Raw genomic sequence first — 72,089 nt, forward strand, 5'->3', positions numbered from 1 at the left:
CCCCGACCCAAGTGCAACACCTTGTCTTTGGCCTTATTAAACCTCATTGGTTCACATGGTCACACTTTTCAAACCTGTCCAGGACTCTCTGTATGGCATCCCTTCTTTCTGTTGTATCAACTGCACTGCTTGTAACATTTGGGTGTTCTGCACCTTGGTGCCTTGCAGAGCAAACAGGGAGTGCCCAAGGAGGTTGTGGGTGCCCCGTCCCTGGAGGCATTGGAAGTCAGGCTGGATGTCGTTCTGGGCAGCCTGTCTGGTGCTTGGCGATCCTGCAAACAGCAGGGGGGTTGAAACTAGATCATTGTGGTCCTTTTCAACCCAGGCCATTCTGTGATTTCATGATCCTATGCTCCTGCCAGGGATAGGTCAGCGTGTCAAGAAGTGCAAGTGACAGCTCAGAGCAGGGCCGGGGTTACTTTGGGAAGGACACAACCGCAAGGCCTCCGCTCCAGGCTAAGGAGAGAGAACAACTTTCTGCGGAAACGGTGTAATTGCTGGCTGGCAGCCGGCCGGCAGCACCCCGCCCTGGGCCTGAGGGCCGGGAAATGCTCTCTAGAAGGCGGGGCGGCCCGGAACTGCCGTTCTCGAGGCGCGGGGCGAGGCGGAGCCCGGCGGGACGGACCGGCGGGCGGGGCGGTGCTGCGCTTCCTGCGCCGCGGCGGCGGGTCGTGCCGCGGTGGGTAGGCTGTCGGCGGCGGGGCTGGATTCGGTGTTGCCCGCTTCGCCATGCAGCCCTTCACAGTAAACATCAAGCTGTCGGCGCGGACGCTGACGGGCGCCCTCAGCGCGCCCAACCGGGGGGCGGCGGATTGGTGAGAGGGGCCGGGCCGGGGCCGGGTGTGGGTCTACAGGGGAGGCGGTGCTTCATCCCTTCTCAGCCCCAGAATGGTCACTGATGGAGTGCTGATCCCTCCTGGCGGTACAAAACACTGCCTCTGTGTAAACGGCTGTTTACGAGGGTGAATAGTGATAGGACAAGGGGGAATGGTTTTAAACTGAGACAGGGGAAGTTTAGGTTAGATATTAGGAGGAAGTTTTTCACCCAGAGGGTGGTGACACACTGGAACAGGTTGCCCAAGGAGGTTGTGGGTGCCTCATCCCTGGAGGCATTCGAGGTCAGGCTGGATGTGGCTCTGGACAGCCTGGTCTGGTTGGTTGGCAACCCTGCACGTAGCTGGGCGTTGGAACTAGATGAATCTAGTCCTTTTCAACCCAGCCCACTCTACAATTCTATGATTCTATGATGTGAAGTGCTGCTTGCTCTGTTTGTTGCTAGTTTGGTGATGAAATGTGCTTTCCTAGGGGCTGGCAGGGTCTGATTGCGTACGGATGCCATTCCCTCGTGCTGGTGGTGGACGCCAATACTGCCCAGACCTTGCAGGTTCTGGAAAGACACAAAGCAAATGTTGTCAAGGTGAGGCACACGTGGTTTAAGGTGTATCACTTGTCTCTGGTGTACATATGGTGTACATACCTATATGGATACGTATGTTTAATCACTTCAAATAACTGAAATTGTATTGCATATATGTTTACATAATTGAAATCACGTATTATTACCAGCTGAAATTGTCATTGTCAAACCACACATACTCAAATTGAGACTGTGGCTGATGGTAGACTTTTAGATCTATAAAATGATATTTGACTCATAGTAAGGAGAGGTTATTTCTCATTTATCGCAGATAAAAGATATGCTGTTGGTAGCATCATATAACATACAATACTCAGTTAACCAGAGCCTATTGTGCCTTTTGGCAGCTTGTTTGGGCAAACATTCCCTTAGCCTCAGTTGTTTCTGGGCTAGCCTTGAAAATGAATAAGACATCTACTGTAATGTAGATAATTTTGGGCTCCTCACTGCAAGAAGGACATTGAGACTCTGGAGTGTGTCCAGAGAATGGCATTGAAGCTGTGAAGGATCTGGAGGAGCGGCTCGGGGAACGGGATGGTTTAGTCTGGAGAAAAGAGGAGGCTCAGGGGAGAACTTATTGCTCTCTACATCTCTCTGCAAGGAGGTTGTGACGAGGTGAAAGTTGGACTTCATGGTCTTAGAAGTCTTTTTCCAACCTTAATGATTCTACGATTCTGATAGTGTAAAAAATACAGAAAATGCAAGATGGCAGCTTTAATGATGTCTGGGTTTTAACGTTTCCACTGAGCTCGGATAAATTGTAGCAAAATATTTTTTGACTCAGGTAATGATAGCATTTTAGTGTACTTCAGTTACGTTCAGATTTGAGAAGTAACTATTTCAATAGGAAATCAGATTAAGTAGTCCAAGTAGTTTCTGTGTAACTTACAAGACGTGTTTTTCACATCCACTCTTTGGTGACTCATTATCAGAAATAGACTGTAAGAAATTGACTTATTTGTGAAGAGAAACATTGAAGAGAAATTCTTTTCCACTTTAAGTAGAGATTATTTGACAGCTGTGATCATTGATACATACCTTTATATGCCTATGAAATATTCTTCAAGTCCTGTTTCTATTTATTTTTTTTAAGAGTTTATAACTGCTAAAAGCTTATATAGATGAGGAGATATGTAGGAGATCCGCTGTGTTTGTCTGACTGTTCAAATCTTTGTAGCAGAGGTTCACACCAGCAAACAGTTTTTTTTCCTCAAATCCCCATGCTTGAGTTTTGAAAAATTTCAAAGCACACCACTGTACTTAAAAAAGAAAGAAGCAGTTGTTTCATAAACTTTCTGCAGTCTGTTTAGCTACTGATCTTTTAAGTCTTCCTGTGCTACAGCTGCATCTGGAATGGGCAGTGATTGCATTGAAAAATATCCGATGTCGTTTGTCAGGGTGGTAATTCTGTGCTTGTGGGAGACTGATAAATTTGTACAGAGTGGGTTATACGTTTTTTTTTCCAGCTTTGCAAAGGTTGCTTGAAGGAGTGCTTTTACAAAAGAAAGTGTAATTACAGGAAAGATTTTTTGATCCATCACGAAAAGAGTGGATTGAAATCTCCCTTGGTGTTTCTTTCTCCATGTTAATGAACAGGGCTGATAAGGCATCCTGGTCAGACCTCTGACGGGTAGCACAGGGCCCTGGGTGCAGTTATAAACCTAACTCTTGTTGCAATTAGTGATGCCCAGTGGCAACTCTATTACGTTATCACCTTTTCAATATCTGCAGAAAGAGTTGTGTTTGGCCTAACCCTTTCTCCATCAGCTATGGGGACAAAATACAACAAGGTAGCTGCAAGATCAGTTTTGTAGCAGATGAATTCATATTAGCATAGTACTAAGGTTTATTTATTCCTTTAGCATCTTTGTTCTCTGTCAGCAGCAAGTAGCAAAACAATTCTGGATTGAATACTTAGGGAAGGAGTCAGTGGTATCTCCTTGTGTTATCTCAGTGTTATCTCTGCAGACTTGTAGACAGAATGTTTCAGTGTTATCTCTGCAGACTTGTAGACAGAATGTTTCATATGCCAAGATACCTAATTTACATGTGTATTGCCATCTTCCTGCAAGCCCGTGTGGCTTGCAATCCCAAACCAGAAAGTGGTGTATGAAAATCAGTAGTGGTGGCATGCTCAATGGCACAGAGATAGCAGATGCAGTAATGGATGTTATCAAGTGTTGCTATGCTTTTTTGGTAAGTCAATTACTGTTTGTTTGTCAGTCTGAAAAATACTAAGTTGGATTTCCCTGTTGTATGTGTTTTTCTCACTTGACCACTTTTCATCTTTATCTTCAGGTTAAATGGGCTAAAGAAAATTACCATCACAATATTGGCTCTCCGTATTCTCTACGTTTAGCTTCTGCTGATGTTACTGGTAAAATAATTGTATGGGATGTGGCAACAGGAACAGCTCGCTGTGAAATACAAGAACATGCCAAACCAATACAAGGTAATGGTAATGCATGATGTTTGATTGAAAGTTGCTTTACAGAGTAGCATGGACAAGTCCATATCCTTGTCTCAGTTCAGCCAGTGAATTTCAATCTGAAACATCACTCCGTGTTTATGTTGTACAGAACCACATCAGTTGTGATGAAAAGAACCATGTGCCATCTCAGATTGACAGTGGGGTGGTGTTAGTGTTGGACCTGGAAACAGATGTTTTCTTCAGATAATCTTTAGCAAGATTCTTGAGTTCAGGTCTAAAAAGAAACTAAATGTAATGCACAATCAGATATACAAATACGATTCCTAAATGCTATAATGAACAAGCATGATTGCCTGTCATCACAATCTCAGCATCATCTAAACATTCAAGATAAAAGGGCCAAAAAACCCAGATTTCTAGGTTAGCAACCTCAGCTAGAAGAACCAGAGGTGGCTATACTGAGAAAAGTGTATAGGAACAGTTAAGGCCTTTTTGATTTGGAGATGAGTCAGGTTCTCCAGCCCCATAAGTACTGCCTTACCTTAGGACTTATGTAACTTCTCTATACTGTTAATAGTCTTAATGCACTTAACAAAAATAGGAGGGTGTGACCAATAAACCCACAGAGAAGTGTGCTTTCAGAAGACTTCTGTACATCTTGTACTAATAAGTTGCCATTCACAGTGTATTACAGAAAAAGAATTGTTATTAAAATAGAACAGAGTTTTTCTGAAAATTAGTTTTGGTGTTTACTGGTCCTTCTTTCTTTTGACAGACATGCAGTGGTTGTGGAATCAAGATGCTTCTAGAGATTTACTGCTTGCAGTTCACCCACCTAACTATATTGTGCTGTGGAATGCAGACACGGGCACCAAACTTTGGAAGAAAAGTTATGCAGAAAATATTCTGTCTTTTTCATTTGACCCATTTGATCCATCCCACTTAGCATGTAAGTTTGTATGTATAAAATAATAAGAAAAGGCAGAAGTAATTTTAGTTCGGTAGTCAGGTAGCAAAAAACCTGCATGACTGTGTCAAGAATTGCAGACACTTGTGTTGTAGTATATAGTATCATTAGTTCAAATTGGAGGGGAGCTATAAGGGAGGGGAAAAAAGACATGCTCTAAGTAACATAGAAAGGAAGTTGGCAGGTGTGACCAGGAAAAATGTGAGACCAAAATGTCAAAGTAGAGATATTGAGATTAAAGTAATGGAATAGATGGGATTATATTATTAATGCCAGGAAGAAGTCTTTAAACAAAAACAGGGGAGTCTTTGGCCTCTATAAGATTGTCTAAAATAAATCATAATTGGGAGAGGGGAGAGCAAAAGTGCTCATGAACAGAAAATACAAATTAGAGATCAAAAAAGAAACCTTTGTGATTTCATGAAGAAGTTGGAACGCACTTTGGAGGGGAAGATGCATAGAGAGCTGAAGAAGCCAGGCATAGAGAACCCTGTTGAACTGATATAAAAAGCTATAAAATAATAGGATGCTCAGAGAGTATTCAGTGAGATAAGAGGAGACCTGAACTAAATGGTATCTTCAACAGAAGTTTTTGTTAGAGGAATGTGAGCATCAGTTTCCGAAACAGTTCAAATGGTAAGGGGGGATGTAGTGTGTGCTAATTCAGGTTTTAGTGCAAAGAAACTAAGATAAATAAGAGTCACTATTTTTAGCTTCTCTTGATCAAGAAGAAGATGCAAATGGTTATGCAGCCAGTGTGGGCAACTCTACTTTCTGTTGGCACTGTGAAACTTAACAAACAATAGCTGATGACAGAGAATAACTGTACTGAACAAATATGGAGTGACAAATAAGAAATTTCTACCATTAATCCACGCAGTGTTGTGTTTTCTAATACTGACTTAATTTTGAAATTAATTGCTTTTTGTGCATTTTCATTAATGGTAGTGGGCTGTCTTTTGCTCTTTCAGTAGAACAGTAGCCTGTTGTCTAGAATTACGAGTTTTCTATGTTAATGCATTAATCAGGTTATTGTCATTTATCTCCACCAAAATTTTATTGAAGTAAAATGCCAAAACAATATTGCAGATTGCATTTTGTAATAATTGTTTTTCCCCATACAGTACTTACCAGTGAAGGGATAGTGTTCATCTCTGACTTCTCTCCTTCCAAAGCTCCTGCCAGCTCAGGGAAGAAGGTTTACATCTCCAGTCCTCATTCCAGTCCTTCTCATAGGCTGGCTGCTACTACAGGGGCCAAGAAGGCCCTTGATAAAGTAAAAATCTTAATCAGTAATGAAAAACCAAGGTAGGTTTCTTTGTGGATACATTTTTTTAATGCCTGTGTGTTCTGTAAGTAGTATAAGATTACTGTTAGACTGAATATAATTTAATTAACTAAATCTAAATATTAAAAAAAAATACATGTATTGTGGGCTATGTAGACTGGTCATAATTTCTATTGTTTGTCTTCATGCCATTGAAAGTAAGATGCATCTGTGAGGAAGGTCTCTGGCTTCTTTTAATTCATGCTTATTCAGCTTTGTTTTTTTAATTGAAATTCGGTTGATGCCCCCTTTCAAAAAATGGTCCCTCATTTTAGTTACAGCTTTCTTTTTAATATAATATTTTTATATAATATCTGCACTGTGTGATTATTTTTTTTTAGTCACATATATAATTTATAATACAGACGTATATAATAACATTTATAATAGAGACAAATATCCTTTTGTTTGCAAAAATCATTTATTGCCATGTAAAGCAAATACAGCCTTTAAGGAAAGCTGGATGTTGTTCTCCCTTGGTATCCCTGTGCTCTAAATGAAAGTTCTGACTGTCATTGATTTTATATCAGATTAGGAGAAGAGGAGTGGGAAAGTGACTGCAAACACAAGGTGGCCTATAGTCCTGGAGACAGAAGCTGATAATGGGGATTTAGTGTATGGCAGATGTGATCAAAACAAACAAATAAAAAACCCTTAAAAAGGACATTATATCAGTTAAGAACATGTCCAAACTGAACACAGTGTAAGAATAATTTTCTTCAGCATGACTTACATACATGCAATTCATTGAATTTTATACACCTAACTTGAAGAAAGTTGCTTTCCTTTTCTGGACCACTTAAAGTTTATTTTTCATGTTTTGCAGTGCTGAATCTGTGACACTCAATGACTGCCTTCAGTTATCCTACTTGCCTTCCAAAAGAAACTACATGTTGTTGCTCTATCCCAGAGAAATTCTGATTCTTGACTTGGAAGTGAATCAGACAGTGGGTGTGATTGCAATTGAAAGAACAGGTGTGCCTTTCCTACAGGTAATGAAAATTGGATTGGCTTGTAATGGATTATTGAGATGAATTATAAGTTCATGAACTACTGATTGTTGCATTTTTGACTAATGCTAGGGAATGAAAAGAAATACATTAATCAGGAGAAGCATCCTCTGTACCAACCGCTGTTTTACTTAATGTTCTGATGTCTGTAGCAAATCTGCTTCCTTTTGTTGCTGCAGAAGCTACCAGCATGGAAACAATGCTGTGAAGAATGGGCATTTCATTCTCTTCTGGTTAAGCTGCTCATACAGAACTTAATACTAGTTCCTTGGGTCTTTGCCTTTGCTTAACTGGATGTCTGCATCTAGACTGAGATCTTATTGAAGCATCTTTATTCTCATGAACGTCTTCAGTGATTTTCATGAGCATCTTTAATCATGAACGCTTCTGTTACCAAAACATAATGTTTTAAAACAAAGTGATAACTAGAGACTACATATGAATTTAAAGAAGGAATGCAACAGACAATTCAAGCAGAAGCTCACTGAAGTTCTCAAATCCAGCTATTGGTACGTGAATATGCCATAGTGTAGTTTTACCATTTGATTTAAAAATTTCTCTTAAGTAATAATAGATTTAAGAAATCAAACTTAAAATCTTATCAGTCTTAAACACTATTGTGCTCTTCCTGATTTTTTTTTTCTTTTTCTAAGTTTTTCCTCGCACTGATTGTTGACTTTTCCTTCATTACAAGTAATGTAGCTACAGAAATTCATTGAAATGATGACTTAATGGTAATTTTTTGGTGACTTGCATATTCATTCTGTTTTATGTTTAGTTACAAGAGTTTTTTGCAAAGGTAAAAGTTTCTTAACCCTATATAATATGTTTTCTTCATGTAGGTAATTCCTTGTTTTCAGCGTGATGGCTTATTTTGCCTACATGAAAATGGTTGTATAACTTTGAGAGTTCGCAGATCTAACTGCTCTGCAACTGGGATTCCAAATGAAGAGCCAGGTAAGTTGTGTGTCAGAAATGGCAAGAAATCAACTTTGAGGAATTTTATTCAGCACTTTAGCACCAGTGTCAACCATTATGCCTTGTGCAGAGTGGTGAATTACAACTCTTCTAGGGTTTTTTCAGTAAATTTAGGCTGTGTTCTACCAAATTTACTCTATTTATTTATTTATTTATTTATTTTTTACTTTGTGGATATTCGTATGTTTTCTGATCTAATTGCTTGTTGTGGCATGTTGATGTTACAGATCCAGACCCAGTTCAGGAGCTGGTTTATGATTTAAGAAGTCAGTGTGATGCAATTAGGGTAACAAAAACAGTTCGGCCATTCAGTATGGTGTGCTGCCCAGTGAATGAGAATTCTGCAGCTCTCATTGTTAGTGATGGCAGGGTAATGATCTGGGAGTTAAAATCCAGTATTGCCAGCAAAAATCTGCGTAACAGGTAATGACTTTGTTTTTCTGATCAAAGTTTCCATCTGATATATTTACAAGTGATATTTAATTATATTTTGAAAGTAATGGTGGTGTGCTTCTGTGTGTGACATGTGCTATACATGTGTATGAATGCAAGGATGAGGGAGATATTTGGAATAAGGAAACAAAAGATAGGAATGAATATTCACATTATTTCAGGGGAACGTTTTCTTGTAATCTGGCTTTCTGCAGACTGTATCTTTTTCTTCAGGATTGGAGCCCTTAGTTTTAATCATTTGCAATTTGTCAGTTTGACACAAAGCAGTGTGAGTGCACAGTAGGTGGCTTGAATATGCCTGTGTGAACTATTAATGATTTTACATATGAAGCCTTTACAGTTTCAGATTTTAAGCAGCCTCTCATACATTCAGTGTATCAAGGTTATTCTGTTGCACTAAACCTTTAATATATTATTGGATAAAATAGATAACTTATTGTCATTAAAAAAAATACTTAATATACTTTTAAATGTCAGAAATACTTTTTTAACATTTAACATTTTCTTTTGTTGCACATCAGAGTTGCAACATTTTTATCTTCCTAGAGTTGCAACATTTTTATCTTCCCATTCCCAAAAATACTATTAAATGGATTCACTGTGGTGCATAACCAGTATAGCTGTATAGGATCTGTGTGTTGCTGGGATGTATTTGTTGGATTCCTAGGCTCATTTCTAAAGCACTGATTTCTGCTGTGACTATATAATCCAGCAGAATATTACAAGCAGCAGTGAGCCTAGAGGAATCTGGCTCAGTGATTGTAATGAACAGTAGTGCATATTTCTAATTGGTACAGAGTCTTTAATGGCTACTTAAGGAGTCTTCCTCCATTAGCTCATGGTTTTGTTGCAGCTTTGAGTATACAAAGGCAGTTGTGTTTCTTTTGTTGGCATGAAAGGCATTGCTTCAGTTATAGGTTTTGTTATCTGGAATCGATGTAAGGAGGTTTCCTAATTGAAAGTTTGGGAATCTGTTTTTTAACATCAAACATGCTTGGCAATGTTTCTTAGCTGTATTTCTTAGCATAATTCTAATACACTGAAAAGCCTCCACTGAGTGATTAGGTACACTTCAGAGCAAAGGATATATGAATTTGAGATGTGTATATTTCTGTTTGCATCATCTGCTGGTAGGAGTTGAGTATAATCTTGTCAACATTCTGCAAGCAATAAGTGAGAGAGCAGCCTGCGGAGAAAGCAGAACTAAAAACCTGAGTCAGCAAGTGATCCAGTTTGCATCAGGAGTTTGTTTTCATTTCTTTCGCAGCAGTTCAAGTGCATCACCTTTGTATTCCCCGGTCTCATTCTGTGGAATTCCTGTAGGAGCATTCCAAAATAAACTTCCTGACCTCTCATTAGACAACATGATAGGTAAGAGTATTTTCCACTAATATTAGTGATACTGATTTCTAGGATTTTTGAATCATTCTACTCAAATCATTTAAGATTGCATATGTTAGAATTATTTTGTGTGTAAATTAAGTACTAATTCTAAAAGAAAAGAAATATAATACCCATCTGTTAGAAAATAATAATTTTGAGGTTATTCTGTTGAAGACCAACGTTCAAAGTTCACTTACTCTAAGAAAAAAATGTAATTTAAAATGGAATTTACCCAAAACCCCTTCTGTTTTTAGATGTAATCTTAAGTGTATGAAGACAGTTTTGTTTGATGCAATCCACCTTTGTGAAATCTAGATGGCAACATCAGTACTGAGAAGTGTTCCACAAAGAACTTCCAAAAAATGGTTACCTTTATGTTTTTAAAACTAATATATTAGTGAAAAAGTGACTGGTGCTCCTCACAGGTATCAAGGTGCAGATTCGGATTTGCTTTTGGAAAGAGGATATTTAGTGCATGATTCTTCTCTGATCTGCATTTCCTTTGTTGGTCTCATAGCTATTGTTAATTTGTACTTGATGGCACTTGGACTTGCACAGTTGATTGCAGCAGGTGGGCAGCAGATGGGTTTTTGTACCCATCTTCAGAGGGCCCAACTGTTCTTGGGCCCATCTTCCTTCATGTCCTGTTTTTTTTGTTTTTTTTTTTCCAGCGTTAGGGAAGAAAGTTAGGATTGTAATATTGGTGAAATGAGCTGAGGTACATTGCTCCAAAAAGTTTTATCATACCAAGTTCAACAAGAAGGAATGCCTCTTCAAATAAGTTTTGGTAGTTTGTAAGGTTATTTCTAGTTTTTCTTTTATAAACTCCTGTGATTACTTTCTGTAATCCCAGATTAAAATTGAATACTGACAAGGTCTTTAATTTTTAGCAGGGCAAGGTACAGTTGCTGGAGAAGAGCAATTGAAAAGTTCTTTTCTGCAAGAAGTTCATCTCAAATTCCTGCTGACTGGACTTCTTTCAGGCCTTCCTTTGCCTCCATTTGCTATCCGCATGTGCCCACCTCTAACAACAAAAAACATCAAGCAGTATGAGCCACTCCTTGCTGTTGGTAAGTATCTTGACTGGATTATTGATTACTCTGCAAATTATGCATTCTAGATTAAATACAAATACAGTTATGTGTTACCAGAAGGTCATTATGTCAGGGATGAGAAAGTAGACATATTTTAATGATTTGGTAAAATCTATGCATGGATTATCCTCTAGGATTATTGGTGATTAACAGTTAATACTCTTCCTTAAGACACTTACTCATCTTGAGTCATCAGAACAAACAAACAAAAAAACCTTCCTGTTTTCCTGCATCTGGATACCTTGTGATAATACAAGAATCAACAGGCTTTCCATAGGCTCTACAGATAGGTTCAGGAAAATGTCAAACTGATTTTGCTGGCTGCAGAATCTTGGAGGGTATGAAATCTAAGGTTTGAAAGCTAGAAATCAAAATTCCTTTTCTAAAATTGGTAAAGAACAGTAGTTAAAAGTGGCAGAAAGGAGAAATAGCTGTAAATAATTCACTAAAATATGGAGTAGAAAAATAAAACAAGTCTGAATATTCTATTATTTATTTTATTAAATCATTTTTTATAGGTACAAGTAATGGCTCTGTCCTGGTGTTTCATCTTACAAGTGGACTATTACGTAAAGAGTTGAGCATCCATTCCTGCGAAGTCAAGTAAGTGTTTAATTCCTAGCATAAAATCCTTCAGGGAGCCAAAAATTAAAACATCTAATGCGTTCAAAGCAGTGTGTGGTGTCTTATTTCATTCTTAATGACATCCAAGTAATTGCCTGTTGAGCAGTCTGACTGGATGGTATCTTTTCTTCGTATAAGCAGTATCACAGTGTTGAGATTAGAGTGAAAAATCCATTGAACTGTAAATATTTGACTTTTTTCTGTTCCTTCTGATCTAGTGGGTATGTCAGCTACTTTCCATTTCTTTAGCACATTCTGGTACAAAGATGTCTTTTTAGCACAAGAAACTATTTCAGTGTCTTATTTATAGTTCTGACCAGCACACAGTGTACTTTGAAATAGTTCTGTTTTGTACATCAGAATTTATTTCCTTTGCTCACTTGTGAAATTGCTGTTAACATAGTTCTAGACCTAACTGAAGTCCAAATAATTTTATCTTTAAAAATCATACAAAGACTTTGAAGACTACATACAGGACTCGGGATTTAGCTATCGTAACTAAGGAACAGAATCCTGTAACCAGGTAGCACGTGGTGTTTGTGTGTACACAATGGAATAACTATTCATGTAACTAATGGCAAAAATACTCAAGATGGTGCTGACCAGATGTGTATTTTCAGACAGGATTAACCAAGGGAAATAAAATATTTTAGTAGCAATTATTAATTAAGTTTATGTCGGAGTTGTGGCTTGAAGCCTTCTTGAGACTAAGGTCTTCATTTTACTGTTCATTCTACAAAAACAGAGAAGAAGAACAGAGCTGTCTGAGAATAGCTTCATCTAAGAGAGCTCATTATCTAAAACTGCTTTGAATCTACCAGAAAAATCACAGAAGCAAATTTGCATTTGTGGTGTGATTAGCAGACACTTCAAAAATAGAATTCCTCTTTCTGTTTTAATCTGAGTGTTTTTTTGTGAGTTTGTTTGTTTGTTTGTTTAATGCCATGAAGAATACTTAAAATATAAATCTAATTTTATATTCTGTTATGCAGCCTGGAGAGATGCTGATTTTTTTTCACTATAGTTTCTAGAATTCAAAATTAAAACCACTACTAATTCTTCACAGATTAATAAAAAATAATAATAAAAATTAGAGAGGCAGCTTTGAGAACATATTTCTTTTTCTTCCAGTTCATGTCAGTTTCAGGTGTTATTGGGAGTGCTGTTAGCAGGTGCTTTTCATGTTGCAAAATTTCTGCGACGTTTAACAAACGTTCAGAGTGCATTGCCTTTCTTAGCAGTTGTCCTCACCCAGGTGGTATTTTTAGAACACAAAGTGATTGTGAATTTTGTTCAAAGCTCAGTCATTAAATCCTTTAAATATTTATTTTATTTTCTCAATCCAGCCCTTAATGGCAAGAGTGACTTTCTACATAATCTTCAGAAGTTCCTGGGAGCGCTTTAAGCAATGTAGAAAAAGGCTCTGTGGTTATGTTAAATTAATATTCCTGGAGCATAACAGTTTTTCTTTCAGTGGGAATTCTTGCTTTACTTCTGAAATGCAGATAATTTGCATAATGCCTCTGTGTCAGTTTTAACTGAAAACACACCTTCAGGGAACACCATTTTAGTGTGTAGTTGATAATGCCCTGCAATTGTAACTCAGTGCCTTGTAGTGTACAAAGAAAATGTAATGAAACTAAGGATCTTCATATTGGCAGCCATCCTTTATATGTCAGTTGTGCTAAAATAATAGCCTGTAAGTTTTCTAGATACTAGCAATTATTATACCTTTTGGAGATTAGTGCTCTTTTCTGCCAAGCTGGATTATTTGGTCACACGTGGGTTATTTTTTTAAATGTATTTATTTCTGTTCATGGCTGTTACTTTACCATTTCACTGGGACTGTGTGGATTGTTAGTTTTCCTTTGAGTTTAATTTGCTTTCTAGTAGGAGTACAAGGCAGGAAGAAGCAGAAATGCTTCAGAGTCCACAGAGATGAAAAGTCGATCAGGCTCAGCTAGGAGCATTAGTGGGCAAAAAAACAGCAGAGATCATAGCATGTGTAGAAAAAGAAGCTGTGAGCAGGAGGTCAGTCTTCCATTAAAATGCAGAGAAATGTAATATTTTTTACTGATAAAAGGAATGTGAAGACAGATGCAATAACTAATTCTTACAGCTGTTTGGTTTTTTTTTTCTAAGTTGAGCAATCTAAATTATTTTTGTACGTTATTGAGGTAGAATCACAGAATCATTTGAATTGGAAGTGACCCTTAAAGGCAGTCTGGTCCAACTCCACAGCAATGAATGGGAATTCCTACAACTCCATGAGGTGCTCAGAGCCCTGTCCAGCCTGACCTTGTGTGACTTCAGGGATGGGGCATCTCTGGACAACCTGTTCCAGTGCCTCACCACCCTTACTGTAAAAAAAAAAAAACTTTTTCCTTATATCCAGACTAAGGTTAGATAGGTGATGATAGTACATTTTCAGTGCAGAGGAAATTATATTCAGTGTGTACATAAAAATGCCCCACTGGCTATAAATAGAATGGCCTGCAGGCAAAACTTGAGGGTTGCTGAGTTACATTCAAGTTTTGAAAGTTGAGTTTACACTCATTCTCCTTTGAGAGAATGTTCTGCAAGCATTCATCACCTTCTAGGAAAAAAAAAACCCTGCACAGAATAAGATAAATAAAATGTTTTCCACTCCTGCCATACAGATGTTGGTGTGCTAGATTTATTTCTCTGTGTTCTGTATTGCCTGATGAGCGTTAAGTGGCATAGCAATGAAATCTGCCAAGCCAGAGCTGAATTCCAAAGTATCATTATGGGAGGTTGTGAAAAGCAAACAGTATAAATGGGTTCAAGAAACAAGTGGACCGTAAAAAGTTTGTACATCTCCTAGTTTTATTTCCATTCTTACCTCTTTCCTTCTTTTTTATAGTTAATTGAACTAACAGCTGCCTTGTCGTAAGGTCACAGCAATTCTTTTCCAGCTAGAAATGTCATTTGTTTCTTTATCCATTTTAGTCTACACTGTAATTTGTCTGTGATGAAACCATTCATCAGAACAACTGAGTTTTACACCCGAAGTAACTGAAATAAGTTGCATGTCTAGAATCTCTGAATTTTACATTTTGAACGAGTAGATGCTATCTGAGAAACAGATTGCAGCTGAACATAACCTGCAGTTCTAGGAGATAAAGTTGTCTCTTATGAAGAAATCTTGCAAATGGAGGTACTGCAGTAGGGAAGGCATTAGTTGTTTCCTTCATTAGAAAGCAACCCACTGTCTTCATTAATTTGGTGAATAAGTAGTTCCTTCAAATTTCTCAATTTACATGTTGGACAGTAACAAAAATTTGTATTGTTTCAGGTGCAAGCTGTTGGCTAGGCTGAGGTTTGTGTTTGATGATGGGTGTCCTGGGATTCTGTTATCTTTATTGGCACTGACACACGGCCAGCTGGCAGCAAACAAAAGGACTTCTGGTGTTAAATCTGTGCAGATGAGTGAGGGGAAGAAAATGCCTCAGGTCTTAGAGTGAGAATGGTGAATAACTGTTGTCAATAACAATGCATTATGAGTATTCTGTACTTTTTCCAAAAAAGCACAGTGGAATAAAAGATAAAAGATTGCCAAGGTGTCAGAATTAATGTTTCTTCCATTTCAGAATATCCCCTGTATTCAGGACTGTTTGGAGGCTTGAAATGAAAAACACTGCAGTCATAGATTTCTGTTCAGTCTTTCTTGTAGTGTTTTGATTAATAATTGTGTATTTCTAATGATGATTGAAATTCCTGGTTAAACTTTTGTTGGTCCTGGTGAGACAAAGACTGGATTCTGAATTTTTAAGCTTTTCTCGAGGACTTGGAAGCAATGCTTCTTTCACATGTATTCCCTACAACAGACCTGGATATTAGAAATGATGTAATGGAAGACTTAGCTCTCCTGGAGATAGTTTTTAAGTAATCAGTGTTTGAAGGATTTGAGGAAAACTTAAACCCTTTAATCCCTGGTGAAATTAACTTAGGGACTGGTATTTTAGAACAGTCTCAGTTTTCTTTCAGATTAGTACTTGATTTAATTCACAGATAGAGCACTCAGATATTCCTACTGACAGTGTGTGTAGACTGTGGGGAAGGATGGGACCCAAAGGTGCTTACATTGTTACATGCATTGTAACTTTACATCTTTGCAACACTTGAAGGCATTTTGGTTTGTGGCTGCCTTTGCACGATCTAAAGAAGCAGAAAAAATAATTTGGACTGTTAGTTTGTTTCTGATAGCTTGTGAAATGTGTTCAGGGCCTCCCTTGTTTTATCACTTCTGTTTCTCCATTCTCTAGACAGCAAGATACCTGTCTTCTCACCCTGCTGTCCATGATTATTTCTCCCTTCTTCTGTGCTTAAAAATCTGAGTTACTTAATGGGCAACCTGTTTCAGTGGGAAGAACCAGCGAGGTTGTGGATGCCCTATCCCTGGAGGCATTCAAGGCCAGGCTGGATGTGGCTCTGGGCAACCTGGTCTGCTGGTTGGCGACCCTGCACACAGCAGGGGGTTAGAACCAGATGATCATTGTGGTCCTTTTCAGCCCAGGCCATTCTATGAGTCTATGATTTGGTAATCTACTCCAGTGCTGAGTACATGAGGGATTTTTCCTTAAAAGTTACCTGTGCTCCTGACTGAAATTTTTGTTTAACCCAACAAGAACCTTATTACCAGCACTGTCTTAAAGAAAGGCATTGGTTTTAACTTAAACTAGTAATCTTTATTTGTGTGTTTATATCGTAGTTGTAAATGCTTGACTTCTTTCTATGCTCAAATACAGTATTTCCATGAAATGTAGAAAATTACCTCTGTGGTATTTTCAAACTTGAAGAATATGCATGAGAATAAATACTGTCTTTTTCCATTTGAGTATCACAGTTAATATGCTCTGTATTGTCTCTTCTGATCATAGGGGAATAGAATGGATCAGCTTGTCTGGTTTTATTTCCTTTGCCACATCAACACCTAACAACTTAGGGCTGGTAAGAAACGAGCTGCAGCTGGTGGACCTGCCGACAGGTTGGTGTTTCCTGAGACATCTGTAGAAGAGACTGTCAGATTTGCTAAGGAGTCACAAACAAAAATTGTTAATACTTTATTTTGTCATGACAACAGAAGGAAAAAAAAAAATAAAGAGGAATGTAACTGATTCTGTTCTTCCTTGTGAAAGCCAAGTGATGTGTTCCAACTGGTGCTATACAGCCAGATTTGAAACAATACCTTTGTAGAGATTCCTGTGGCTTGGACTAAAAGCATGTATGTCAGCAGTATCTTAGGAGCATCCACACAACATGTTAGTGGTATAGCTTGTAGCAATATATATGTATAGCAAAAGGCACATATTTCCAAATGCGTTTTTTCAGAGCCTGAACTCATTGTTACAGGTTGTTCTTCTGAGTTTAATAGTCTGTTGTTTTTTGTCTTTGTATTTCTGCATGGTATAACACTGGAGTTTACAGAAAAAATACATAAATGTGTATGAATGTAAAATTGGTATTGTAGTAATTAAATAATAAAATAGGATTATTTTATAAAGGGTTGGAAGGGTTAAAAATAAGTATCTTTTTAAAAGATATAGTTGCTAGCAAGCCCAACATTGTGTTTTTCAAACCATTCTGTGAATACCAAGAACATTTGTGATTATTATTTGCAGAATACCAGGAGGTAAAATCTTATGTTAGAGTGCACTTTAAAGTTATTATGAAATTATTTTTGAGTGGGAAACCCTAGAGTCATTTAATTTCTAATTGAAGAGCCTGAATCTTGCAATGCATGGCTAATTCTCAATTGCTTTATGTAGCATAAAGTGATTTTTTTTTAAACTTATGTAAAAGACTCAATTTTTGCTTTTCCATAGCTGCTAAAAGAAGCTATCCTTTTAACTGGCAATATTGCATATTTTTTTCTTGATAATGTCTTTTGTTTGTTTGTTTAAATCAAAACAAAAGAGGTGCATCAGTTTCACTTGTGCTCCAGAAGCAAGTCAGGGATTGTGATACACAGTAGAGTTTACATTCAGATTTTGACATACAGGGTAACAATAACTGGAGTAATGTCAGTTATGCAGGTCACTTGGGGATGTTCTAGGTAAGTGTGGTTAAGTGTTTTTCCTTTCCATCCACCATGGAAATTTTTGTGTTCATACCATTGTTGTGTTCCAGGCAGGAGCATTCCATTTCGTGGGGAGAGAGGCAATGATGAGCCAGCTATTGAAATGATAAAGGTGTCTCATTTGAAGTAAGTAATTATGACCTTTCTGAAGTTAATAAATTTTAGTGTATTGTATGAAGGTCCTCATTGCTCAATAGAAATAACAAGAATATCAGGAAAAAAAAGAACACCAGTCCAGAAAGGATAAGTGAATATGTAACAGCATTAATGAAAGCATAATTTAAAGTATTAGAGCAAAAGTTGGAAATGTTGTTGTGGTAGACTTTCTCACACTCTTCAGAATCCAGTCACAAAAGATTGCTTTGCCTTTCCTGTGTAAATGGAATTAAAATAGTGTTGAATTTAAGAGTTTTTTTCTTTAAAATTTGGGAAAAAAAAAAAGTAATCTTCTCTAGCTTGCATAGTAATATTTTGGAAAGTGTTTATCTGGTCAAATGTTCAGCTGTATAATGGTCTTGCTGATATATCAATATTTAAGAATAGTGCTGGGCTTAAAAGGAGACACTACAAAAAGTTGAGTGAGAACTCAAAAGAAAGTGTAATTTATTTGAACAGAGGTTAATGAAGTTGAGAGGAGTACATAAAGCTACAGAACCTGTCTGTATTTTCATGCAACATGTGAAAAGTGGAAGATTGAAGGTGTTTTCCTAAATTAGCAGCACAGATGAAAGATCTGAAGACATGACTGACAACTGGGTTTGTGTAAGAGGATTTTATGGTCATTTATCACTGGATTAGGAAAGTGCCATGTGTCTGGAGCAGAGAAATAAATCTATCCAGACTTCAGACTTGGTGCATCTTTCCGATAGATTGTGCAGTCATTGACTTGGGATGAATGTGGCTAAATTAAAGGGGCTGCTGCTTTCTTTGGATTCATTGCTTTGTCTCCTGTACACTGTAACTGAACAGTGCCACCAACCTGACATTATTTTAGCCTTGAAGGAGGCCTTCATTTCAAACTGAGTCTTAAGCACCTGAGTAACGCAAGGAAATCACAAGCTTTGGATTGGGATTTGAGCCAAATTAATTTACTCTTCTCTGTCTTACTTTCTGAGTTTTAGTTGTGGGTTTTGTGTTTTTTTTTTTCTTTTCAAATCAGCACTTTCTGGAATATGGATGTGGAAAGTATATGAAGTAAATGCTAAATTTAAAGTGGAAAGTTTTCTTTTGATATAGTAAATTGTTGTGTGTTTCAGGCAGTATCTAGCTGTAGTATTTAAAGACAAGCCACTGGAAATCTGGGATGTCAGAACCTGCACTCTGCTCAGAGAAATGTCTAAAAACTTTCCTGCAGTGACTGCTCTGGTAAGGAATAAAATCTTCCTTACTATTTGTTAAATGTAATTTGTTGAGAAAGTATGAAAACCTATGAACATTTCTGCATCAGAATCTTATTATATCTGTAGTAGATATGTAAGTGCTTTCTCCTTTTTTTTTTTTTTTTTTTTTTTTTTTCTCCTTCCCTCCCATCTGTTATCAAATAGAGGAAGTAGAAAAGAGAAAGGAGATACTGCTAGATACTTGGTCTGTCTTTTGGGTGATGAAGGAATGTGTCAGAGAAGGCAATCTTCATTGAAACCATTATAATTAACAGACATTTCCTCTGTGAGTTCTAGGAGCAAACATAAAAAAGCTTTTTTACAGTAAGGAATAGTGAATCAGTGGAACAGGCTGCACAGGGAGGTGGATGGCCCATCCCTGGAGATGTCCAAGGTTGGGCTGGATGGGTTGTGAGCAGCCTGATCTAGTTGGAGATGTCGCGTTCATTGCAGTGGAGTTGGACCGAGTGATCCTTGAAGGTCCCTTCCAACTCAAACGGTTCTGTAATTCTATGATTTGTATTTTTCATTTTTTTTTAAACAAATTTTTGCAGGAGTGGTCACCTTCTCATAACCTGAAAAGCCTGAGAAAGAAGCAGCTTGCAGCCCGGGAAGCCATGGCCCGGCAGACAGTCACATCGGATACTGAAGTTAGCAGCGTTGAATCTTCTGTTATCAGGTATTTCTGATTCAAATTTAGTGCTGTGATTTATCAGTTGTTGATTTCCCCGTATGCTGTTGTTCTAAAAAACGGCGTATTTTCCAACTGATTGTTGAGTACCTACCAGGCAAAACAACTTTCTGTGCCACTCTTGAACTTTCAGCATTGATCTCTGATTTACTGCAGAGTGAGAAAAAGTGTACCAAGTGGAACCAGTGTCTGTTGCAGACCATTAGTTGCATCATTCTTAAAGTTCTTCTTTTGCCCCATGAACTTTTCCAGGAGTGTATAAATGAGTTAAGTGTTGCAATTCTGATTTCAAGAAACAAACACTTCTGCCTCACTGTGTTCTTTTTCAAGCTTGTTACAGGAAGCCGAAAGTAAATCTGAGCTGAGCCAGAACATTTCTGCCAGGGAGCACTTTGTGTTTACAGATGCTGATGGGCAGGTCTATCATCTCACAGTAGAAGGAAACTCAGTGAAAGATAGTGCAAGAATTCCTCCTGATGTAAGTTTCAATCTCTTGTGTAATGTTTAGATATGATCCCAAAACTATGGAAAAGTTTATGAATATGTTTACAGATTCATTACTTCTGATCTACATAAAATGAAGCTGAGAGCTGTCAAGTTGGAGAAACTTAATTTCCTTTTATTCCTTCTTTTAATTCCTGCAAATAAGAATTGTTTCATTTTTGTTCTTTGTTTTAGCATATGCTAGTATTGTTTAATAATTGAGGACTGTCACATTGGCATTTCGTTGTGACAAGAGATAGAGAGCTGATTTCTATTGCTTTAAATCCAAAATTTCCCATGGGGATCACTGACCGTGAATAGAATTCTTCCAATTTTTAACTGAGAAGCATTTGTAATTTCATCCATATTTTTTTTTTTAATTAAATACTAAAGTTTTCATGTTTATTCCTGTTTGGCTCTACTTACTGTAAGATTTTATCCTGCTTCTGAAATATTTCCAGGGAAGTATGGGTAGCATTACATGTATTGCCTGGAAAGGGGATACCCTGGTTCTTGGAGATGTTGATGGAAACTTAAACTTCTGGGATTTGAAAGCCAGAGTATCCAGGTATGAATGCAAATGATGTCTGGCAAGCTTGTGATAATGAGTGTTAGAATAAAATGGTTTTAGTCCCTCATGTTTGCTCTTCACTGTAAGAGGTGTTTGAGGGGAAAAACAGAAGTATTTTGAAATACAATTTCAGAAAATGCAGTACAATTCTTTACATCTTATTTTTTGTGTTTTCAGGTGAATATTTTATCAAAATATTTTATCAAATATTTCAGTTTTGCTAGATACCATTCGCATGTTAAATCTGCAGTGGCTTCTCAAAATTTTAAGTGATGTTAAATGCCTGAAACAAACAAATACTTTTTTACTTTCATGATATTTTGGATAGCCAGATGTACCTATTTTGATTATATGGATTGTTCTCCTTCTCAGTTCTTTCTCTGTACCATATCATAATGTGTAGTATTCACAGAAGGGATGAAACTGCCCACAGTGTTAGCTGTAGCATGATTGATAATAATTCTTGTGCTATGCTGTTCTTAGGGGGATACCTACGCACCGAAGCTGGGTGAAAAAGATACGTTTTGCTCCAGGGAAAGGAAATCAAAAACTTATTGCTATGTACAATGATGGAGCAGAAGTTTGGGATTCAAAAGAGGTAAACATTGGTTGTGTTTTGTTACGTGTTTCTTTGCAAACTATATGTATTGCTTCTGAAAATCAGGAAAAGTCAAAGATTAAGTTTTACCTATTTGTGATATCTGGGTGACAGTTGTATATGACAGGAGGCAACATATATACCAGTTGGTATTGCAGGAGGGTTGCAAATTTCTGACATAAAAACGTAATTCAGCTGTTAAAACATATCTCAGGTTGGTTTTTATTTTTTTGTGAATAGTTAGTCATCACATTCCCATAATACTATGTTAATATTATGTTTAAGTGTATTTATAGGCAAGTTCAGTATTTATCGAGGAAGTTTGTGAAAGAATATGAGTTAATCTAGCATAAAGGCATCAAAGCAGAAGCAAAGGATTGGAGTTGACAAAGGATTTCCCCAATTTGCCATGGAAATTTTAGTATGAGAAAGATAACAAAAGGAGAGTTATATAGTTGTGTTCAAAAATAATTTTTTCATAGTTACTGATTGGGGAAAAAATATTGGTTTAGGGCAACTAAGTGCCTTGCTTAAAGGTTCGAGCATTGCCAGCTCTCCAGAGGAGACCGAGATTGAAATGATTTACAACTAACTTCACATTTTATTGCAAATCTTGTGGCATGCCTCAGAGCACGTGACAGAGTCTTACACAGTATGATGGAGATCCTACTAAAAGTGAAAAATATCTCAACTTCTCAAGGTACAGATGGTGAGCAGTTTAAGAAGCGGCAGAAATGTGAATTACCGAATCCTGGATGTAGATTGGTGCACTTCAGACAAAGTGATCCTGGCATCAGATGATGGGTGCATTAGAGTTCTGGAGATGTCTATGAAACCATCGTGTATTAGAATGGATGAACAAGACTTATTAGGTATGTTGTTTTCTGTTTTGCTATTCACTGCTAGATATTTCATTCTGAAAGAGAATGCTAAAAATGTTCTACAACTTCAGTAGGAAATAAAATTGTCATGTGTGGATGATTAGGTATCCCTGTACTGTTTTTCACAGTTGCAACTAAAATGAATCAAACTATGCAGATAAATGGTAAACACAGAAAATTCTGAGTTAGAGAATACTGTTTTTGAATTAGGAATCGGTTGACTGCAGTGAGTTGCTATCCAAAATGAGTAATGCTTTGTGTAGATTGCTGCTGTACTGGATAAATATTTTTATTTGAATCTGTGTCAGTTTTCATCTAAAAAAGCAAATTGAATGTGGTAAATAATCAGTGATTGATCATAAGGTACATAAGTAATACTACCTAATAGATTCCTCCACATGCACAATTCTGTTATTCATCTGGGAAACTCCAAATGAAAATTAAAACCAAGTCCCTGTCATGACTCAGTACATTACAGTTCCTTTCTGGCAAGCTGCTTACAACCCAGTAACTAAGGAACCTTGCTGGACTGACAGTTCTGTCAGCTGACATCCTTTGCTTTTCTTATGACAGACCACACTGGCAGTTGTAACAGAGTTGTATTTGTGCTTTGAGTACATTTGCACAGAATCTTTATGTGAATAATACATACTACTTTCTTTTGCTTCATATTAAGTTTCTTCACCTGGAGGCTTAAAAGTATCAGTGTTGTTTTGTAAGCTGGCAACCATTTAGGTTACTTTGATTAAAATAAACTCTTTGTATTTCAGCTGTCAAACAAGCAGTTTGGTCTAATGGCACGTTGTTTCTCGGACATCAAAAATCAATTCTCTTTAATCTTGCTGTAGCTAGGTATTTAGCCTTCTTTTCTTATTACTAGAAAAACAAAATCTGCAGGAGTTCATATATTGCAAGACTAAAACGGACTGCCTGCTGGCATGTGCTTAATGTAGATTCTTCAAAACATATATCAAAAAATGCTTTCTAATTGGGGAAAAAAAAAAAAGAAATTCAAAGAAATTCTTCTGAGTTTTGAAATATGATTTATCAGAGAAGGTTGACTCCCAGTGTAAAGTATGGCTTAAAATACAGTCAAATGGTAAGTTTTGGTCACTTATCACAGGAGAATAGTGTGCATTTGACCTCCTGAGGACTTTTTGCAAGGTGAGGCCAGTCTGCTCTGCAGGGAGACAGGCAGCTGTAGTTGCACAGAGGTATCCTCAAAGGAAAAGGAGTTTGAATCACAAGAGTCAATTTTACCAAGAAACATTAGTAATAGCAAACTGATGAACGTAAAACTATTCATGGATAAATAAATCTTTGGTATTGTTACTGAATCCCACTCTTTCCAAGGCAGCTATGCAGAAAGATTATATTTCCTGATGCTCATAGTGCCCTATAAAAAAGAAGAGTGAATATGGTCTGCGTCTGTGATCTTGAGCCCAGAACAAAAGGCTGGGGGGTTATGAGGAGGCTTTTCATAATGTCTTGGACGTCTTATGAAGCTCCCTTTCTTTAGAGAAAGACAAGATTGATTGTGAGGGCTTTCATTAACCACCTTCACCTTCTCTTTTTTTACTGTTTCACTTGTAGCCCAGGCCCATCTGCACAGGTTCCCTAGAGCTTTCAAATCAGGAAATAATTAAAATGCCTCATTATTGAACTTCTGAGGAATGTGAGGAGTTCTTTCCTTTTTTTCTGCTGTTATAAATAACTGCTTTTGTTGTGATTTTTCTTTTTGTCAGTGCTGCCTTGACTCATTAATCTCCTTAAAGCCAATAGATTCTGATTATGATGCTCATAAAAAAAATAGTGATGTGGGAAATTATGGTGTGGAGTGTTTGGGGAAAAACATCATTTATCACAGCCATTTTTTTAAATCAAATGAATGTTCTGTAATATTGAACTATAAAAATTAATGTTCAAAACCAAGCACACTGACGTTAGGATATGCCAGGACTAAGGTTGCCTTCCTCTGTGCTGTTACAATCTTTTAATTATAGAAACACATTTACAGGATTCCTACACCATTCAGTACATGCAGAGTACTGGAATTTCTGAATATTTATAGTTAGTTTTTAGATAGTGTAGCTGGTTGATACCTGTTTTACCCATAAGTCACTGGGTATCAGTGACTGCATATCATCCAAACCTTATCCTGAATACAGAGTCTCTGACCTCTATATTTGTATAACAGAGGTAGTGCTATAATTTTCATCTTTTTTCTTTGCAAATATAAGCAGGTATTTAACTTCACAGCATCCCTTTGGGGTAATGGGTATCAACTTACGAGGTATGTTGCAGAAGCTCTGATTGCAATTTGAAAGTAAAATGCACATTACAGTGCATTTGGTATAGCTGTGCTTACTTTCAAGCACGCCCTTGTGGCAGCAGTAATTATTATATATGGCTCTGCTCGATGTTAGTGTGTCGTGTTCCAGAAGTCTGTAACTAAATTCGATATGGGATGTCCTGAAATTCTCATTTGAGCATGGTTGATAACACTGTGCCTTCTACAAAATGCTGTTGCTTAAATGTATCAATAAGCTTTTATCTCCAGTAAGGCGTGCTGTGTGTAAATATGTGACTGTATGACTTATGATTCTCTTCTGGTGCTTACAAACAAGGTGGTACATTTAATGATTTACCTAACAGAGTGTTATTGCACTTTGCCATTCAACACTGAATCTTTTCTGTTTGTTTCAGAACCTGCGTGGTGTCCCTATCTACTTGTTCCAAGGGCTTCCTTAGCTTTAAAAGCATTCTTGTTGCATCAGCCATGGAATGAAAAATATTCTCTGGATGTTATGAATATGTAAGGAGGTGTCTTTTTGAGTTCTACTTGTATATCTTTTATCAGTATTCTTTTGTGAATAACTCTTAGCAAGCCTTCCTCACTCTCTGGGACACTCAGAAAGATAATAGCGTCACTTGGAAAGTAATAAATAGGAAAGGCTTTAAGGTCAAATATTGTGTATCCTTGACTTTCAGTAGCCCTTAGCTACTGAAAAAAGATTTCTGCTTTAAGGTACTGCCAACGATTTGTTATTTACAGGTTATATTACTTCAGAAATCATCAGTGTGTTCTGTTTTGCAAGAACTTAGCTTAAGAACAATCAGAGTTGATCCCTAAAGTGTAAGTGAAGGTGTCCTAAGTGATGTCTAAAAGATGTATAGTTACTTTTAGTGAGCTATATTTCACACCATAGGCGGGAGCACCTTTCTTTGTCCTTTATTGCATTTGTTTACAGTTGGTGATCACTGACCCATAAAACAAAATTGTAAATGCAATATAAGTACATGCTCAAAAGATACTGCAGTACACAAGTAGGAGTATATAAGAATTGTGCTCTAAGGTAATAAACACATAAGCTTATATTATTCTCTGACTTGATATGAATAAATATGAAGCATGTACAGCAAATAACTTCTTGACAGTAAATGAGCAGTAGGTCATGGGATAAATAAAAGAAGAAAGAGGAATTAAAGTCTTACAAAATTTTCATTAAAAGGATACGTGGAAATTCATAATTCAGATGTTGCAAAGAGGGTGAGATTACTACTAGAGAGACATAGCATTTGCAGATGTTTAGGGAACATCTGTTTTGTAGAATGAGTAAGGCATAGGGGTATGGATTGAAGATAAGACTGCAAACAGGGAAGAAAAAACAGGAACAAAAGGTTTAATGTTTAAGAAAGAGTTGCATTACAAGAGTATAACTGCTAAGCTTTCAGTATTGAAATCATAGAATGGCTTGGGTTGAAAAGATGATCAAATTCCAACCCCCTGTCACAGGCAGGGCCACCAACCTGCAGATCTGGTACTAGACCAGGCTGCCCAGGGCTTCATCCAGCCTGGTCTTGACTGCTTCCAGGGATGAGGCATCCACAGCCTCTCTGGGCTTGGTGTTGGCATTTTCATTAATTTCAAGTGTTAAAAAAAACAGAGGAAAAAGAAAGATCGGTTGTTCTGACTCTGAGGTTGAGTGAGAACAGACAGTCTTTGATGACTGTCATGAAATTAGTGACTAGACAAAAACCTTGCAGGAAGGCTTTCTTTGCAAGTATACTGGATCGGTTTCATATATCCATATATACTCTTGTTTGTTTGTTTTTTTTTTACTAAGAGTAATACAATTCCTTTACAAATAATATGTAATCTTGCTAATGGACTTTTTTTTTTTTTAATGCAGCGATTATCCAGAGGATGAAAACATCAAAAATCTGATTCAAGAGCAGCTGAATTCACTGTCAAAGTAAGAGTTTTCTCTTTCGTGTTTTATTAAGCTAGTGAGTTCAGAGGAAGGGGGGAAAAAATATGTTCTCTCATTAAGGAATAAACTATAATACAAAACAGTTCTTTTTATATAGGCAACCCGTCTCAAAGTAGTTGGTTAAATATTGACCCAGCAGTCAAAATGTGTTGTTCTGACCACATAAAGTCTGATGGAAGTCAGTACTGAATGTTTAACACTGTAGTAGTGACTGCCAGCAAAAGATTTAAAGGTACTGATTAGAATTAGTGTGTAATTTGTAATTGGCTGATGACATGCTGTAGTTTGTTAATCTATACTGCTTCTCCAAGGTTTGTTGAGATATTTAAGCTCTCAGAAGGAAAAGAAAGACTCTTGTAAAAAATACTCTGCTGGAGATAGACTTCCAGCATGTAATGTTCATGTTCTCTGCTCTGCTTGCAAAGAAAACAGGTTTTTGGCATTCTGCTTGAACTATGACCATTAGATTGGAAGCTTTTCCATTTTCTCTTTTCTTTCATTTAATAGGATGGAAAAAAAAATAAGAGTATTTTTAGCCACTTTGAAAAATATATAAAAGCTCTCACTTCATACACTGTGTAATTATGTAATTATTTGTAATTGAATTAATTTTGTAATTTGTAGAATCAGTGCAGACTGAATTACAGCATTGTATACACCCTTGTGGTTGCTTCCTTTATTGCAAGAGTAAGGTGTTCCTGACAGACTCACTGTTGGTATTAAAGAGGTAGAGTAAGTTGCTCACTGTGATTATTACGTCATTAAATGGTGGTTGCAATTACTTTGATAAATACATTATTTTCACTTCTGAAAAGAAATGATATGTTTTTAGTTCTGTTTTGTTTTTTTTTAATATATGCTATCAAAAATCTTGCACAGCATTTTAAGGATTTTTCCTTTTGCAGTGACATCAAGAAACTTCTGCTTGATCCAGAGTTTACTCTTTTGCAGAGATGTCTCCTAATTGCCAGGTAACAGATATTCAGAGAACTGTATGAAATATGTCAGAATAAAATCCTTATCCATTTAATGCATAGAATATGTCAAAATTTAAGGTGCCAGCTAATTCTGGGTTAGCACACTGAAGCTGCTGAAGTACTTTGCTGTGCATCTGTTACAGTGTTTTCAGGACTGAAAGTGGAAATGTTACATAGCTGAGAGAGTTTTATTTGCTTACTGCATATACAGATCCTCCTTTGATCTTCTTGATGCTATCATAAATGTATTTCTGCTCTTATGTATTGAACATAACACTTGTACAGCATTCCAAGGCCATAATCGAGAACCTTAAAACATACAATAGATTGTGTAAGCAGGGGAGGGCCTATTTCCATTTTCCATTTTATTTCTTTTTTTTTTTTTTGTGGTGCAGCTCTGTATTGATCTGTATCCTGAGATGTGTTTTCAAACAATTCTTAGCAACTTTCTTTTAGTTTGTAAACAATGTTGTTGTTTAAAAGTAAAATAATAGTTTAAAAAAATCCACCACTTACAAGCTGAAAATTCAGTGAGTTTATTTGCTGTTGTGAAAGTCTTTTGGCCAACCTCCTATCTGTCTGAATCTTTTCTTGGAGTCTGTCCCACTGATAATGCAAAACTGTGCCCACAATAATGCAACTCCCCTTGTAAAAGGACAAGTTAGATGTATAATATTTCTATCTTAAAAAATACTGTCTTGTTTCTCATGCTGAATTCTGTTTTCTCAGACTGTATGGAGATGAGTCTGAACTGCATTTCTGGACCATTGCTGCCCACTATTTGCACAGTTTATCCCAGGAAAAACCTGCAAAACCAACAGATGCAGTTATCCTTCAAGAACAGCTGGTCAATCCATTGGATATATGCTATGACATACTATGTGAAAGTCATTACTTTCAGGTATTCCAAGGAATTGCAAATTATGCAGGGAAAAGCCTTAAGATGTATATTTCACTTCTGTTGTAAGCACACAACTCTGAATTAAGTCATTCCCTGTTATTTAAATAGGAGTTTTTTAGAATTCCCCAAGTATTTGCTCGCTTTTCTCTCTTCTCTTAGTCTTACATTCTTAATAATTCTTCTTCATGCAGAAATTTCAGCTCGAAAGGGTAAATCTCCAGGAGGTGAAGAGATCAACATATGATCATACCAGGAAATGTGCTGACCAGCTTCTTCTCTTGGGCCAGGTTTGTGGGTAACATTTGAATGTTGTGTCCTTCTTCTCTGTTTTATATTTTTCTCCTATTCAGCTAATGTCTGTTTTATCTCATGTTGTTTCATCCCACTACATACTTTTTGCTGTCTTAATGTGTTATTATGCTGTAGCCTCCATGTGACTGCATGGTGTATTATAATGTATGTATCATTTTCATGGGAACCTTATTTCCTTGTATTCCTGGGACTGGAAAAGAAAAATTACATTTTGAATTATCCAAAAGTCTAACAAACAGAGTATCTTTGGTCTAACTCAGCCTGCACATAGTACTCTCATAGGTAATAACAGGCGTCTGAGCTTTCACTGCAGTGTCTCTGATCTGATGGGTCTGTACTGAGCAGTAAAACACTGTAGAGAGCTGCTTACTGAGCCCCTGATATGAATAATTTAAATCTAAATGACTTCTGTACCACTGTGTGTTTGAGCACAGCAGCAAATATGTGTAAAAATGGCAGAAGCATTACCTCATTACGGTGAAGTGGCAGTGGTGGTCCATCTGTGGTGGTTCATTCAGAAGCAGGTGTGTGTAGTTGGTGTGTGAGCCTCCGTGGTTCAGCTCTTAAGCAGCTACTCTAGAGTCAATGGCTGTCTTGAGATGCCTAACATTTAAACGGATGAATTCCTCCTTTGTTTCAAAATACCAGCTATCAAATCAACTGTTCAGATCCTGGTTTTTATATCTCTACGATTATATTTCTCCTCTGCTTATTTTAAGTGCTTCTCTTCCTTTTATAACTTTGCTAAGATTCAAGGAAAGAAATGTTCTCAATTAAACTTTCCTTCTGCCCCTAGTAGAACTCCTAGGCTGTGGTTAAACATTATATGTATGATGAATGCTATCCTAAGGTTGCTGTACTGAAATAAAGCTATAACCATTACTACCCTGCTACATATCTCTATAGTCTGCTTTTGAATAACTTTTGTTGTTTGTTTCATGTGTTAAAAAGAGTAAAAAAAAAAAATATATATATAGACTTCTGTTTGAGAGTCAATGACTTGAAGTCAAAGCTGTATGTTTTTCTCTTGTCAGACTGACAGAGCAGTACAGCTGCTGTTAGAAACAAGTTCAGAGAATGCACATTACTACTGTGATTCACTCAAAGCTTGCTTGGTAACAACTGTCACATCATCAGGTCCGTCTCAAAGCACCATCAAGCTGGTAGCAACCAACATGATAGCTAATGGAAAGCTCTCAGGTAAAATGGGACTTCAATTTTGTTTGCTTATAAATTAGCAATTCTGTTTGTTATTAATGCTTGTAATGCCACAGGGAGTGGAATGTGTCCTTTCCTGTGGCATACGTAAAATGAAGGAATGCTAGGAAGGAAGTATACTTAATAGAGATATCTTTTTCTGGTGGTGAACGGTCTTCTCAGAGTTGTATAGTAACACTTTTATTCCTTATTATATATTCTAATTTCTTATTTTCCAGAGGGTGTTCAGTTGCTGTGTCTGATAGATAAGGCTGCTGATGCTTGTCGCTACCTGCAAACTTATGGTGAATGGAATCGTGCAGCATGGCTTGCAAAGGTATGCAGTTTCTCTGCTTTTGCTGTCCTAACATGAATGACCTCCATAGGTATGAAGGACAGTGATAGTATTAAGATCTCCAAAGTTAAAAAACCGAAGGATCAATCTGAAAATAATATTTGTTCTTTCCATGTTTTAAGCTACAAGAAGCCAATGTGTTTAGCTAGCACTCACAGATCCTTCAGCCTTTTGACTACTGAGGTCTGCCCTAGTGATCCAAATGACAAGATTGGGCCCAAAAAATGGTTGGAATACTGAGTTTTCTAACTTCAATTTATGAAATTGTATATAGTCACAATGACAGAGAATTCATTGTGAAGTGCAGAAACCCATTCCTGGAAGTGGATAAATAATTAGACAGTGATTTAGTGCAGAGTTCCATGTAGCATTTGTTCTGATTTTAACATTAGCGCCAACCACATTAGCACCAACTTTGGTTTCAGTATGTACACATTATAAAATCATGTACCTGTAAAAGTACCTCGACTTAGCATTAATACTCTATATTAAATTGTGTAGGAAACGAGTCACTGAGGATTATATTTGAGTGAGTCTATTTCTCCTGCAGAAAGTATGGAAAAAGACTTTCTCAGATTTTCTAAATGGATCATTCTCTCTCTTAAGAAAAAATAAAGATGCATTGTCCTTCAGTCTTCAGTAAAAAATAAGCATTCCCAACATCGTAATACCTGAGGTTTTAGTAAAGTCTTATTTAAAGAAAAAAGAAATAAAGAAAAAAAGGAAAAAAAAGAGTTAAGCACATTTAAATACTGAGTGACCTGAGTGGACTTCTGATATATCTGTGTAATTCTTTTTTTCTTTATTGTATTTGCTCAAAGGATTAGGACACTTTTTGAAATAAAATTGGTAATTTGAGATGCTTTTCCTTCTGCCCGAAGGACTGGAAGAAGTGAAAGAAAGCTCTGTTTAGTTTGAATTCATAATCATTTTTCCATCTCCTGAAGGTTCGCTTGAACTCAGAGGAGTGTGCTGATGTGTTAAAGCGTTGGGTGGATCACCTTTGCTCTCCACAAATCAACCAGAAGTCCAAAGCCATTCTTGTCCTCTTGTCACTTGGATGCTTTACAAAAGTTGCAGAGATGTTGCACAGGTAAAACTGAAACAGTATCATCTGTGTTTTATGAACACAGCAGCTTAGAAGTGAAGGGGGAAGGAGAGGGCCTACAATTTGCTTTTAGATATTTGTTTCTATTTCAATGTGTGTTTTGTGGTGTGTGTGTGTGTGTGTGATGTGGGAGTGTGAACATATGTCATGGTGGCAGCTCAGTGGTGGTACTGTTTTAACCCCGGTGATGTTCAGAAGCCCAGTACAGCTGTCAGTGCAGAAGAGATCTGCCATTCCAGAGCTACGTGCAAACTTTTAGAAAGTCTTTGTGCAACTGTTTTGATGCAATATTGAATATTTTTCTGTTTTCCTGTCCTAGCAAATAATTCCTTTTTTCCCCCCCATTTTGCAGTATGAGATACATTGATAGAGCGGCTTTATTTGTTGAAGCTTGTCTGAAGTATGGAGCATTTGAAGTCAATGATGATACAAATATCCTTTTTCTGAAATCCTGTCTTTGCATCCGTGTTACTTATTTACAGTTTTGTGTGAGTCAGTGTTAGGTAAACCTGCACAGGAATAGAAGATTCTGCTTTTGTTTTCCATGATGTGTGCTTGAAGGAGGTGTGAGGAAAGAAGTATAAAGGAATCATTTACATAGACACATAAAACCTCCTTCTCCTGATGCTCTGTGAGGTCAGTGGCACTGGGAAATAAATAAAAAGTTAAAAATAAATGTAAGATGATAAAATGTTCTTTACAGAACTCAGAAGTTGTTACTTCAGACTACATAGTAAGGTCTGTGGTTGTCAACACAGGGTTGTCAAACCACTCTCCTACTGACTGTGTGAAGGTTTCAATTCTGGGAAGGTGAAAACAAGTGAAGTTAAAGGTCAGGATTCAGGGTGATCTGAAAAGGTGTCTAAAGTGTTCTGCAGTACAGCCTGCCCTTCTGGTCTGATCTTCTTGAACTCTGAACATTTGCTCTAACACCTTTATTTAAGTGTATGCAGTAAATTATAACGCACGTGTAAATAATACTTGACTGTCATCACTGATGACTCCTTGTAAATTAAAAAAGCCACTGTCCCATTATGGGAGGTAATGTCAGACACATCAAACTGGTGACCATATGATCTACTAGTTTTTGTTCACAAATTTTGATGTTATATTACTGTATATGCTTCTGCTTATGTGGAATTTGTCTGTTTTATCTTATGGCACTTCACGTATTGCCTGGTAAATGGTAATATGCATTCAGTAGTAGAATTTAAAGCAGCATTTTTTTCTATTTTTTGGTTTAGAACATATAGCAGAACGTTCAGCATTTTCAGCTTGGGAGAGCTAAGGAGTGAGTTTAGAAAATGGGTTCTTATTTTCATTTTGCTTTTGTATCTTCCTTAACGCTTCCTTTACATAAACTGATCCATGCTGTCTATGCAGATTATGCCAGGGGCTTGAAGCTCCTGGGCTTTAGGCAAGGAGCTATTTTCTATGCCTCAAAAGCAGGAGAAGCTGGTAAAGATTTATTGGTTGAGCTCAAACAGCCTAAAGGGGAAGCGATGGAAGCGACAGAAGAGTAACAATTCTATATTTACTGCTAAGAGGAGTTTTTCTATCAGACTGGATTGTCCATCAGATTGATATTCCACTGTGTGAAAATGCGCTTTCTCTTGAATCACTGTAATAGCTCATGTGTGATTTGAGCAAATAATGTTAAATGCGTGAGGAGACACATTTAAGAACTGTTTTGTTTGTTCTTAAATTGTCTACATTTTCAAGAGAGAAGGAAAAAAGGCTATGATAAAATTATACATGAATATTTTCAGCTTTTTCAACTGTAGCAGAAATCAAACTGAACAAAATGCTGAAAGCATTCCATACCCGTGCAAGAGCCTACTCCATTTACTTCCAAAAATCAAATCTTTATAGTTCTTCACTACTGTTGTATTTATATGTATAAATGATTCAGTCTGTACTATAAAAAATGTGAATTTATGTAAAGAATAAATATAGATCACAAAACACACACAGATCATTCCTGGAAAGTTGTTTTCTCAAATCCAATTTTTCTCTTTAAAATTACTGTTATTTTACATGAGTTCCCTTTGTTGTCTTTTTCATACCAGGATGGAATGGAATCTTTAACAGACTTACTTATGAAAGATTCCTAACAATCCAGAAACCTCTGACATGTCATCTTTTTCAATTAAGATATTGTTATATTTGGTGTCATTCGCAATTGAGCACTGCCTGCACACCTTAGGGACTAAATTCTGCCTTGTCTTGACTGTTTAATGGGATCAAAGGATGGGAAAATTATCCTACCTCAAAAAGTAGTAAGGTGGGCTCCTCAAATGTTCAGAAGGATGCTAATGCTCTCTCTGTAGTTACTATTTTGTAGGGTATTTCAATGTGTCCTGAATTAAGAGTTAGAAAGAACATTGAATGAAGCAAAAGATGTTTTTTTTTTTCATTACTTTATATGATATCATATCTTGTGGTCCATATACTTAGGGGTGCTACTGAAAGCATCTCTCTTCACTTTTGTGCCAGTATTGCAGCAGGATCAAAACAGCTTCCCACAGTATTTTAGTGTTGATATATTTGTTTTCATTGTTGTTCCTCACGTTAGAAATGTCTTTTCTATTTATTACTGTTTGACTGAGAGATTTTGCAGCTGAAGAGTGGATGCTAATGTTAGACTGCATTTGCAAATGGAAGACTGTGGCATGTGAAAATAAGTCTTGGCTGAAAAGGCTAATTATTTAAAGGAAGTTGTTGGAGCTGCTGAAGTTCAGTATGCAGTAGTGAGAAGAATCATATCATGTAAGAAGTTTCCCACCTGAATGTAATTCATGACTTTACTGCTTAAAGTAATTGTGTCTTTGATTCTTCTTATGCTTGAAGATTTGTAAATGCGTATTCAATATTCCTTCTTAGAGGAGCATTAGCTTCATTACCTCTCTTCAACTCTGGAAACCTTTTAATTAAAATCTAGCATAGCATTTCTGAGAACACACTGAAGGTTCGGATTTTCAATACTGATGTTTTTTGTACAAGTTGAAAATGTTTCATTGCTCTAAAAGTGAATGTTTTATATAGATAAGATAACGTATCTTACATAGATTGTCCCACATCTTATATACATCATTAAAGATGTTCAGTGTCTTACGAATGATACTTACATACTTGCTTGGGAAAACAAGTATACAATGAAATTTGCCTTAAGTATTAGCTGGTGAGCAACAAAGTTAAGCAAAATTAAATGTCTTTATCAGTGGGCTAAATTCAGGCTGGCATCGACTACAACAGCACTCCTGAGTTCCTCTGCTTGATTTTCTATAGCAGTAATGTGGGACAGGGACACCAGAGATTTAGTGTAAGCACACTCAGACTTTGGCAGATTACACAGAATGGTTTGTCGTTGGGTCTCTGGCAAAGGCCTTTTGATACTGAATGTTTCTATATACTTTCAAGAGTGAAGGTGCAGAATACCATGTGCTTATTCCCTAATGAAACTTTTATGATGAAAATACAGTGTAGAAGTGATTTAAAAGTTTCTTTAGATAGAAGTGCTATCACAGTAATAAAAGAAAAAAACTTTCTAAATCCGTGTGTCTTTATTTAATGCAAAAATGTCATCTGTTGCACTTGGATTGAATGCCGATTGTGTAATTGTTATTTTGCCTTCTGGACTGGAACGATGCTCATGGGTGCTTTTAGAAGTGGAAGTGATCACCCTTTATATGTATTAGGCACAATTTCCCTACTGGTCCCAATGACAGTCACAGATCGTTTAGGACTAAGTGGGTTTGATCACCTGCCCAAACCTGTATTCCATAATATGCCTAAGTACATAATTGCTGTGGTTGATAAAGTAACAACACTGCTGAGTATGGAAAGTGCTGGAATGCACTATAGTTTGCTGAACGTGGTACCTCAACTGTTTGAATCTGTAGCACGGGCAGTAGTGGAACATTTCTCTACTGAGTCTGAAAATCAGATGAGAAAGGTAACTAAGCTTGCCTTGGTTGTGCTTAAGTTTTAACCTACCCAATTTGTCACATGGTCTGAGTGGTCAGAGACGTGGGTTGATGGTTGGACTTGTTGATCTGAGAGATCTTTCCAACCTTAATGATTCTATGAAACTTAAAAGCACGCTTTGTGGCTCTGTTAATCCCAGCAGTATCAGTTAGTGGGGAACCCGATTTCAGATAATACCATTACAGTTGTATTGCTTCCATTGATCCATTTATGACTTTCTGATAATGTGTGAAAAAAGACTACTCTTCACATGTTTTTGTGTTTACCCTGTGCCGTTTTAACAGACACACAGCTTTTAATAGAATATCTAATTGACCTTTACAGTGGATTATTCTTGACTTTCCAGAAAGGTAAGGTCTGAAATTGATTTTGTTTTTGAAGCAGGATGGAAGATTTGAACACAGTGAGGTTGTTTTCTTGGGTCATGTGCGCAACTCTTTGTTCTTTTCAAGCTCATCTTTCCTAATGGGTGGGCAGATGTTGGCAAAACAGCAAGTGAGGCTTTGCTGTCTGCCTGCAAATAACTGTACTTTGTTGTGACTGCTTCCTTTGAGTGTCAGAGTTGCAGTTCAGAATTAGCCAGAATGGGTGGGATCTTTAAAGGGGACCCCAAATACGAGATTTAACCTTTCTAAATGCCTTGCTTCTGACAAGCATTCATTATAGGCAGTGAATGGAGAGATCTGACAACTCAAATGGGAGACACTGATTTCCGTCCTGCAGAATTTAGCAGTGCTGAACAACGAAGAGAGACTACTTTTGTTGATAGAACCAGTTTCAAAGCTACCAGAATGCTCCCAGCCTCCTCCATAGAGAACTCTGACCTTTTCAGTGCGTTGTTATTTTGCTGTCTCCTCAATCTGTGTGAGCAAACAAAGTTGTGAGGAGTTGGGAAGAGACAACCACCAGGTGACCGTGCAGCTGAAACGTCCTGAAATTGCTGTCGCCCCAAAAATGTAAGTGTCAGTTCCACAGTCTGAGGACTTTCCAGCGAATTATCAGCACTGGTTTTTGCTGGTTTCTACGTTATACAACTTGTCAACAGGAGCTGAAGAAAAATACTGCAGAAAAATGCTTCCTTTTCCCTACGTTTAGGAAAGGAAGGCACGCACAGCTATTTTTTCAAACTGGAAAAAGAAAGAAAAATAATAACTTGAGTGTTTTCCTTCTCCTTTCCCTTTAGAAAAATAGTTCTCGAATACTTATCAAGCCAAAGAGACTTTTCTTTATGACAGTTTCTTCCAGCTCTGTTCTGCGGTTTACCTCAGCATCTGCTTTCTTTTTCCACTTTCCCAACTTATGCCTGGTTTTGATTAAAACCAAGCCGAGATGCATGGCAAGAAAAAAGCAGCCTTCCAACACCAGGAGAGCAGGAAGGCGATTTGTCAGCGATCGCCTGGTCTAGAATGCGATATTTTCTGGTAGCAGCTTTTGCTCCTAGTAGGACTGGGCTAACATACAGCTTTTACATTATTATTGTATGCCACAACCATCTCATCAAAAAGCCAAGAGACGTTCTTTGAACCCAACCGAAATCATCTGTTTATCCTTTCTGACTGCTTTGCAGGCAAATTCCTCACCGAAGAATTAGGGGCAAAGGGCATTCTTCTCTTTGTGATTCCACCACCTTTTCATTTTCAATGAAGTTTTATAAATGTTTGTTTTTCTCCAAAATTTCACTGTTTTGTGGCAGCGGGCCTCCAACCTGCCAGCACAAGAGGTGGTGTAAGTAGGCAGTGTAGATAAGCTAGCCTACTTTTATATTGTGTCACTGGATGTCTCCCTCACAGATACAGACTGGTGGCTGGATATATATATATATATTACTATTATATATATATATATAATATATATAATATATATATATTACTATTGTTATATTTATTTTCTATTATTATTATATTTACTCTCCCATCTTTCCATTCAGAAGCTCTCACCATCACTTTCCCTTCCCAGCTTTGTTTTCACTCATCCTCCAGCTCCTGTCCCCTCCTCAGGGTATAACCAAATCCCCTCTGGAAGCCACAAGAATGCAGTATTTCATTGAAACCCTCCCAGAATCTCTGAAACCATCGGTTTCCAGTTCATGCAGGAGAGGGCAGCAGAGCTCAGGGAATGGGGACAGTCACTCACAGCAATAAAATGAGTTCCAAGGGGTGTGCTGCATTTTCCCACTAATTCTGCCCTCGAAGTGGGGCAGCCCTAAGGAACCAGCCAGGCAGGACAAGCTGATTTTGGTGGGATTTATGACTGGCTGCAGGCTGCTCGGGGAGAAAAGGAGGATATTGAGGACAGCCAGGTTTCTTATAATGCGATAAGAAGTTGGAGATTGGGTTAAGCTTAAGCACTAGGCTAACCCTCTCTTGAAATCTGCTTTGGCTTGATGAGTAAATGCTTGAAAATGCACGATAAGTACAATTGTAAGCATTACCTTGCCTCTAATGCAGACAGGTAGATCTGTTACATTCAGGTGGCTGGCTGTAGCTCAGTCTAGTTTGGTCTATTTCTGTGTTGAACAGCTGTTTCTTAATCATTCATTATTTACAATAAAGGCGAGATTTTGCTTCCTAGAAAATACTGAGCACAGAAATCACAGCAAGTATGTGCTCTGTTCAGGTGTTGAAAGCAGTGTTTCTGCACTGACCTGGAGAATCAGAGGATGCTTATGCCAATAACTCATGGCATAATGCTGGCAGTGCTCCTGCGAAGCACCGTGGATCACAGAAGCTGATTTTGTGTGCGTGGGAGGAAAAAAGGACCACAGAAAAATTACAACAGGAAAGGTTCTTTCTGACAGTTTTGAGATTTACATACCTCAGCACTGCTGGAATGGGCATTTCTGGTGCGTAGCAAATAGCTGGCTGTGAGTCTCAGTATGATTTGAACATTTTTAAGTAAGCAAAAAGCATTGCAAGCACAAATGGCTGTCTGTTTTGAACAACAGATATCCTTAATCAATCAATTATGAATATTGTTTTTATAGCTTCCTAACTCTTGCACCCTGCTGTGTGTCTCCTGGCTACCTGGTGTCATCCTTTTTGGAGAGAACCCAGCTGGAGCTGCCTCTCATCCAACCTGCAGACAGGTAGTGACACTTCCAGTCCTACCTGAGACAGATCTGAATGCAGAGCAGTTGAGCAGGAATCCATCCCTGCGTGCTCAAATCAAGAGAGAATCATGTTTATCCGCCAGCTCAGCAAAGGACATGGTTTCTTTGGACCATGTGTGTATCTCCTTGGAGCTTTCAGTGGTTGGTGGCTATAGGGAAGTTTGCACTTAATACAAAACATCTCATTTGCTAGATAGAATTCTTTAGCTAACGTGGTAGAAAGCTGTGAGAAAGCACATGATGAGTCCCATGTTGAAATTACTCTCACAACTACTGGAATAGGTTGCCTAGTTTTACCTCATCTTTCTGTGGTGGTGCTCACTTGTTTGCCTACGACCTTGAGGAGGCAGTGAGATGCTCTGAGCAATGAGTATTGCTGAATTTCTCACTTGCACATCTAGTCTGAAGCCAGCTCAGACTGACAGAAGTTGCACCCCGGGAGAATAATAAATTGCTTGCATAAACAAAGATGATGTAAACGGATGATGTCAGGGGAGCTCTTTCCTAAAGCTGTCCTGGGTTCACTGATGCAGTCTTTTCTTAGCTTTCATCTTACAAAAAGGTCTAAGGAATGAACTTCCTTCTCTCAGCCTCTGTTGTGATCCAGCAACAAAGCTGGGGCACAGGGCTGGGCTGCATCAGTCAGGACCTACCCATATAACCTAGCATAATATGAGAAATAGTGATTGTAATATCACAAAGGAGGGGAAAAAAAAGCAAAAGCAAAAAAAAAAAAAAAAAACCAGAAAAAAAAATATTTTATAGATTGCATGTATTTTTGGCCTTACTACAGCAAGAATATTTTCATAGGAACCAAACATAATATTTGGAGGGGTGCCTCTTTGTATATTAACTACATATCTGTCTTTCAAAATTGACTTGATCAGAAAATAAGAGAGCCATAATTGTTTTATTTCAAAATTTCAACAATTGCATTTGTTTGTAGAGATGTTTGACTATCCATGCAGCCATTGTGAAGTATATCTATATTGACAAAAGTAGTTCCTGTTGAGTATAGCTCTCTGTCATACAGAATTTTCAGTAAAAGTTATGTTAAAGCCATTTCATCTGAAAGTCCTTAGCGATAATAATCAGTAATCTCTTTGGAGAACTTCATAAGTGTACTTTTTTGTCAGTCTAAAGCTTCTTAATCAGCACATTGAGAGTGATCAGGAGTTGGATTTGATGGTTCTGGTGGATCCCTTTCAGTCTGGAAATTCTATCATTTCAGATATTGGCCAACAACCACAAAACCAAACCACTATTTGTGAGGCAGGACTATGGCAGGGACTGAGCATTGCATTGCTCCATGAGTTGCCCTCATCTTTGGTGAGGTGCCCAAACAGGCAGGACTGGAGCAAAGAATAGTGACAGTATTGATGTTGTACAGCTCGGAGCCTATTGTAGCTTGAAAGAACAGAGGAATCCCAACAGCAGAAGACCTTCCCTTTTATTTATTTTTTTCTTTTATTTATTTATTTTTTTTATTGTAGCACTTCATGCACCACGGATTAGAAACAATTTAATTTTGGTTTTAATCAGTTGCATTGCTGGCTGTTGACTCATCTGTTCTTCAAGATAATGTTTGATGCTACTCATGGCATTTTACCCACGTGATGTACAGTGCTATTTGTTTCTTATTTATACGAGTACCTGGTTTGCTCCTGGCAAATCTTCCCCAGTTTTTCTTGTTGTAGAGTCTTCTCAATGATGACATGTTTTTACAGAGGAATGACTTGCACTGAAGGCTTGGTTCCCCCCAGAGCTTTTCCTTCATTTCAGGTCTCAGCAGGGTTAGATCCCAGCCACCTTTTTCCTTAAGTTCTGTGTGTGTAATACAAAGTTTTTCTAGTCGGTGTCTCCGTGGCAGAGGGTTTTATGGCAGTAATTATCTCGGAATGAATACTTGGTTGGGTTGAAAGGCTTCAATTAAGGGCCTTTTGATTTTGTGGTTTTTATAAAATTTCTGCGTGTGAATCATAGGCTGCTCTTTGATTTTGTTTTCCAAACTTCTCATTATTTAAAAAGTGGGGGCTTTGATCTGAATAAGATTGTTACAGGTTCTCTGTGGGATTTCAGTTCAGGATTCAGTAATAAAGTTGAGGGAAGAGTTAATTGCTTGGGCTCAATACCATTGTTCTGTCCCCTGACTCAATAACCAAAATCTGAGATAGCTGATGGGAACAGTTGCTTTCATACGAGGTGAATAATCTCCAAGAGAGCTTTTCACATCCACTGTGGTGCATCTTCAGGATGTAACTGAGTGTAGCCAATTGAAACAGCTGAGGATTTGCCCAAAGATTTCTTGTGTACCATTCCCTTACTAAATTCATTCATGGTAAGTTATTCAAAGGGAATGAAGTGAAAGGAGTTGTGGTGGAAGGGAAGGGAAAGGAAAAAGGAAAGGGAAGGGAATTCATATTTGCTGTGAATCTTTGTAGAAAAATGTTGGATTCTTTCCTGCATCTTGGCAGGTTCTGATTCAGCTCTGGCAGTAATTATTCAATGTGAAGATGGATTCTGTCTGAGAGAGAGAGAAAAAAAAAGCCACACATAATTCCCAGGGAGTCTTGACAGTCTATGCAATTAAACTGATCTCTGACATCTCTGGACAGTGGGATACAGATGGAAATGAAGTTCATATTTGAGATAAATAAATTCTTAAGGTCACAGTGTTTCTGCATCTACCCCACAGTTGCAGGAGGTCATCTTTTAGGAAGATACCCAATGCAGATTTAGATCCTTATTTAAAATCACAGCTTCTGCTAAAAATAAATAAACAAATATAAAAATGTTGCATTTCCAGCTTGAATCAACCTGGCTTCAGCTCCTCACCATTCATCAGAGAGCAGCCAAGGGCATCTCTGTGTGTCAGATCCAACAGAGGGATGCTGGGCATTGGCCAGGTCCCACCTGAGTGGGGCTGGACAGCCCTGGGCTGGAGGAGCTGTGCCACTCACCCTGCTCCCCTGGCCCCACTGGCTCACTGCCTACATTCCATTGGCACAGTGGGGTGTGGAAGCCTCCCCCTGAAGCACTGCATTTGAGTTTTGCCAAAGCGTTGCTGGTTTCTCCCCACTTAGGTGTGCCTTCAGGAAGGTGTCATTTTACCCTTGTTGGTCTCAGAACTGAGCTGAGATTTTCATTCTGATCGTATTTCAGCTCCTGAAAATCATTTCTGATCTTTCCACAGCAGGTATTCTTTCAGTAAAGACGCTCATCAAACAGTCTTGTGTGAGATCAGCTGCGTTATCTACCCAAAGCAGAAAAGTCTAGAGTAGGCTACATTTAGAACATGTCCCATGCTGCTAATTGATAGGAAGTAATCACTCCAGCCTGTCCTTAGCAGCAATTCTGATGGTCTTTCTAGACATAACGGAAAATGTGACCTGTTATCTTTCTAATGGGTATCAGTGGTGAAATGTAAGCTCAATTCATGATTCAGTACAAGTTAATACCTTTTACATTATGTACTGGAAATAATTTGTAACTTCTGATCAGCCCATGAGCCTGTATTTCTGTTGAGAGATATTTGTTGGATCTCATGGTCCAGGGAGAGTCTTCTCTTCTGTAACCCTCAGCTGGAGTGGGCAGGTCAGCAGGTGCAAGCTGAAAAAATATTTCATCTTGATAAGAAAACGGAAGTTTTTTGGACTGATTCTTATTCTTTTTTTTTTTTTTTCATAGCACCGCATCTGATTCCAAAAGCAGATCTTATGATGAAACTGTCTTGTTTAGGATTGCAACTCAGTCAGGTGAAGACACCGAAGCCAAATGAGCAGCCCAGCAGTCCCATGTTCCTGTGAGCACCTGACCACCATGTGAGTACATGGCCTGAAGTTTTTGCTCTGCTTTTTTTTTTCTTTTTTTTTCTTTTTTTTTTTTTTTGCAGGGGGAGGGTGGAAATTCACAGATAACATTTGGTTTTCTGAATGTATTGACTGCAGAAGTCTTGTTTTCTTGTCATTCCTAACTGAAGTTCCCCTTTCTAGCCTCTTTCTCTCTCTCCCCTCATTTTCTTCAGCAGTTGGGATGGAGTCTCAAGCTTAAACCCTATTACACCTTGAGTTGCTGACTCAGTAAATCAGAAAAGACTTTGGCAACATCTGCTTGTGATCCTGTAACCAGATCAACAGACTTTGAGCCAGCACAGGAATATGAAGTGAAGGTCGGGAGCACAAGGCATTAGCCAATACTTTCTCATCATCTCCAGACGTTTTCTCTGAAGTGGTTTATCCATACTCCAAACTGGATCAAGCCAAAAAGGGAGTGCTAGCTTTAAGGCATACATGGTATATACTTAATAAAAGGAAGCTTTCAAGAGGGGAATGTATGAGATAATGCAATCCAAGAGCAAGAGTAACTCATGCTTCAACAAGTAATATGCATTTCAGTGTCTGTAGCTGATAGCCTGCCCCTACTTGTCTATGCTAATTATCTCTGCTAGGAGAATGTTCAGCTCTTTGTGATCAAGAAAAACTTCTTAGCTGCCAGCTAATACATTTACAAATATATGTGACTTAGTGAATCAGCATGTAGACATGTCTATTGAGGTTGGTGAACAGTCTCCAGTTGGATAGCGTAAGTGCGACAAAGAAGAAAAAGCTAGACTTAGAACAAGACACATATCAAATCTCAGAGCCAAACCAACATGATGCGTGATAATATCTTTGTCATTTGGCGTCCTGAAGTAAAAAAAAAAAATGCCAGAGCAAATTTTGTAACCTACACCAGATCAGGCTTTTTTAAAGAAAGACACGCTTGCTAAGAGCAGCATAGGTTGATTGTCCAAGGGCAACAGAGTAAGGCTGGCTTCTCATGGCCTCCCACAATACAATTTTCTGTCTGCATTAAGTATGCTCACTGTCTGTATCAAATACATCTTCTAGTGCAGCTGAAAAGACATTGCTTTTTGAGTCTCAGTTGACATCCAGGCATTATGCCGTGCGCAGCCATAAACTCCTCCACGCAGATTATACATCTCAACTGCTAAAAGCTTTTGCTAAGAGGGAAAAAGCATGTTCCTGAGCTAGTGGAAAGAACGAAGGTGAAAAACATTTCCTGCTTCTATAAAATATGCATTTGAAAATACAATATTTCATTACAATGGTCATTTGGAAACTGCAGCTGGGTTTTGTGCAGTCTGGTGTTGAAAACTCTCAGGGTGGAGACAGCACAGCCTCTGGGGCAGCGTGCTCCTCTGACCTTATGAGGAAAAGCTTTGGTACTGGCATGTTATGGCACTTGACTCTGGTTATTTGTAATGATGAGATAAATGTAAGAACTGTGGCCTTTGACACTCCTCTGTTTCTGCGAGAAGATGTGGCCCTCCACCATCTGTCTTTGGAGGCAGTGCTTTGTCACTGGGCGGCTCCCTGCTTCGGGAGAGGATTTATCCAACCTCTTCTGATGGATCTATTCCATCTAATAATAAGCATTTCTGGAAGGTAAAGCAAGTAGTTGGCCGGACCCTTGGTGAAGACAGAAGACAGGAATTGCTTTGCAGTATTTCACAGGGGGTCTTACCTGGAGGGTAGCAGCTTTGCTGCTGCCTGTTTGATGCGTCCATTGAGTAGGTTGGGATGAAAGAGTAGCTGAGTTTTAGTGCAAGATAGTGTTTCTGCAATCTAGTCTGTGTATAACTTCAGGAGCTTTCCTAAGGACTTTGGTTGCCTTCGCCATTGCAGATTGGAGTTTTAGAGGCTATAAACACGCACTTCCCATGGGTTACCTGCTATGAGTTTCAGTCTTGGCCAGGGACATCACTATCTGATCTGCACTGGGGATAGCACTGGAGAATTTTGAGGTTTTTTTTTCACCTCCCATGCTGCAGTAAAATAACAAAGAACTGAAACTGTGCTCAATGTGTGTTTTAACTTCAAACATTGAAAATAGCTGAATAGCAGCAAAAGCACGCTCTGCAGTAGCAGTATGCAGAGCCTTAAGTGGTTGGCAGGCAGTCATCTGATGTTTCACTAGGGCTCCTCACACACTCCAATTTCAGCACTTGTTTAACTATTTGGCTGACCAAAGCCAAGAACTCTGAATACTGAATAATCACGTCTCGTGTTGGTACCTGTAAAAGTATGTGTATATTATTGACTTGGATGCCTGGAAGTAATTTGAGCTCTGTTGATAAACCCCTGGGGGTTGTTTTCTCTTCTTCCTTCTCTTTCTTTCTTCTTTTAGAATTTATCTTAACAAATTATATACAAATATCAGTATCTATTTACTGGTGGAAATATGAGAGGTAGAAATTCAGAGTTTATTTGGTTGTTGATGTTGACCTCTTCTGTGGCCTTGGGAGTGACATGTATGTATATATGGAAAACATGGCAGGAATATTAACACCTACAAGTCTTTAGGCTTTATGGCTGTTGATTAAGAAATTCTTTGAAGAGGTATTTTTTAATACAAAGGATCACAATGTGATGGTATAGTTTGAAGACTTTTATTGTTGCTTACTGTGACATTGAAATAATGATTTCATTTTCTGACTCGAAGAAAAACTATTGAAAAAAATCAAAATGTTTGCCAAAAAGTAATGTCTGTGTTTATGATGGATCTTATCTGTAAAGATTAACCAGATGGGAAATGGAGACTGTTTGAAAAACTCTTTGCCATAGAAAATGTGATTGTAAATGTAAAATTTTAATTTTAAAGCATGTAAGGAAAGAACAGCGGATTCTGAAAATGTGTACTCAGGAATGGCCTTTACTTCTGAAGTCCTCTTACTATGGTTGGGACTGTTCACATGAATGGAGGCTGCAGGACTGGATCCACAGTAAATACTGGATTTAGTGGGATAATATTCCGAGCGCTTTGAAATGTGATTCAAGTTACTCAAAAACGTATTTATAATTCACTGGAAGTGTTTGCTGTTCCCAGGTTATTTGTCTTTCTCTATTGGTTGTATCTGATACATAGCTTACAATAATGCTGTATGGAACACAAGTATTTCCCATTCATTTTGAGCTTGTTCAGGTTAAATAACATAGTTCAGAATACCATTAAAAACAAACAAAAAAGAAAACAGAAATCAAACCTTTTCAATTTCTTTCATCATAAAGAAAACACTAAAATCTCAGGATAAAAAAGTGAAATAAAATACGGAAGGTTAGCCTGAATTATGACATGGATTCTGATATGTTCACATTTCTATTTCCAAAAAAAAGTTATTTGGAAGACTCCTGTGACAAAAATTATATAACAAAAATGACATTCAGGTGGAATTTACAGAGCTATGCCAGAAACATTGATATGGAGATCTTGTTTTTGTGTCTTGTATCTTTTCCAGGTTCTGAAACAGGTGTGGGGTGCCTGGTCACCCCCATGGAGCTCTTGCCTCCTTCTGGACCATCACTGCACCTGCTCTAGTTTGGACAACTTCATTCAGAATCTGCTGTTGCCTTTTCCATGGTGGACTGATGGCTACTGCATCAGCACAGAGGTGGGTGACCGGCTCTCCCTTGCCTCCTTAGCTCCCACTTCTCCCAAGATTGTGCTGCTCGATCCAGGCCCTTGAGTATTCTGTGCAGAGACAGCTTCAGCAACAGTGGTAGGTGATGAGTTGTGAAGCCATGAATACAGAGCCAAAGGCAAAGGGGAGTCAGCCAGGAGTGTGCTCACAAGACTTTGGTGCTACTCCTTTGGATCCCATCACTGTTGTTTCTGTCATTTGGAGTCAGCTCTCTTGGCCTCTTCCAAAAGATGCAACACGTTTGTTAACAAGGGGATAGATGCCTTACAAAGATCTATGCAATTCGTCACTCACTGAGGACCTCATTTCTGCAGATACATCTCCTAAATGGTGCACCTGGCATCAGGAATAGTCCTGCTGAAACATCTCATCAGTGAGCATACGTATTTATGGTTTGCAATAACATATTTGCATGAACTAGTTGCTGCTTGGCTTCCTAAAAAAATGTTTAAGAAATTACTTCTGTACCATTCTGTGTTATGATACTCAACTCTTCACTTCTTCAAAACACATTTAAATTCCCATCTAAAGCATATTGGCTCTACAGAGAGCTGCTTAAGAGTTGGGGTTGTGCTGTTAATGCCCAGCCAGCACTTCTGTATGTGTGCATGTGATTAATGTACTTGGGATCAGACGGTGCTGCTTCTGATTGAACCTGAGCTTTGTGTATTTCAAGTAGAACTCTCAAAGCAAAGAACCTGGTGTGAGGGACAGGGGGAGGGTGCAGCATCAGGCCCTTTATCATAGAATCATAGAATGGCCTGGGCTGAAAAGGACCACAGTGATCATCCAGTTTTAACCCCCCTGCTGTGTGTAGGTCACCAACCAGCAGACCAGGCTGCCCAGAGCCACATCCAGCCTGGCCTTGAATGCCTGCAGGGATGGGGCATCCACAACCTCCTTGGGCAACCTGTTCCAGCGTGTCACCACCTCCTTCCTACAGGTACCTCCAAATATTTATTTTATTTTGGCTATAATGGTGAAAACAAATTCACCACTCGTGTAGGTTAAAGATCTTATCAGACAAACTTTAGTACAGAGTGCATTTTACATTCAAGCTGTGAACCTTTGGAAATAGGGGCTTATAAGGACATTGCAGACAGAGTGTTTAGCATTGCAGAGGAGTTGATGCAAGCATGGTTGGCTGAAATAATCTTGTTTTTAATGTAAAGATTTGGATCTGTTTTTACAGAACAGTGTCTTGGAAATAGAGGGAAAGCATTTCTTAGGATGACTCATAAAAGTGCTTTAGAAATGCCATTAAGATTTAAGGCATAATACAGATCCTATAAATCTACTCTGCATTCTTTCACTGGGAATGAGTGACTTTTATGAAAACTAGGGATTATAAATCAAAAGCCTAAATAAGGGTGGTGTGGGTTTTTTTTTTTTTGACATGTAAATATAGATTATACATTAGCTGAGCTCTGCCTTGATGGCCTTGTGTTTCCACCAGGGGCAAACAAAGTGAGCATTATTCTCCTGAGCACCAGTTTTACCTTGTAAAAGCCAGTTAGCAAAAATGTAGGGAAGCATTGCTGCTGGGAGAAAATGATCAGCAGTTTGGGAGGGGGAACTTTCTGCTGTCTCGCTCAGTCCTGCTTTTTCATCTCCCTGTTCATTCATCTGCTGTGCACAACTGTGTGTTTTCATGGCAGTATCCATGCCAAACTGCCCTTCAAAACGATGAAACGTCCTTAGGAAATGCCAATAGCTTTCCATCGCACTACTGCAAATATACATGACCATTTGGCCTCGTCCTAATTTGTTTTTCGCATCGTATCCTGTCCCCACCCCACAGTTCTTGGGTGAAATCTGGTGCAGCAGTGCCCCCCGGCCCCCAGCCCCTATCTGCAATCCAGGCTCATGGCAGCAGTGGTTTGCTCAGCCTTATCTGCCCTACGCTTCTATATTTAAACAAGGAGGGCTCTTGTTGGCTGAACTTGTATAAAACGTCGCTTGCCTGGATGGCTGACTTGTAAAGAAAGGGCATCTATCACTTTTATGCGGCATTTCAAAGAAGAAGGCATTTAATAACACCGTAAGACAAAGAAAGGAGTCTCTCAATGCACAACTGGCCGGCTAATGATTAACTTCTCAGTACTTAATTGGTTTGTGGCAAAAAAAAAAAAAAAAAAAGCAGCACTGAGGTATTGCTCAGTGTTGTGCTAAGGGATACTGAAGGGATACCAGAAACATGTGCAGTTGGTGTAAAATATTGCATAGCTATGATACTTGCAAGTGCTTATGTATTTAAATGCAGGAGAGAACACTGGGCCTCACGTGTGTGTTGGTTTCCCTATAGTACTACTCCTTTTGCTCTTAATTTTTACTTCTTAGAGATCTAAGAAGTTTGCTTATCTTCCTTCTAACTACCTCAAAAGTTATAGATAAACCCTTCTTCTTCATCTATAGATGGTTTGGGTAACTCTCAGCCAGTACAACAAGAGGCAATAAAAATCCTCTGCAATGTTTTTACATAAGCCAAAAGCATTTCACAAATATAGACTTAAGCTACGGAAAAAGGCAAAACAAAACAGGAAATTGTTACAGGAGTGTGATTGTTTCATTTGTAGTGATTTTATCTTTTTTCTAAGAATCAAATTAACATAAGGCAGCGCTCCAGTTGCTTCTCTTTATAGGAAATAGAAATCCTTTATTTTGGCAAAAAAAAATTCCATTTTTTTTTAGTGAGTTTCACATCTCCCTTGCTAGGCCATAGCACTCTGTACAGAGCATAATAGCATAATAGCTGCTTGTTGCATGGAATTCGGTGTATATGTGCCACAATACTATCCCTAAAGATGGTCTGAGGAACCAATGGAAAGGCAGGAAAATAGAGAGCAGGGAAAAATTTATGTTTCTTTTAGCTGGGACTGCTGCTTTCATAGTTGTTACAAAACTTGTGGTTTTTTTTTACTCTCATACATGAGTCATATTTTTGCTGAAAAAAACAGGTACCTTCTGTGTCCAGTTTGTTTTTAGGGACACATATTGCAAATGAGAAAGAACAGGATGTGTTGACAGTCCGTTGAAAGACCCAATGTTGAATCCTCTTGGGGATTATTGTTATATGCCCTTCCAATTGAAAATGTGTAAAAGTGAGACAGTTGGAAAAAAAATATATATATCTTTTTATGTCAACTATAGGAAACTGCTCACAGTACCTTTGAACCTGCTGTGGTTTATAAAAGCAGCAACACTCAGCATGCATCTTACCAAGTAGTCATGATCCTGAAAATGGTTCAGCAAAGTGGTTCAGCAAAGTGTTGTCCCCATTGCAATTAGAACTGCTGTATGGCTCTGGTCTGCTTACATTTTGGCCTAAATTTCTTAAAAGGTGTTTGAACTTTTGTGAACCCAAAAAGCCTGTGCTGAGGACATGGGGCTGTGATTATTAAACACTTTTTCAATGTCTCTAACAGCTTTCACCCAAAGACCTTAGGACACTTGAATGCACTCATGATTAACTGCACTCTCTGCACTTTGTCCCAGTAGAAAACACCTGGGAAAGCCATGTCAGCTCTGAATATACTTTCCCAACATGAGGACACAGTGGAGCGGGACCTGGACCAAAATCTACTTTAAAATACTTCAGATGCTGCAGAGGTTCTGCTTTCCAGCTCTGCGTTTTGAGTGGCCTTGTTCTTCACCGTGATTTAAATCGTTAAACCCACTTCCAAACTCCAGACAAAACACAGATACAGTACAGCTCACCACCAAATTTTTTTGATGATTATACAGCAAGATGAAGTATAGGTGTATGATTTGAAGACACAGTTTCCCATGTTTTCTTTTCTCGTTGCAGGACTTTAGAGGAGGAGAAGAAGGAAAGAACTTTCCAACTGCAACATACCGTGTAGAAAAATGTACTGAAGACTGAGCTCTGCTGCAGTGTTAAGATGACAGCAATCAGGCAGATGTCACCATAATCCGTAGTCAATCACTGCCATTGACCCAAGTATAGAGCTAGCACTGGGCACAGCGCTCGTGTTTGCTCTGGGGATGTTCTGCAGCACTAATGGGCATGGTTTGGTGGTGGCACGTGGTAGGTGAAGTTGACAGTTAGACTTTGATGATCTTGAAGGTCTTTTCCAACCAAAGGGCTTCTATGGTTTTATGAGTCTATAAAGAGGCCCTTGCCAACCTCTTGAAAAAGAGCTGCATCAGTCACCCCACACCACAGGTGGTGTGTGGATACTGATGGCTTTCTTTTTAAAAGAAAAAAAAAGTCACGTTTGTGCTGCAGCTGGTTTTGCTGTCTATGTGACTGGACTTTGTTTGTTTGAACATCTCTGAAAGCAACTGTCAACACTGATGCTTGGAAGTCTACTTCGTTCTTTCAGTATTTAGGACATGGCTAAGCATAAAACCACAGAGTTGCACAGCCAAAGCTTTCTGCCAGCTCTCTTACGTGACTGGGATTTTATAGCGATATCACACCTAGGTGTGACTGACGATTCATAAAGACCCAGAAGTTAGAGGTGGAAAAGATTGCTAGGTCACCAGCTCCATTTCCCTGCCAGGGTGGGATATGTTGCAGGTGTTTCTGCTCTGAGACTCACAGCAGTGCTGTGCCAGCGATGGCTGTCATTCATTACTGTCCCTGGGAGCCCAGGACTACCTCCTGTAGTTCTGAGCACCGCTTTCCTACAGCAGTGAGAGTCCCATTGCTCAGCTCTTCCCAGACTTGGGACATCACTGTTTGAAACACGATCTCCTGTGATCTCTTGTCCAGAAGACTGGAGGACAATAAAGCACATGGGTTAATTTGCTTTATACACATGGCTGGTGAGAGCTGGACAGCAAGCTGTACCCACTCTACGTGATACTCTGTGCCTATTTGTAAATCAGGGAGAACTTTCCTTTTGCTATAGGGAAGTTCATTCACAGTCAAGTGTTCTCTTCCCCTTCTTAGTAGCTGAGTGCTAAACTAAGTCACTGGAGTCTTTTATTATAATGCTTTCTGCAAAGGATGTTTCAAGCTATTCATTACTAGCTAGACTTTACATATATGTTTGTACTTGTAGAAGTAGGTACGTTGTATGTATATATTTATATATATATACATACACACAATATATATATATATATTTTTTTTTTTTTTGCTTCTTATAATAGCAAGTAAGAATGAAATTCTTTTACTATTTTATGCGACTCCTAATACATCCAACACAAAGAAACTAGAATTAAAGCAAATAGTATTTCCCTTTTTTTAAAAAAAAAAAAAACACAATATGAAATCCTGTTTGCTCTCTGACTGCACATCAAATGTTGACATTAACTAGTAGATATGCCACTTCCATGCCAGGGTTTCATTCTTGGAACATGAGATCAGGCTGATTCTGTGAAAATAAATATGAAAGAAAACACACTCAGTGAAGTGCTCAGCTCATAAAGGCGCAGTGCTAAGAAATCTGGGCAGCCTCCTCCACCCCCTCTGAGCTCGCTCAGCTTGCAGCTCGCACTTCCCAAGATTTGCATTACGGTTGTATTTCTTGCAGGTAGCCAGTATGACTCCATTTTTGTTTAGTTATACAACTTCAGTCTCCAGTTCCCCCCAACCCAGTGCCGTGTTCTGAACGTGCTCTTTTCTAGATACTTTAAGTATCAGATCTGTGATTATTTTTCAGCCACTTCTGTTTCATAATAACCTGGCACTTACAAACCTTGAGACTTGTGTTTTTGTAAAGTGGTTTTTTCCTTCTCTTTGTCAGCTTCCTTAAGTTTCAGACATGACCGCACAATGAGACCCAGCATGCTGTGAGCCTACTCTTTCTGCACAGTGGCAGACAGTCCCCTTGTCTCATATTTGGAAGATTTGTCTCTAAGACTTAGAATCACAGAATCCTTAGAGTTGGAAGGGACTTCAAAAGGTCATTTAGTCCAACTCCCCTGCAGTGAACAGAGACAAACACAGCTAGATTGGGTTACCCAGGACCTGATCCAGCCTTGCTTGGAAGTCTCCAGGGACAGGGCATCAACCACATCTCTGGGCAACCTGTTCCAGTGCCTCGCTATCCTCACCGTAAAAAAAGTTACAAGAAGCTACTGCACTAATAGAAAACTCACAGCATTTCTTTTGGGCTGATAGTCTTGGCTACGGCATGTACTTGGCTCTACTCAAGGAAGGCCATCACCAAATTCAGTCTTCGGCTGTAGGTGGGGACAGCAGCAGCCAAGTTCATTCAGCCTTTGTTATCACCTTTGAACACATCCAGTCAGATGAGATGGACCCATTTTCTACAGTCCCTTTCTCTTCTGTCCAGACCCTGCCCAAAGTGGTACAAATAATATCAACACTGTCTGTGTTATGCATGTATGTATCTGCTCCATCCTTTCTCTGAGGATTTAACAAACTCAGGCCTACCCTCCAATGTAGGGTGATACTCTGAGCACTGTGTGAACCTGCTCCTTTCAGGAACAAGGCTAAGAAAGACCAGGTGAAAACAGATAACTGTCTAACGGGAGAAAAAGGAGAGGGAGATTTTCTCCCTTGGGATTGCATTTAGAGCTGAATAGGGAGTCTTGGGTTGAAAGGTTAGAAAGAGAAATTTTTGTTTCTGGTGGAGTTCTTGTTGGAGAAAAGCGTTGAAACGAGAAATTTGGAGTTAAGAAAGTTTCTATGATCACGTACATGGCAGCTGAAAATTTGCTTTAAATATTTTCAGTACAACTAGTGAGCAGGAAAATTAATTTCCTTTCAAAATGATGTGGTGGAAAGGCAAAACATTGAGTTTGCACCTCAGACAAAAGGAAAGGTAAACGCTTTGCATTAAATTCCTTGTGCATTTCCTAGTTTTACAGACAGCTTTGAAATTTATAGTGCAGATGCAGCGGTTGGAAGTACACCCTCACCTTGCCTGACCTCCCACGCAACAGCAGCCTTTGAATCTGACCCCGTAATTTCTGCATCAAGCACCTCTCTCTCTTTGAGCTATAACACGTCTCTTAGATATCCATCTAGTCCTAACTGGGAGACTGCAAATAAAAGAAAACCATCACATCCATAGGTAGCTGTGTTTAAATCACTAAGATAAGCCTGTATATCTAAGGTTTCTCCCAAGGACAAGAGAGCAACAAGAATTTACAGTAGAGGCCTGCACTCGTGGGAGGGTGAACATGTGCAGGTCCAAACATTCTGTTCACAAAGCTCCAAAATGGGGAAAGCACAAAGCATTGCTTGAGGTGCCACAGAACATAAATGAAATGTTGTTATGGAGAGGACTAGCTCAGAAATGTGTTCTTCACAAAGTTAAAGGACTTTGATGGAGTAAGTTGGTCTTCATGGCTGACAGGTGGGAGACTAGACATAATTAATTGAGAGCAAATTAAAAACAATTTGGGAAAGCATGTGTGTGTAATCCTACCTGTGAAAACATATGTTTGTTTTCATACTATACCTCTTTACAAACCATCTTCTCTCTGTCCCAACTGATACAAAAGAATGTTGTAACTATATTTCACTTGCTTTTTTGTCACTGGAGGATGTTCAAGGGTTTTTTTTTTTTTGTTAGCTGTAGCTTCCTTCTGTAGAGAATGGAAGGAAGCGTGTTTCTATCTTCCTGCTCCCTGTGCTGTGTGGTTCCTCTGTCCCAGATCATACTGTGGACCAAGTGGTCACTTAATGCATCCTGAGCTGCAGACAACTGGTACATTCCTTGTTCAGCATCCTTGATACTTCCTCCGTGGAAGGAAAGATACAAAGTGGTTGCCACCATTACATTCACTGTCCCCTCGACACTGCTTTTCAGAAAACATAGCCACAGTTTCTCAGCCCTGAGTAGGAACTTTCAGGTAGGCCAATTTCAATGGCAGTTGACAACATGATTTTTGTATTACTGAAGCAGCATTGTTCTTATCTAAGTCTGAACAAATTGGCTGACTTGAGCCATGCAGTGGCTGTGAATCCATTTCATATAGATCTTTTGATATGTTTTAACATGTTGAGGAATTTTCTTGTCTTTCTGCGTTTTCTTTTCTCATCTCTAAACCTGTATCGTAAGCCCCTGAATCCTTACACTTTCACTTAATTCCTTTTCTGTCTCCCACTCTCCTAAATACAGACCTTCTGTTTTTAGCACACATCAATCAAAGCACAAATCCCAGAGACAAACACCTTGCCCATGCAGCTGCTGGGTGGCAGGAACCTCGCATGGCAGAACCAAGGCATTGCCCAGACCCCAGCTGGTGCCCATCAGCCCAATTGCTCCATCTTCACCGCATCTCACTGGAGAGGCTTTCTGAAACACATGCCCTCATTCTGTGAAATAAGCCCTGGCTGACTCACTCAGAAATAACAATAGGATTTCCTCTGAGGGGAATGTATGTCTAAAAATGCCCTTTCAGTGACTCTACCGCCTTTGGGTACCTGCTTTCACTTCATACTCCAACAGTGTTAACTTGTATATTTCCCATACTATCGTTCTTTGTCTTCTGTTTGTTGTTCCATCAGTGAGATCTGTGAAGTTTAAACCATCTGACTTTACAGTCAATTCAGTTCCATGATCTCTTACTGGATTTCTTTTTTGAGTTAACTTTCCCACTGATAGTTCTTTAGTTCCTTTGTCTTGCGCTGTTTTCCCAATTACAGCCATCCAGGAGAGATTTGCAGTGTTTAAGATGACTGAGTTAACCCCTAGGTTATATTGTTCCAAGTGTTTCTGTGTTCATCCAGACCACTCCAGCACTACATGTGCTTTCATGCTACAGAAAGAGCTGTTCCATGTTTTTAGTGCATCTCAGGACAGAATGGCCACTATTGTTCCTAAATGACTACGTAGGCATCTGAAAGCCATTCTGGGTTAATTTAACTACAAAGGTATAATGAATCCAAAAAAAATGTAGGAACCTTACTTAGATTCACGAAAATCTCTTTCAAGGCTAATGAAATTCCCCTGCCTCTCAGAAAACTACCCAAACAAGTGCTCTGGTGTGGGTTTTTTCCCCCATTATAGAAGCCTCTTAAAAGGAAAGTGAGTGGGTCACCACCAGGTCAAGAGCCTGTGGTTATGAACATTACCTTTCATTCACAGGAATCAGTCATCACACAGCCCTGCATGACGTCAGGTACAGCCTTGTGTCACCAGTCCTTCAAGATGAGGTAAGGTGTTTATGGGTGGCAGCATTGAGTGTGTGGCCCAAAGTTGTATGCAGGGCAATAATTCACCTCTCCCATCCAAAACTTGGTTAAAAATTACACAGAACAACTTTAAGGGAATAGAATATGCTGTGTTTTTCATCCAGTATTCATTTCAAGTTGTGGGCAGTTTATCTAGCAGTTATTTAAATGCAATTGACCTGTACATTGTGAATAAAATGACGTTTTATAAAGCTACTAAATACCTTGTATGAAGGAAGTACAAGTACAATACTTGGGCCTGAGATGAAAGAAGAAGAAGAGAAAAGATGCAATCTTCAAAATGTGTTTCATGAAGACCAAGGTAGCCATGAGGAAAAGATTAACGCCATTCATTAATCTATCATAACACATCTATTCTAATTATTTTAGTCTCTACTAAGAAATAATATCTGAGGATACACAAAATACCAAAGTTCACCCTTCTGGCACATAGTGTGATTAATGCATCTAGTTAGTAGTTTAGTTTCATGAATATGGACACAGAGATTATAAGCACCTGATAGCATGGTAGCTGCCTACACCAACTTTATTTAGCCCACACTTGTTAAACTTCTATTTGCACTACCATTCTGAAAATTATAGAAGAGTTTGAGAATTTAGGAGTCCTATATTTACCATCCCAGTACATTTAAAGCCCTCATTCTTGGGTCTAGCTACTGCTTGGAATTAGCAGACCTGGAAATTAATTAAATACAATTATTTTTTATCAGAACAACAAGCATATGCTCTGCAGAGCTCTACACTTCAAGGAATCTATTGTACCAAAAATAAAATTCCTATCTCAGCCAGTTATGAGAAAAAAAAACCAAACCCTTTGGATTACTCTTCTAGGGAAGTTTTGTAGCATTGTTCTTCCAGGTCAGGAGAATACTTGTAGATGTCAATAGTTACCAGTGCTCTTTCCTCTGAGCTGTTTAAACTCATAAAACTTTTAAAATTACTCAGTAAAGATGGAATTTGCTTCATCAACCATTAACTGTTTAAAAGTTAGAAATCTACTTCAAACAAACTACGCATCCTGGGCAAAGTGGTAGACACCAAGTGGCAGTTCTTCCCTCCTATTTATAGGGGGCTGACTGAAGACAGGGTGGGTACTAAAGCACTCCTTAATCTCTCTTCATGCATGAGAAGCAGAACTTACCATGCTGCTAGGCAGAGCGTAGAAAGTATGAGGTAAAATGTTTATTTTCCAAGAGCAATTAAGTGCTAGTGAGGTCCTGCCTGGTTTTGGGCACTGCTTCTGAAGGAACTGGCTAGTTTGGCAAGTGCTGGCCTATCCAATGCATGATGATATTTGTAACGCTATAATGTGATGGAAAGTACAGCAATAATAGCAGAGTGTCAATGACTTTGACTACAGAATACAAAACAAGCCCAAACGCAGCAGACATAGACACAAAAACAAAGAAAAAAAAATTCTACTTACCTTTAGAAAGCCTTAGGTAGGCACAAACCTGCAGGGAGATATCCTTGTTTCCACTGCCAACCCTTAAATGAGGGCTGGGAAGGGGTGGATCCTGGGTCCAGCCCTTCTGGTCATTCAGCTGCATTGCAAGCACCTGAGCTCCTACAGGTTGGCCCTGCCTTCCACCAGGTGCTCAATCACTGCTTCAAGCTGTGATTCAGCATTTCGACTACAGTATTAAAAAATAAAAGCACTAAATTTGGAAGGCAGCATCCAAATAAATCCCAGTGGTTTCTAAATCATATCTTAAAGGAAAAAAAAAAAAAATCTAAAAGAACCTAATGCTCTTCCTACAATGAAATTCACAGATCGATGTAGATTTGCACTGCCTAGTGTTACTACTTGACTCCCAGTTCCCTCCCAGACTTTGCATGTCTGAATTAGAATCACATAATCATGGAATCATAGAACCTTTAGAGTTGGATGGGACCTCCGAGGGCCAACTCCCCTGCAATGAACAGGGACACCACAGCTAGATCAGTTTGCCCAGGGGATTTTAGTCATAATATAGTTCATGCTGAGAATTCAGAACCAAATCATGTTCAACCTACATCTATTTAAGGCTAGATGTGTCCTTGGTCTGTTTTTCTAGGTATTTCTTTGACCACTTGTTTTCTTTTGATTGGTTAACACAACATTAGTAGTTATTATTGAAGGAAAATAAAGTCCAATCAGACATTTTCCAAAAAGTTATGGGAACTATGGACTCACTGCCCAGGAAACCTCACCAGATACAAGTCAGCTATGGTCACAAACTGTATAGAAGCATTTTCAGAAATTTTCTTTCACTTGTCTTAATTTTATGTATCACGAGGTGCTTAATAAGATGCCGTGCTTAAGTGAGCTGCTTCTGCTTTACAAGTGCAATTACCCAAAGACAAGCCAGGTTTTGTGTGTATTTCTGCTGGGACGCTGAGGAGGCAGCAGGTGGTGGTGCGGTCGGTGCCAACTATGACGGGGCTGCCCAACTGGAAAGAGAAGTGGAGGTGAAAAATGTTACCACATCCCTGGGTCACCTTTCCCCCTTCAGAGCCTCCCACTCTGAAGGGAAGTCTTGCTGGTCAAAGGCTCTCATTGTGCCCCTGGTCGATCTAAATAACATAAAATGTTCAGCATGGGTGGGCAGTTAAAGCTAAGGCAAACACCCTGCATTGCCAAGCAACGGGGTTATTTTAAGCAGGAGGCAAAGATGCATTTCAACAGATGCTGTTCGAAAGAAATAATCACAAAGATATAGGAAACACCTGCAAGTCTTTGTTGTGTGAGTCTCTACCATGGGGCCCAGAAGGAGTGTGAAACCCACCTGTACCTCTTCTGCAAAATTGTTGTATTAACATCCATTAAGTAGAAAAAAAAAAAAAAAAGAGAATGTTGATTGGGCATGCTTTGTTTGGGAAAATCAGCTCGGGTTCACATGATTGCTGCTGTAAATGTATACCAAAATTCCATCTCCAATATTCATGGAGGACGGTGGAATACAGGAAGGGCCTGAAGGGTTGGTTGTCCCTTCCGGTGCATGGCACATCTGCACCCACCTGTGAGACACCATGCTGGCTGTGTATCTATTGTGTTTTAGGATTTCAGCCTCAGGATTTACTTACTGGCATCCCCACAGACACAGCTGCGATTCACAGATGTCACACTAGCAGCACAATTTCATCAAGCACACTTTGTCTCGGTTAGTTTCATTTGATGGCTTGAAAATATCAACTTGAATGGGGAGGAGATGGGCATCTCTATAGGAACAGGTAACTACGTAACATGTTTTTAATCACATGTAGATTAAGGCTAGAAGGGAATATTATGATGATTTAATCTGGTTTTCTACATAGTACAGGCCAGACTAAAATAGTAAGTAAAAGTCTATCTTTTATAAAGGGATCAAGTTAAAGAAATTTAAAAAACTAAGTCCTGCAGCGATGGGCTGTTATCAAGTTAAGGCTGTCAACTTCCTTCCAGTTTGACTTTGTGTAGCTTCAGCTTCCATTCTCAATCTCACAGTGGTTTTGTCTGATGTGTTAAAAAAAAATTTCAAATATCAGAGTGTGTTTTTTTCTAATCCCTTTTGCTCTAGGTTAGGGTCTGGGTAGTCTCCACCTTTGGAGATTCAAATAGATCTAGCTTTTTATTTTATTATTCCACATTTTCCAAAAGTTGTATTATTTTTGCATCTGGCTTCTGGCTTCTCTCCAATGTTTGAGTAACAGAAGTGGAAGACACAATTTTTTTCCAGATTTGACCTTTTAATTTCTCATTTCCTCTACATTTCTTTACAAATTTGCCCCTTAGCTCTAACATGGTTGACAGAGTAGAACCAAAAACTTGTAGGAACTGGGAGCTGCCATTCAGTCCTGCATGCAGTAGTGCTGCTTTCAGAGCTATGCTTTATTTCTGGATGTGTTTCCAGCTGATGAGTTTTTGTGAGAAGCAGCAAACATGGTTAGTGTGCTGACACCAAAGAAGAATAAAAGGAAACCAGGACAGCCCCTCTCCCTGGGCTCCTGTGTGCCTTGGTCCTCATAAACACAGCTCGAAGTACAAATGGCATCGCCCTGAGGGACCCTTGTACCTACCAGGTGGGTCCAGTGCTATGAGAAGTTTTGACTTAACACTCTACCTCTGCTACATTTTCTTAGGAAAATATCACATTAGTGCTAGCTAATGTCATCATATTTCTATAAAAAGCATCACAGCAAGAATCTGAAGTCATGGCAGTAGTACAGCTTGAAGCTGTGGAGGTCTTGGACTATATAGTATGTTTGTTATGTCAAAGACCTTTTCCTTGACTCTAGCTGCAGGCTCTAGCATGTATTTGTGTTTAACAAGCACACATAGCCTGTCTCTGCCCTGATCCATGCAAACTGGAAGTCACGTAACCATGGCTGGTATGGGATTAAGTCTAAGAGATAAAAGGTTGAGAGTCTGAGGTAGGATTGGAATAAGGCTATATCTGCCTGCAAAAATACTATGCATTCATGCATCTTCACTTTCCCTGCCAAAAATATAGAAGTTTATAGGATGTATGAAGAAAAAAAAAATATATCACTTCTCTGCATCAACTGAAGCTAATCTGCATCTTTATAGGCTTCAACAAATACCTGGTGGAAAGATCCTTGTTGGATGAGCCCCAGCATGTGGCTCTTGTCAAAACTTACACAGATTTCATCGTCGTGAGACACTGATCTGTTTCCTGTGTCTGCCTGCAGTCAGATCTATTTACTTTTGGTCTTTAAATTAACCTATTGCTGCACTTGAGGGGTTTTTCTTAATCCTGTAGAAGTACAAGGCAACTGGAGTTCTGAGTCACACGTTGTAAGTTAGGTTTTTTTTAACATTCCCATTGTGACTTATTTTTAGAGAGTATGACCCAGAAAATGTCCTTTACTTTTGTAGGGCTTTCAGTGATGGACAGCAGCAAACCCATCCTTTCAATGCTGAACCGAACAGGTTTGATCTAGAAACAATTGCAGTGTAATAAATGGGGAACCCCAGGATGCCATTTTTACAAGTTTGCTTCTTGTAAAAATCTTCTACTCTATTACACTAGTTTTCTCAACAAAAGAAAGGTCTCCTCCTTTATTGCGATAATATGAAAAACAGAGAAGAGAAAGAGACTATCTAGGGCTGAAGGAATGCTAACAAATCCTGTGGTTTTGATAGGTTACAAAAAAATAAAGATCAAATACCTAAGCATTTGAAGTTTTCTTCCTTGAATTGTCAGAAGTCACATATGGATGTATCTTGATCTTTCCTTGTAAGAATAAGAAAAGACTTGTTCTAGGGCATGGCTGTGAATCCCACATTGTGATTCGGACAACTATTTCACTGTTCTACAGGACTGAGATATCTTCTTAAAGTTTGTTCTCTCAGCTGAACTCTCCACTGCTGTTATATTGTAGAAAGAAGAGATGTGCAGTGCTATGCATTTATCCAGTAAAATACCACTAAATTTGCTGTCCAGAGGCTCATCTCTTTGAAGGCAGAGAGGAAATAAATGCCCCAATTGTAATGATCTCTTCTTGCTCTCACTTCTGAGACTAACGTTACAATTGCAACAAGGTGAATCAGGAGAGAATAATAATTCTAAAAAGCATGATATGTCCTGAGACTGCTGTTCAGTTCTGTGTCTGCTTTGGCATCCTCCAAAGTAGGCATGGTGGTGATGGCTGATAGCTGAATTGATGATCTTAGAGGTCTTTTCCAACCTTTTATGATTCAATGATTCTGTGATCTTATTTAGAGGAAATAACAGTATTAAACAATTTCTTTCCCTCTTTATTTCAGGCATTGTTCTCAAAATGTAGTCTGTAGCATGATAAAGATCTTTGCTGTCAGGGAGAAGAAAGAGTTGCATGAAATTTTTGCTTTGCTATAGGAGCACCATTCCCGAAAGTTTAATAGTTGTATGGCTTTAAGCAGAATGGACTTTGGCCTGAGGAAAATGACAGGTTTGGGTTCCTTATGCTATTCATAAACAGAGAAAATACTTAAAAACTTTTCAAAACTCTTTTCATCTGACAGGTAACTGATACATCTTCTTGGATTAATGGATCATTATACAGGATACCCCCGCAGGCTAAGGTTCTGCTCCTTCCCTACTGGCAAGTTACAGCACGACGAAGGTATGCAGGTGCCAAAAGCATCTCTTCTATCTTGATTGGTGTCACCCAGCAAAGTGATGAAATACCAAGCAACCAAAACAAGACCCATTGCCATCAAAAGCTGACACTGAGAACAAGTGCTGACACTGAGAACAAGAACAATAAAAAAGAAACGTTGTTTCTATTTCTTTGCACAGAAAGTGATGTTGTTATGTTTACCTAAAGAACAAAAGCATCCTGATCCATAACTACAGCTGACATTCAAAAAAAATACTGAAGTACCACCAATGTGAAATAGCCAACTAAAATTCACACTGGGCTTTGTTCCTACTTGGTGGAAGTCTTATTTCTAACAGTGTCTGTATACCACTGGAAGTCATGCATGGAGGCGCTTGCCTTTTTCCCTACCAGCAATAGCTCTCTTCTTTCAAGGATGACAGGCCAATATCATCCCAGGGTGTACTGAACTCATGCCAGCAGTATTTCTCCTTTATGGATCAAATAGCAGGAATTGGAATGAACCTTCCTCAAATTCTCTTTCAGGATCTCCTCCAGGCAAAACTTTGAGGTTTGCATAACTCTGAAAAGTAATCTGACTTCACTTTGGCAATGAAAAAGATGCCTCTTATTTTTGCCAAGCAAAAAAAATATATTTCTTCTTAGCAACATCTTTCATTGCTAGTATGTCATTTCTTTCTTATTCTTCCCTCTCCCCTCTTTTTTTTCCCCCTCTTGCTGTGGTTTTTCCTTCTTTTAAGGACATTTCTACATATATTGTTTCGGGCATGCTGAAAGTGGTATATCAGCGTGTGTGAATTTGATATGGTCAAGAAAAACATTTTACTTTGTGTACTGAATATGTTGCTGAGAATTGAAAGATGATATGAATAAATGGAAAATTTGATTTTCCTTCTTTTCTTGAAGAACTCCCAAAAGAATCCCTAAGGAGTATATTAAAAAAAAAAAAAAAGAAAGAAAGAAAAAAAGAAAAAGAAAATAAGAATGTCCCTTTGTAATTAATAAAGAGAAATGTGTTTTTAATATAACATTGCCAGAAAAAAGCAAAGAAGCAGCTATGATTTTCATTTTTGATCAAGGCAAAGAATCTCTGTGATGCTTTTCATTTTCTTATATGAAATATTAAGCCCAGTTTGGAGACAACACAGCCACAGGGATGTCAAGAGGCAGATCTTTCTGCCATTGGAACTTCATAACAGCAGCTACAGAAAGCTCAGATCAGAATCTCCAACATACTTTGGGCTGTTTCTGGAAACAGTTTGTGTCTCAAATGTGGATACTGCTTTGCTCCCCCCCAAAATTAAGATGTGTGTATGTCTGCTCGGTAGCTTCTTGCAGCATTCTTGTGGTCCTTGGGAAATTCCTGATATAGTAAGCCCTATAGTGATAATCTCAAATTCCCGATGATTTTCTGTGCTCTGAAACATCACAGATGTGCCCTGCCTTTAAGTCCAAGATGCCCATGAATTGACTCTTTTCCCCTGATTCAAGCTTTTATTTTTTGAGGAAGAGGAACAAGAACACCATTGAGCTGCACATTATGGATTTAAATCAAGAAGTGTCAGAGGGGCCAAGCAAAGAGGGGTGTTGCTAAGACAGGTTAGAAGAAGGTCAGGCTGGATCACATCGATCACTAGTTACAGCTTTAACCATGCAGAGGAAAATCACTAAGGCACAACAGCAGCAATGCAAAGCTTTCATCACAACTTTGTCAACTCTGCGGGTGATGGAGTACAGGTTGTGAGTGAGTCCTTGATGTTAACTATGGTAATGCCCCATGGAGTTAAAGTTAATAATAAAGAGGGGAACAAGAGAACATGATGTTGTACAAAAGGGGCAGGCTGAAGTGATTTATTGGCAGGGCTGAATTTTTCATTATGATGTAATGGGGAAAAATTTTTAAAACACCAATAATTTTTAGTTTTCCAAGTTTTCTATGGCTAGAGAAGAGTGCTTTGCAGAAAGAAGAGTATGCAGAGGATGTTTTTGCCTTGCACTGCATAATTATTCCATAGTGAAAAGTACCTGTTCTATTCTGCATGCTCTCTTCAAGCATTTACTCTGTAATCCTTCTCATAAATTAAGCATACTATATTCACTTAGTGCTCCTCAGAGTTTCCTGCTGCTTGATGTCATTGTGCTTAACTCATCCTTTACATCAGGGTTAATCCTGGCTTGCTTCACTTTACTGCTACCCCTACTTAATTTTCTTAATTGTTGTTGTATACAGGTATTTTAGAACTCTAAAATCAAGACCTCACTGAAACAAAAAGAGAACCTCTGTCAACAGAAGCAGAAGAGTAATTTCACTCTTTTCTCTCAGTAGATCACGTTCGTAAAAAGAAATGGTAAGGAAGAAAGAGTTCACTCTACATGAGGTCACTTTTAAAGAGAAAACAGAATCTGGAAACAGATTTCAGTACATTACATCACAAATACAAAGCATACCACTCCATACAAAGAGATGACATGATGAGAGCCTGTCTGTACAATTACATTTCAACCAGACAGAAATTGATGAAAAAGATTGTTTTCACAAGCCAAAGATTCATCATCTATTGACCACACGAAACAGAATCATCGTCTACCAATTTAACTCTTCTGCTCATAGCAACATTAATTGAATTAAAGATATCACTTAAAAAAACTTCCTTATTTTCCCAACTTGACATGCCCTAGGGTGTGCAGCTGTTTCCCTTTTTTCGGAAGGTACCTTGATTTCTGCTAGCTTGTAAAAACTTCCAGCTTAATCTTTGGATTTAAATGACCCTCTCTCCAGAAGCTGTTGATTTTACTAATGGATGTTTTACTTGCTATGCTTTTTGTCACTTAATAAAGGTGAAATAGATCAGAGGAGCCATTCTGTCACCTACATAGCATCACTGCAGCTGAGCTTACAGTTGGTCTGCTGGAGAACCTGTAGGTAAGTGTTATCATTTGCCACTTCTCAGCTGGGCTTCTTCATTTCAATGGCTAAAAGCCTCAGGCTAAACAAGTTGATTTTATGGGGTTATAAAACTCTATCCCAGTAAAACAGGCTAATTGTTCCATCTCTTCTAGGCCGTGACTGCTAATAAAATTATTGTAGCTGTTTGGATTAAGGAGACGTTGTTTATAATAGCAGCATGTGAGGGCTTTTTTGGCTGGAAGGATTGTTCACTGTTGTGCCTTCACGTAACAATAAATGAGAAAAGATATATCAATTAAACTTATCAGCAACATTGCTGGGAGAGATAAGACCTAAAATGGTAAAATAATATCCCTCTATTCAGAATTCCCAAAGGAATTCTCTCTAGTGTTAGATTCAGAGTATTTGCCTTAGGCCAACATGGCCACAGCTAATCTTGCACTAATTGAAACATGCCTTTGACATCACCTCCTCACTGACTGGTTGTACCGTGTCTACTTCTTCTCTCCCTATTTTTTTCAGACTGAAAGATTACTCCCCCAGCAGTATTAAACCAAAACTAAACATGAGTTCATTTTTCACACTAGTGATTTTCCTGAGCAAGTTAAGTGAGCGAGGTAAAAGTCAGTGCTTTGGTGTTTGGTGGATCTCAGTGACTTGTGGTGTCACCCAGGGTTTTGGAAGTCAGCTTTGCTGCTGCTTTTCTTCCAACATAATTGTTTCCATCAGGACAATATGGGTTCTGCAGGCTTCTAAATCCAAATACTAACATTTTATTCTCTCACCACGTGTAAATGAATATATGAATTATGGAAAATTAAAATTATTTCCTTGGGGCAGTTTAGAGAACGTAACACATCCATCACACTGCTATTTAAAAACACAAGAGAAAAGTGACTGTCTCAGTTAAGACAGCCAGCTGACGATGTGGCTTACAAGACATAAAGCACTTCCCTCATAATGTTTGCATTTGTGGGGATACCTCTTTTTCTTATGCTTTGTCACGCACTGATTTTGAACGACTGATCCCTTGCACGACAGCCTGTGTGGCTGTGATACAGCTGGCAGGCAACCTGAGGCATTCATTAATTTTTAAATAAAAAGTTAAAGTAACAGTGATTGAAACAGCAGTTATATTAAACACGATATAAATAACCTGACTTACATAAAGATGGTTATAATGCAAACTTTAATTCACCTGCAGGTTCTGTAACACTTCATCCATTATCTTTTCTTAAATTGGCAGAAGAGTATTTTTTTGTCCTTGAAGTCACTTGTTCATTTCCTAAAACCATAAAGATCAGGACAGCATGCTACTGCATATACATGCAGATTTCCTGGATAACACGAGATCAATTTCAACACTGAGTTTATTTTTTTCCATTTCAGGAAGCAGGTGGTATCTCCACTAAATGTCTGCATGAATTCATGAATTCACAGCTGATGTAAATCAGCAAATCTCCATTGTCTCCTATCTAGGAGCAATATAACTTCAGGAAATGGCAGGGTCCTCAGATGAAACCATCATACCCTTTCTATGCAGAAATTTCACACAAACTTGTCTTGAACAACTTAAAGTGCTTGGGTTTTTACACTACAATGATGGTATAGCCATGTCAGATAAAACTATATAGAATAAATATAATAAATATATATATATATAAAAATAATATAAATATAGAAAACTATATTTTATATTCACATGTATTAATACAAGTGCTATTCCAACCATACTACTCATCCTAGGAGCTGAAGTAATCCAAATCCTCCTGGGAGAAATTGAAGTCTGTGCACCTCCCACTCCCATCCTTAGAGCAAGTTGAAAGGATTTAGGACAGATTTACTATGGCTGCAAGCCTAAGTCCATCTATTTAATACCAGAGTTAGTTTCCCTTGCTGTAAAATGAAAACACCAAGCCTTTCTCTGTGCATCATTTGGTGGAGTATAGCCTCTCTTGATTAGGCAGTGTATAACTTCAGGACATCTGTACCCATATCACTGACTGGTTATGCTATTGGTCCCTCTGCTTCCTCTGCTACTGTTCATGCTGTGATTTAAAGGCTCTCCATCGTGTGACTTCTTTGGGTGCTTGTTAGATTGATGTCAGAGTTCACTTCAGGTTGAGATTTTTCACTGTTATTTAAGGGATTACGATGCCAAATTCCCACTGTACTGAACTGAAGTAGGTGGGAAAGTAACTTTTCCAAATCAAGAGGGATTTTTGTGATTTGGCTAAAGGGTTTCACTCTAAATAATTCCAGTATAGGGTCTGTTGATGTATTTACATGTGATGTTTACTGACCAGATTCTGCTCTCGCATGTCATCAGGAGGTAATAAAACTTCTTTCACTGAAATCAATGCGCAGCTAGTAGAGCTTTTGGGAAGGAGTGATAGGTTCCTTTGAGTCCCATGGTGTCTTTTCCAGCACCTGCTGCTATTCTACATGTAAAAGCTATACAGGAAAGGCTCACGGGCTTTATCTATCATGCTCATTTCTATCTCCTATAACAAGTCCAATACTTGATAGAAGGTTACCTTCATTAATAACATTCTTAACGGGGAAAAAAATAACACAAATGGCCTTATATATATCATCTTTTGTTTCAGTGCTAAAGATGATTTGACTGATTTTCTTTTTGTAAAGGTTATTTCCTCTCTCCTCTCCTCCATGTCTCCATGCAGGTTCTGGGGTCCTTGAGGACGCTGCATCTAACTGCAGCAGGCAAATACAGTCCCTTCCCTTAATCCCTGAAGCTCAGCAATGAAGTTTTGTTTCAAGCACCTGGAAGGCAAGAACAGGTGTTGTCATTTTTCTTCAGCACATTTTTTTTCATTTAGTGTTATTAATAACTAGAATGGAAGATTTTCATCCTTGGATTCTGACTTCTTTCAGAGCTTCTGAAAGGTCCCAAATTACACAGAGTTTCAGTAGGGACTGCTGTCTCTTCCATGAAGGCGGCACTGGGGACAAGTAAAAGCAACTGCAGAAAGCATAAGATTGGACATGCAGGCAGATGGGATACCAGATGGCAATCTTTTTTAAAGTTGTCATGGGTAAACGGGGAGAAAGGAAAAGAGCTGAAGCTCAGCTAGATGTGACTTCTACCCGCTGCGTATGAGGCTTAAAAAGTATGATTTACTGCTCTCATTGTATGAGCCTGCAGTAACTTTTCCTCCTGCATGACAGAACTCATATGTGCACTAAAAATGCCACTACTTTCATCATCTCACAAGAATAATTGATAGATTAGGGCATGCAGATGACTTTATTATATAGTCACCAGCTTCATGAGGCAGAACCTGCTTTGAATAAGCACAATCATCCCGTGGAGACATCTCACAGAATGATAATTAAAATTTTTGGTCATTTGCCAGTTGCCATAAAAGTTCTTTGTCATACAGTAGGACTATGTGCCGTGTAACTAAGAGGCTGAGAGTTTGTTTTGCATATTATTATTTTCCTTGTTTTCTTACCTTCTGGCCAGCACAATGCTGTTGACTGCACACCTACAATATTTAGTAGAACTTGATATGTTAAATCTGTTAATGTTCATCTAATCTGTGATAATGCCATGATTAGTATTTGCAGGAACAATGCATTCCAGGAGTTAATGTTTTCATAGAAGATACAAATTAATCAGAACAAGGCATGCTATTGTTCCCAAACTGACCTGGTGCATTGACAGACAGTTAAAGTAAAATGCAGACCATGTTAATTGTTAAATATGCTGATCATTCTTTCCAACTCCCTTCAAACTAAGTACAACTTTATATTAAAGGATTGAATTCAACTACATTTTAAATGGCAATTCTCCTATTTTAGTTTGTGGGGATTCCTAATCTTCCTTTCTCCTTTTGTAATAATTTGCAGACATTCTTCCATTTTTCTTCAAACAGTAAATGCTGGATGAAGCTCCATAACAGAATATATTGGCTACTGCTCCTGCTTTACTCAATAACAGTTGCATGATCTTAACATGTTTCCTGACCACTGCACAAAGATATTCCTTCTCTGTGACACCTCTGAGAAGTCATTCCCTATCACTGTTGTGTGGGAATTACTACCTAAGGAATCAGAAAATTCATTTCCAATGAATGGGACAGCCTAAATCTTCATAAATTCTGTGAACTTTGCAAGAGTACAGACCCAGTTGAATGTCTGGATGTCTCACAACTTGGTACATCCAAGTTTAGGATATGTTCTTAGGTGAAAATCCACTAATATAATAGTAGGAAATTATTTAGCTATAGGTACCTAGAGCTGTTTCCTTTTTGGAAGTTAACAGTGATTGCAAAAACCTGTCATGCCTTTAATTTGCTTTAAAAATAAAACACTCCTCCCTACCTTTTAATAACACTATAGCCTGTGCTCTTTCCAAAGTTCTATAAACGGCTTTAAAAAGAGAACTCTGAATCTGTGAAATGTGGCAAGTTGACTTAACATCTGGAAGTACTCTCAGGGCTTTTCACAAGACAGTGAAAAACTGGGCTGTGTGATTTCTCGATATTCGTACAAGGAATACCTAGTAGTATCATTGATAGTAAATAAAATATTACATTCTCTACACCGGAGATTGGTGTTTTAATGTTTGGGTTTGAGCATTTCCTGACATATTGCTACCAATACATAATGTTAGGAGCTGTTTGTTTTTACTTTGTAACTAGAGGAGGTAATCTAATACTCATTAGGTAATCTTTATTGGGCCATCTCTGCTGCATTTATACTGAATTGTACCCTTATTACATGTTTAGTTCCATTTATTTCATCTGTTAAAATTAGATATTTTCCACTTTATTCAAAAAGCATCCATGTTCTTGGCTAGCAAGCCCAGAACTTGACACTATTAGAAACTGTTTCTAAAGCAATTTTTTAAATACATTTTATGATTCCCATCTCTTCTGATTAGGAAGAAATGTTCACCGTATGCGTGGTAGAGAAAATCAAAGGAGAGAACACTCCAACAACTGTTCATATAACAACATATGAAGATTTAAAAGTGCCATGTTTAAAGAGCTCTTCATATCTTACTTCTAATTGTTTTGGTTTTGGATCTTCCTTAACCTCTTTAAAAATAATAATAATTAAAAAAAAAAGAAATAAAAAAAGAAAGCAAGCATTTTTTATCAGCTTAATCCTTTTTCTAATATTTACCATGTACTCTATGGATTTACTATCAGACTCCAAGTGCTACAGTGGAATAACAGCTATGCAGAAGAAGTAGAACTTCAGGGTGCTCACAGCACTGTGATGAAGAAAAACAAAGAACTTTCAATTAAACTTCTGAAGAAAAATGAACAGATCATTGTTTAGACACCTTTGCACAGAAGGTACTGAAAATTCTGATTGTGTACTTATAAAATCATAGAATCGCCAATGTTGGAAAAGACCTCCCAGATCATCCAGGGCATCCATTCAGCTACCACCAAGATTTCCCAGGTCCCCTGGTACGACATCTAACCTCTTATGTAAGTTCAGAGTCTTGGTTTTCATTTGGGAGATGTTTGTTTCTTTGTTTTGGTTTGGTTTATTTTTCAGTTAACCCTAGAAATACAGAACAGGATAAAAATTCACAGATGTGCTGCATTCACACGACATAGAGCTTATAATGTCGGCACGGGCACTGCAGCAGTGATGGGCATATTTGAGAAGTTCCTATTCACATACATTGTGCCTCTAGTTATCAACTATATTTGATTACAGTTGACAACTCTAGACAGATAAATAGTTGGTAAGGAACCATCCAGCTCAGCTTTAAATTTACTTTTTTTTTCTTTTTTTCATTCCGCAAGGACAAATTCAAGAATACAGCCTTTAATAATTATGGTGCTTGGAGAAATCCTAAGGTCATATCAGTGACCTATAGGATACTGAAGAAGAGGAAAAACATACCATGGGCAAAAAGCAAGCTTCCAGGTGGGGGTGACCTTCACAGAATCACTGAATAGCTTGCGTTGGAAAGGACTTCAACGATCATGATGTTCCAACACCCCTGCTGAAGGCAAGGTTGCCAACACTAGATCAAGTACTAGATCAGATTGCCCGGGGCCCTGTCCAACCTGGCCTTGAACACCTGCAGGGATGGGGCATCCACAGTGTTGTGCACACATAGCTGTGTGCTGCGGCTCCTGCAGGTTGATGGATGTGTCAGAAAAGGGGCAGTGACCCTTCATGGATTTTACAACAGCTATCAGATCTGGCTGAGGTTCTTGTGCTATAGTTTAACTCATGACCTAAATACTTCCCTATCATCAAATACAAGAGATTTCACCGGGTTATGAGGAATTTTTGCCAATAATTCCTTCAGAAAAGGAAGTAGCTGCTCAGGATCTCATGACCTACATTGTGAACTCAACTCATTTCATTACTGAAAGTACTTATTTGTAAAGATTGTTTTTCTATTTTCTATTCTAAACAGAGGAAATTCTTTGCTGTTTTCTGTCTTTATAACTTCTTTTTTTTAAGATTATTTTTTCTTTCTTATTGTTTGCATGTTCTGTCTGAGGCACAGAAAAAAATACAAAACAATGTCGTTTCCTTTTTAATATGACATACTATTATTCAAGAGACTCTCATTTATGTGCACTTGAGACTCTAGTGCTAAGCTACAGTGCTTTGAAAATGGCCACAGATGCAGAGTTCTTGAGTTTTAGGTGTCGCATTTGACTCAGATATGTTGGATTATCAGATAATTACACCGCAATTAGTCATGTCCTAGGCATTTTGTTTGCTGAAACCTCCTGCAGTCAACTATTTGAACTGAAAAGTCCTTACATTTGATAACATTTGAGAGTATACTTTTGTCTTTTCAAGCTGCAGTTTGTCCAAAACCTGAGTAGTAGAAGCAGTATCAAGTAGTAAATTTGTCAGTTATTTTGATGTAGTCTTCTGATAGTTCTGTGTTTTTGTTTTCTGATGATAACTTACAAAACTAACAGGAGCCCTCCCAAGCATCCACAAAGTGCCTGGTGAGGGAGGTCTTATTGGCTATTTCTATTCAAGTATTCTATTCCTACTTGAATATGGTGATACAAACACAACACTTCATAGCAGTGTACATGATATGCATGTGGTATTAAAGTTTTCCCAGCTCATCTATACAAGGCACGGAAGGGATCTGGATCCTTTGTCACAGGAAGATACTGCAGGGTTCTGTAAAGCAATTTCACTTGGAAGATGGATATAAATGTTCTCCCCAAATTCTTTTACAAGTGAAGACTTTGGACTGAAATTAGATGAGCTAATCCTTAAACATACGCCATGCCAAGTAGAATATATTGGAAGCCCTTTAAGATCTGTGACATTCATCCCAGTTTAATTTTTTGAATCCGGATTCCACATTTATGAAACAAGAGCCAATTCAGCTTTTCCAGGGTTATGCCTTGTAATGAAATCATCCATCAGCATGACTGATGGTCATCCAGGACTTCACAGAGGAGACTGTAGCAACTGTAGCTGGCTCCTGATTTGTGAGCAAACAGGCATAAGTCAGGAGAGCCCTGCTCTAGCTTTGTATCACATCAGGTGTCTCTGCACATAGGGCTGTAAATTAACAACACCACAGCCAGAGACTTTGGTGCACTGATACCTGAGTTGAATGGTAAGATAGCACCTTTTGGCTATCTTCCACTTCTGCCCACAGCTGGAAGTTGAAACTAGATATCACAGAACCACAGAACAGAATCACTGGTATATGCAGAACTCAATTGGTTGCAGAACCTTTCAAAGCTGAGTGTGTTTGAAGAACTTAACAGAAGCAATTAACAGGATAATCCAATAGATGGAAATAAAACTCACTTGTGTTTAACTTCAAATTCATCGAGCAAACTACTCTGAATTAAGGGATGTGTTCATTACAAACACGTCCC

The 72,089-nt window shown here is 38.4% G+C and overlaps 1 protein-coding gene and 1 long non-coding RNA gene across 5 annotated transcripts; both read left to right on the plus strand.

Annotated features, from left to right (window-relative positions):
* Nucleotides 1-584: 584 nt before the first annotated feature.
* Nucleotides 585-35,063, plus strand: WDR11 (WD repeat domain 11). Of its 4 annotated transcripts, none has more exons than XM_085229250.1 (29): nucleotides 585-815; nucleotides 1,306-1,417; nucleotides 3,716-3,869; nucleotides 4,624-4,797; nucleotides 5,940-6,123; nucleotides 6,969-7,134; nucleotides 7,995-8,109; nucleotides 8,358-8,553; nucleotides 9,851-9,954; nucleotides 10,860-11,036; nucleotides 11,579-11,663; nucleotides 16,586-16,692; nucleotides 17,835-17,910; nucleotides 19,041-19,149; nucleotides 19,718-19,842; nucleotides 20,185-20,332; nucleotides 20,799-20,905; nucleotides 21,392-21,506; nucleotides 22,207-22,378; nucleotides 25,094-25,202; nucleotides 26,581-26,643; nucleotides 27,567-27,632; nucleotides 28,368-28,539; nucleotides 28,731-28,826; nucleotides 29,886-30,051; nucleotides 30,288-30,385; nucleotides 31,351-31,496; nucleotides 31,864-31,943; nucleotides 32,868-35,063. In XM_085229250.1, exons 1-29 carry the CDS (start codon nucleotides 730-732, stop codon nucleotides 33,032-33,034), a joined length of 3,675 nt encoding a protein of 1,224 aa, XP_085085376.1. In that variant the 5' UTR covers nucleotides 585-729; the 3' UTR covers nucleotides 33,035-35,063. The 4 variants fall into 4 exon arrangements, with proteins under 4 accessions (XP_085085376.1, XP_085085377.1, XP_085085378.1 ...); XM_085229251.1 differs by having other exon boundaries at nucleotides 9,854-9,954; nucleotides 10,857-11,036; XM_085229252.1 differs by having other exon boundaries at nucleotides 9,854-9,954.
* A 6,717-nt stretch (nucleotides 35,064-41,780) lies between these two features.
* LOC146543894 (uncharacterized) lies at nucleotides 41,781-55,763 on the plus strand. Its single transcript, XR_014884724.1, has 4 exons — nucleotides 41,781-42,428; nucleotides 45,905-46,057; nucleotides 46,905-47,030; nucleotides 49,896-55,763. It is a non-coding gene; the product is annotated as an uncharacterized LOC146543894 (long non-coding RNA).
* The last annotated feature ends 16,326 nt before the right edge of the window (nucleotides 55,764-72,089 follow it).

Source organism: Meleagris gallopavo, chromosome 8, assembly GCF_905368555.1.
Source record: "Meleagris gallopavo chromosome 8, MGAL_WU_HG_1.1, whole genome shotgun sequence".
Taxonomy (NCBI): domain Eukaryota; kingdom Metazoa; phylum Chordata; class Aves; order Galliformes; family Phasianidae; genus Meleagris; species Meleagris gallopavo.

What these genes read in the sequence shown, in the direction of transcription:
- WDR11 (XM_085229249.1), top strand. Translation starts at nt 730, where the DNA reads ATGCAGCCCTTCACAGTAAACATCAAGCTGTCGGCGCGGACGCTGACG. An exon ending in TGATCCATCCCACTTAGCAT is followed by an intron (nt 4,798 to 5,939) that starts GTAAGTTTGTAT and finishes TTCCCCATACAG; the next exon opens with TACTTACCAGTGAAGGGATA. An exon ending in TGAGCCACTCCTTGCTGTTG is followed by an intron (nt 11,037 to 11,578) that starts GTAAGTATCTTG and finishes CATTTTTTATAG; the next exon opens with GTACAAGTAATGGCTCTGTC.